At 42.5% G+C, this 70,603-nt stretch overlaps 8 protein-coding genes across 9 annotated transcripts in view; 7 read left to right on the plus strand and 1 right to left on the minus strand.

Annotated features, from left to right (window-relative positions):
• The window catches only part of LOC121993705 (protein RALF-like 22), a 617-nt gene extending 143 nt beyond the window's left edge, over positions 1-474 (plus strand). Inside the window, exon 1 of the mRNA XM_042548051.1 lies at positions 1-474. This exon is cut by the window's left edge and continues 143 nt beyond it. Within this exon, the coding sequence (XP_042403985.1) occupies positions 58-471 (414 nt within the window). The 5' untranslated portion in view covers positions 1-57 and the 3' untranslated portion in view covers positions 472-474.
• Positions 475-10,904: 10,430 nt separating this feature from the next.
• LOC121995751 (serine/threonine/tyrosine-protein kinase HT1-like) lies at positions 10,905-14,980 on the plus strand. The gene is made up of 4 exons (XM_042549516.1): positions 10,905-11,258; positions 11,882-13,160; positions 13,877-14,332; positions 14,602-14,980. Exons 2-4 carry the CDS (start codon positions 12,060-12,062, stop codon positions 14,896-14,898), a joined length of 1,854 nt encoding a protein of 617 aa, XP_042405450.1. The 5' UTR covers positions 10,905-11,258; positions 11,882-12,059; the 3' UTR covers positions 14,899-14,980.
• A 2,071-nt stretch (positions 14,981-17,051) lies between these two features.
• LOC121994594 (mavicyanin-like) lies at positions 17,052-17,658 on the plus strand. The gene is made up of 2 exons (XM_042548577.1): positions 17,052-17,238; positions 17,321-17,658. Exons 1-2 carry the CDS (start codon positions 17,052-17,054, stop codon positions 17,656-17,658), a joined length of 525 nt encoding a protein of 174 aa, XP_042404511.1.
• A 229-nt stretch (positions 17,659-17,887) lies between these two features.
• LOC121995752 (pentatricopeptide repeat-containing protein At2g15630, mitochondrial-like) lies at positions 17,888-19,959 on the plus strand. The gene has a single exon (XM_042549517.1). It carries the CDS (start codon positions 17,921-17,923, stop codon positions 19,832-19,834), a length of 1,914 nt encoding a protein of 637 aa, XP_042405451.1. The 5' UTR covers positions 17,888-17,920; the 3' UTR covers positions 19,835-19,959.
• A 6,673-nt stretch (positions 19,960-26,632) lies between these two features.
• LOC121993706 (probable F-box protein At4g22030) lies at positions 26,633-28,250 on the plus strand. The gene has a single exon (XM_042548053.1). It carries the CDS (start codon positions 26,810-26,812, stop codon positions 28,061-28,063), a length of 1,254 nt encoding a protein of 417 aa, XP_042403987.1. The 5' UTR covers positions 26,633-26,809; the 3' UTR covers positions 28,064-28,250.
• Positions 28,251-46,302: 18,052 nt separating this feature from the next.
• On the plus strand, positions 46,303-47,556 carry LOC121994595 (probable F-box protein At4g22030). Its single transcript, XM_042548578.1, has one exon. The coding sequence runs from the start codon at positions 46,303-46,305 to the stop codon at positions 47,554-47,556; it is 1,254 nt and encodes a 417-aa protein (XP_042404512.1).
• A 16,048-nt stretch (positions 47,557-63,604) lies between these two features.
• On the plus strand, positions 63,605-64,858 carry LOC121994597 (probable F-box protein At4g22030). Its single transcript, XM_042548579.1, has one exon. The coding sequence runs from the start codon at positions 63,605-63,607 to the stop codon at positions 64,856-64,858; it is 1,254 nt and encodes a 417-aa protein (XP_042404513.1).
• Positions 64,859-64,922: 64 nt separating this feature from the next.
• The window catches only part of LOC121995753 (ribonucleases P/MRP protein subunit POP1-like), a 7,450-nt gene continuing 1,769 nt past the window's right edge, over positions 64,923-70,603 (minus strand). The window contains exons 2-10 of one of the 2 annotated variants that reach the window (XM_042549518.1): positions 70,397-70,493; positions 70,155-70,271; positions 69,841-70,074; positions 69,390-69,508; positions 68,837-69,301; positions 68,432-68,540; positions 66,541-67,196; positions 65,259-65,429; positions 64,923-65,172 (exon numbers count right to left, since the gene is read on the minus strand). In XM_042549518.1, coding sequence (XP_042405452.1) covers positions 64,980-65,172; positions 65,259-65,429; positions 66,541-67,196; positions 68,432-68,540; positions 68,837-69,301; positions 69,390-69,508; positions 69,841-70,074; positions 70,155-70,271; positions 70,397-70,493 — 2,161 coding nt within the window. In that variant the 3' untranslated portion in view covers positions 64,923-64,979. Of the gene's footprint in view, positions 65,173-65,258; positions 65,430-66,540; positions 67,197-68,431; positions 68,541-68,836; positions 69,302-69,389; positions 69,509-69,840; positions 70,075-70,154; positions 70,272-70,392; positions 70,498-70,603 lie in introns of those variants that run through there. The other variant, XM_042549519.1, reaches the window with a different exon arrangement.

Consider the following 70,603-nt stretch of genomic DNA (forward strand, 5'->3'; position numbering starts at 1 on the left):
GCGCGCCCCTCTAGATCAAATCCCGCCACCGACCGCCGCGTACGTTCCGCGACCCGCATGGCTCTTCACCTTCGCCTCCCCTTCCTCCTCCTCCTCCTCCTGGCCGCGGCCGCCGTGTCATCCGCGGGCCACCTGGCATCAGTCGCCTCCGTTGACTCCGGCGTCGGCCTTGCCCGCATCGGCGACGCGGCCGCCACGCGCACGTGCGACGCGTTCACGGGCGAGTGCGGCGGCGAGGAAGAGGACGACGACGAGATGGACGTAGAGGGAGAGGAGGACACCCGGAGATTCCTCTACGGCTACGCCGGCGGCCGTCGGCCCAAATTCATAAGCTATGCTGCCCTGATGCGGAACCGCGTCCCCTGCGACCGCCGCGGCAACTCCTACTACAACTGCCAGAGGAGCGGGAAGGCCAACCCCTACCGCCGCGGCTGCACCATCATCACCCACTGCGCCAGGATACTCCATTGATCCACTCAGAAGCAACAAGATGTGTAACATTTAAATTTATGATAAATAAAAGACTTCCTTTGACAGTTCCGTTTTTATATTCAAATCCATAAAACCTGGCCATTATTAATGTTCTGTTTTGATGGTCCAGAAAATTATACAATACATATTTATTGTTTTTTTACGATTAATTTATGATGGTCAACTTGCCCGAGTAGAACTGGTCCTACCATAATAAATTTAGTAATAATAATAATCTGTCAAATCCAATCTTCTCCTCCAACGATAATGATCCAATTGTATTTCCACATATGTTCGCTCTAAAGAGATCTTTAAAATTAATTTTCAACGGATTTAAAGGTGCGAAGTTATTTTAATAATTTTGTTTATTCATCTAAGGTTATTAATAAAAATATTTCATATCTTGAAAACTGAGATTTTCTTATTTTCGAAATTAATGATTTTTTTATCTAAAATATCCTCGGATAAAAAAAAATATGATAAAAAAGAAAAACGTAAATAAAAAAATTAAAAATAAAAAAACATAATTTTTTTAAAAAATAAAAAATTGTAAAAACTTTAAAAAAATATAAAAAACATTAAAAAAATATAAAAAACATAAAAAAAATAAAAAACATAAAAAATGAGAAAAAATAATTTTTTTTAAAAAAAGTAAAAAATAATAAAAAATCGTTAGAACATACAAAAAAAATATAAAAAATTTAAAAATTAAAAAAAAACAAAAAAACGTAATTTTTTTTAAAAAAATAGAATAATTAAAATAAAAAAATTTAAAAATGAAAAACTTAAAATTTAAAAAAAAATAAAAAAATAAAAAAAACAAACAAAATAAAAAAATAAAAAATATATAAAAATAAAGAAAAACGTAAAAAAGAAAAAGTAAAAAATAAATATAGAGTTTATATAATAATCATAATATAATAATAATAATAATATTATTATTATTATGTATAGTTGGTTTTGTAACTAAGGGTAATATAGTAAAATATTAAACTAGGTTATTCATTAAAACCTTCAAACAAATAAGTTTTTATTGCATTACCTAAATTGAACCAAACAACATTTGGTTATGTTTTATTTCTCTAGTTATGTGATTACCAAGTTATACATGATAACTTAAACCAAACACACTCTAAAATAACTCATTAATTAAGTGTCTAATTTTTCTTACAACTGATGTACTAGGTAAGATAAAATACCCTATAATTTAGACTAAAATATTTTTAATCTCCTATATTTTCTATCTAATAGTATTTTACTCATGTGTAAAAAATAATATTTAACCCCTTCTATTATTTTCTAACCAATAGTATTTTACTCTTATGTATAAAAAATAATAATTAATCCAATTAAAACTCAAATGTAAGAAATTTTATAAAAGATAATTATGTCTTTATCTTTTTGTTAATTATTTTTTAATAATAACACCAAGAGGGAAAAAAGTATATTAAATTGATCATTATATCTTTTGATAAAAATTCTCACAAAATTTATACATGTATCAATATAAATAATATATAATAGCAAAAAGGGATAACAAGCCAAAAATTCATTCCACCACTCTCACCAAATAAAAAAAGAATCAGAATTTTAAATTGATGAACTAAAATCAAATTGAGATGAAACAAAGTTCCTCAAAAATCTCCTCATCATCAAATGTAATATACAATGTGATCTTGTCCGAATGCCGAATCAACGGGACGCTGGGCACGTGGCGCTTCCGGCTGCTGGCGTGGATCTTCGACTGGCAGCACAAAGCTCCGGCGAACCTGCACAGAAGTCGGGCCGGGAAGGGATTCCCGGCGACGACCCTCCGACGCTCAAGTCAGGCGAAGCTCAAGAAAGAAACAGTGGCTTTAAAACTCGTAGACTGCGTACCTCCGACGAAGAATGAAGGCCTTTATATAGGGCAGTGAAGAAGTGAGCGTACACCTACCGAGGTGTACACGTGTCCTTAGCCCATACTCCAGTAAGGACTTGTCAGTGAGCTTCCCTAACCCATACTGCTACAGTCTTAGCATGTCCTCGATGGGACAGCGGAATCCCCTGTCACAAGATTTGGAGCATGGCCCACACGTGAAACATACCTGCTGTCAGAAAAAGACGTTCCTTGTCCTTTTCCCCTTTGCTCCAAATCTGGCTTCCGGGCGGACATCTCCCTCAACATCCGGCCGGACATATGCGAAGGTTTACTTAGGGAGATCCTCCCTCATGTGCTTTATGGGGACTGCTAGCAGTGTTACCTTATGGTTTTGGCCGAGCGTGAGGTCTGCTCGGCCCACGACCTTTTCCCCTGAGCGCTGGAACCCTGATTTCGACAGTGCAGCCATCAGCCGTATATCGTCCGGTCGGCAGGCCGATCGGACCCATCCCTCCGGGCGTTCGATTCCATTGGCCGGCTGAACGTCCGGTCGGACCCTGCCCTCTCCGGCCGTCCGGTCGGACCCGGCCCTATCCGGGAGTTGGTCGGACCCGGCCCTCTCCGGATGGACGTCTGTCACTGTGACTTCCACGTGGCGTTGACTTCACAGGGCGGGGCCCCCCTGCTCTTACTACCGGATCACTTGCCTCCCCTTCAAGTCTAGTCGAAGGAGGCGAATAGTACGACTAAGAATCCGGCCGAGCGGTTCCTCCGTACTTGTATCATCCGCTCGGCCAACCATAGAGATAGCCTTAAGCGAATCAACAATGGTCTTCACCGGATCTCCTCGTGTTCTGCGCCAATCCTCGACATTAAGGTTGAGCATGCTTTCATTAAATGCTCCGAATGCTTGAATGCCACGTGGCGCACTGCCATCGATGTACGGCGGCGGTGGCGTGGTGTTTTGATGTGATCGAAGCGATTCGAAATGGACGGTTCGATGCATGCTTTGATTCCTGTGACCTGGATCCAACGGTGGAGGTCGCCCGGCCCTCACCCTATAAATTCTTCGTTTCCTTCTCTTCCTTACCTGCCTCCGCGATTTCGACCATTGCCTCCTGCGCTTCGGAGCTCCGGCGATCCTGTTTCTGCTCTCCGACGCTCTCCGGCGCCTTTTCCTTGATCCCTTTCTCCGCAGCAAGGTTTTATATCTTTCCTTCCTCCTTTCCGGTGTTTCCTCCGCATTTCTCTCTCAGTTTCGATCCTTGAAACTTCCTTTCGTCTGCTGTTATTTCGCTCCTGCCTTTTTGCCTTTTGACTCCTCCCACTCGGCCCATGGCTAGCTCTTCCAATCCCGAAGATCAGTCGCTCGGCCCATGGTACACCATGCAGTCCCGATTCGAACAGCGGGACTTCGATATTTTGGCAGACAATTTCGAAATCCCCGAGGATTTCGAAATTCGCTTAGCTGGTCCCGCCGCTCGGCCTCACAGGCCGCCGCGCGGAGCTTTCTGTGTCTTCCGAGACCAGTTTACCGCCGGTCTTCGTTTTCCTGTGCACCCTTTCATTATAGACGTCTGTAATTTTTTCGGTGTGCCGCTCGGCAGTTTAGTACCCAATACCTTCCGTCTCCTCTGCGGTGTTGTCGTTTTATTTAAGATTCACAACATCCCCCTCCGACCGGAGGTCTTCTTTTATTTCTATTACCCCAAGCAAGCAGAGCCGGGCACCTTCATGTTCCAAGCTCGGCCCGGCTTGGTCTTTTTCAACAAACTCCCTACTTCCAATAAACATTGGAAGGATTATTTTTTCTACATCCGTATGCCCAATCAGGCAAACTTCCCGACCCAGTGGCAAGTCAGTCTGCCCCCAACTCCTGAGTTGAAGAAGTTCAAGACCCGATCGGACTACCTCCACGTTGCAAATATACTGGCCGGTCTGCGACTTGACATCAACAAACTTCTCCACGAGGGAGTGATGTACATCTTCGGGCTGATCCCTATACGGACCCCTCTTCCGGCCGGCTTCGGTAAGAACTTTGGTTGGGCATTTGCTTTGATTGCTAACTGATTTCTTTTCCTTTCTTTGCAGCGGACATCGTTATGGATTCGGTCATGGCCGGTGTTTTGAAGAGGAAGGCGGCCGCTCTGGAAGCCGCGGCGACCAAAGAAATGGAAGCTTTGGGTATCCAGCCGGTCGGATCCCACGAAGGAGAGAGCGGGACTCAAGCTGAGTCGACTGCTCCCGCTTCTCAGCAAAACGTGGCCAGCGGAGCCACTCCTTCTGGAGAACCAACTGCCCCCGAGGAAGGTTCCGCTTGGGAGGAGGAGCAACCCTTACAAAAGAGGCGTCGAGTGGAGACTCCTCTGCGGTCGGCAACCTCCGCAGTCCAACCATCCGAGCGGGTCACCGCAACTGCTCGGGGCAAGGCGCCAGAGACCGAAACCATCTCGTCCGACCGGACGCCTTCGGATTGGGATGAGCCAACTGCTCCAGTGGAGGCTATTCCAATCAGCACCCATCCGCCCGCTCGCCATTCAGCCCAGCGCTCGACCATCCATTCCCAGTTTTCTACGCCGGCTTCTGATCCCCTTCCGACTGCCGGTCGGACGACCCCCGGTCATGGCCGCACGATTCGGGTCACTCTTCATCTACCGACCGAAGAGCTGCTGCCAGAGGCCGACCATCCATCTGCGCCCGAGCACACCATCACCTTGAAAGGGCCCCTAGCTGAGATGTGGGCCGATACTCGGGCACGCACAGCGCTGATACCCCTCGAAAATTTGGCCAATAGCCACATGCGGGAGGCCGCTGGGGTAAGTTTGCTCTACAAAGTTTTGTATGCATTCTTTCCGATCGGCAGCTAATAACTATAATTTTCCCTTGCCAGAGATGGGTGGAGGAAATTGCGGTTTCCAACCGCTTGGCCTTGGTGGATGAAGAGCTACGGCAACTGAAGGCCGCCGTTGGTCCGTCCGGCCTTCAGGGCCCTTCCTATTCCGAGCTGCAAAAGGAGCTGAAGAAAGCTCAAACTCTGCTGGCGGCCGAGCAGAAGAAGACAGCCGACCAGGCCCACGCCTTGGCCGAGTCCGAGCGACAAGTCAAGTCGCTTGACACAAAAATAACCCTGGCCACCACTCGGAAGAATACAGCTATCTCCGATCTGGAAAAGAAGAACGTTGAGGCTCGGGGCCTGGAGCTGAAGATAAAGGAGTTGACAGAGCAGCTCGATAGGGAGAAGGCGGGGCGCTTGGCCGACGCGGAAAAGCTTAAGAATCTAAACGAGGCCCTCACAAGCTCCCAAGCGGCTTTCAAAGAATACCAGGATGCCGAGCCGAGCCGAGTCACCGCTCTACGACAGAGCCACATCCGATCGCCCGAATTCTCGGAGAAAATTTGTGAGCGGATGTACTCAGCCTTCGACTTGGCCATGACTGCCACTATGACCTATCTGAAGTCGAAGGGCCTTCTTCCGGAGTCCACCAATATTCCGGCCGGCGATTAGGTGGCGCTCCTAGATAACATCCCCAAGACCCTCTACGATTATATCGAGTAATTTTTGTAATTTGGCCACTCGGCTAAATATGATCCCTTTTGTACTTAGGCCGCCCGGCCTGAGATTTTATTTTTAATGGAATGCTTTCCTTTCGCGCACTCTATCTTTTTGCACTGTCCTTTTGCTAATTAATATGTGTGTTGCCTGCTCGCCTATTATCACACCCCTGGCATTCGAAAGGCATTCTTGCGAAGTACTTGGCCTTGCCCTTCCGCTCGGGCAAATATTCCGGACGCGTAATCATTCCGCTTTGCTAGCAAGGGTTGCTCGCTATAAGCCGACAAGAACCTTTGGGCCTTGAGCCGAGCGGAACGTAGAGTCGGTCGAACAATATCGGCGTCGAACTCGACGGTCTTCCGCTCGGAAGTTTATAGACGCCGGCTCGTCTCTCGATATTTAACGTCGGAGCTCGACGGTCTTCCGCTCGGAAGTTTATAGACGCCGGCTCGTCTCTCGATATTTAACGTCGGAGCTCGACGGTCTTCCGCTCGGACGTTTATAGACGCCGGCTCGTCTCTCGATATTTAACGTCGGAGCTCGACGGTCTTCCGCTCGGACGTTTATAGACGCCAGCTCGTCTCTCGATATTTAACGTCGGAGCTCGGCGGGTTTATAGACGCCGGCTCGTCTCTCGATATTTAACGTCGGAGCTCGGCGGTGTTCCGCTCGGGCGTTTATAGACGCCGGCTCGGCTCTCGATATTTAACGTCGGAGCTCGGCGGTCTTCCGCTCGGACGTTTATAGACGCCGGCTCGTCTCTCGATATTTAACGTCGGAGCTCGACGGTCTTCCGCTCGGACGTTTATAGACGCCGGCTCGTCTCTCGATATTTAACGTCGGAGCTCGACGGTCTTCCGCTCGGAAGTTTATAGACGCCGGCTCGTCTCTCGATATTTAACGTCGGAGCTCGACGGTCTTCCGCTCGGACGTTTATAGACGCCGGCTCGTCTCTCGATATTTAACGTCGGAGCTCGACGGTCTTCCGCTCGGGCGTTTATAGACGCCGGCTCGTCTCTCGATATTTAACGTCGGCTCTCGTCTTCCGTTCGGACGTTTATAGACGCCGGCTCGTCTCGATATTTAACGCCGGAGCTCGGCGGTCTTCCGCTTCGGAAGTTTATAGACGCCACTCGTATCTCGATATTTAACGTCGGAGCTCGACGATCTTCCGCTCGGACGTTTATAGACGCCGGCTCGTCTCGATATTTAACGTCGGAGCTCGGCGGTCTTCCGCTCGAAGTTTATAGACGCCGCTCGTCTCGATATTTAACGTCCGAGCTCGGCGGTCTTCCGCCGGACGTTTATAGACGCCGGCTCGTCTCGATATTTAACGTCCGGAGCTCGGCGGTCTTCCGCTTCGGACGTTTATAGACGCGGCTCGTCTCGATATTTAACGTCGGAGCTCGGCGGTCTTCCGCTTGGAAGTTTATAGACGCCGGCTCGTCTCGATATTTAACGTCGGAGCTCGGCGGTCTTCCGCTTGGAAGTTTATAGACGCCGGCTCGTCTCGATATTTAACGTCGGAGCTCGACGGTCTTCCGCTCGGACGTTTATAGACACCGGCTCGTCTCTCGATATTTAACGCCGGAGCTCGACGGTCTTCCGCTCGGACGTTTATAGACGCCGGCTCGTCTCTCGATATTTAACGTCGGAGCTCGACGGTCTTCCGCTCGGACGTTTATAGACGCCGGCTCGTCTCTCGATATTTAACGTCGGAGCTCGACGGTCTTCCGCTCGGACGTTTATAGACGCCGGATCGTCTCTCGATATTTAACGTCGGAGCTCGACGGTCTTCCGCTCGGACGTTTATAGACGCCGGCTCGTCTCTCGATATTTAACGTCGGAGCTCGACGGTCTTCCGCTCGGAAGTTTATAGACGCCGGCTCGTCTCTCGATATTTAACGTCGGAGCTCGACGGTCTTCCGCTCGGAAGTTTATAGACGCCGGCTCGTCTCTCGATATTTAACGTCGGAGCTCGACGGCCTTTACCGTTAACTTCGATACTACCGATCGGCGGAACCCTTGGCCATCCTTTGAATTAATTTTGCTGCCTGCATTACAAGGACAAAGGCGACCGAAATGTGTATAAATTTACATTTAGCGCACCTTTCCCCCAGCTCGGATATCGTACTTCCGGCCGAACGACTCGGGGTCTTCGTTCGTCGAGCGCTTGGCTCGGATACCATACCTCCAGTCGAACTGCTCGGGGCCTTCGTTATCGAGCGCTGGGCTCGGCTAATTAACCTCCAGCCGAACGGTCCGGGGCCTTCGATATCGAGCATGCGGCTCGTACAATATACCTCCGGCCGAACGGCTCGGGGCCTTCGTTCGTCGAGCGCTTGGCTCGGATACCATACCTCCGGCCGAATGGCTCGGGGCCTTCGTTATCGAGCGCTGGGCTCGGCTAATTAACCTCCGGCCGAACGGTCCGGGGCCTTCGATATCGAGCATGCGGCTTGTACAATATACCTCCGGCCGAACGGCTCGGGGCCTTCATTCGTCGAGCGCTTGGCTCGGATATTATACACCATGAAGATAGGTCGCTCGGCCGATAACGCCAATTGCGCAAATTATAACATTTTGCCTTCTACATTTCAAATATACAACCAAACGGAAAATATACAGCACATATTCTATTGGTGCACCTTTCACCCTTCCCCGGACAGGCTGGAGATAATTTGCGCTTCATGGTGGATCCAAGTGCCAATCCATCTTCCTCCGCTTGGCGGCTCGTCCACCCAACTTCCTCGTATGCGGTCGATTCATCGCCTGACATCAAACTCCCGCTCTTGAGGTTCCAGAAGAAGGGGCTTGCTATAAGTTGAATTCGGGAGATGAAGTATCTGCTTTTGAGGGAAATAGGACTGTGGCAATCGGTGCTTCCGCTCGGGAGAAGCGTCCGCTCGGAGGGTCTTGCCTTTTCTGTTGTCCTGTATTGGTATTTCATCTGACGAAGATCCCCGATTGCGATTCACTGCTACAGCATCAGGAGGCGTCCGGAATAGGGCCCGACGGAATAGAACGGTAGTCGGTGGTGTTTCCGCTCAACCACCAGACGTTGATGTTGCTTGCTTCTCCGGCCGCTTGGCTGTTGCTTTCTGTTTTTCCTCCACAAGCTTGGCGGCCCTTATCTCGATCAGAGCGTCGGGTTCCTCGTTCGAGAGCGTCACCACGTGTTGTCGTCCAGCTTCATCCATTGTTTCCGCTCGGATACAGGAACGTTCCCACAGACGGCGCCAATTTGATCCTGTCCGAATGCCGAATCAACGGACGCTGGGCACGTGGCGCTTCCGGCTGCTGGCGTGGATCTTCGACTGGCCGCACAAAGCTCTGGCGAACCTGCACAGAAGTCGAGTCGGGAAGGGATTCCCGGCGGCGACCCTCCGACGCTCAAGTCAGGCGAAGCTCAAGAAAGAAACAGTGGCTTTAAAACTCGTAGACCGCGTACCTCCGACGAAGAATGAAGGCCTTTATATAGGGTAGTGAAGAAGTGAGCGTACACCTACCGAGGTGTACACGTGTCCCTAGCCCATACTCCAGTAAGGACTTGTCAGTGAGCTTCCCTAACCCATACTGCTACAGTCTTAGCATGTCCTCGATGGGACAGCGGAATCCCCTGTCACAAGATTTGGAGCATGGCCCACACGTGAAACATACCTGCTGTCAGAAAAAGACGTTCCTTGTCCTTTTCCCCTTTGCTCCAAATCTGGCTTCCGGGCGGACATCTCCCTCAACATCCGGCCGGACATATGCGAAGGTTTACTTGGGGAGATCCTCCCTCATGTGCTTTATGGGGACTGTTAGGAGTGTTACCTTATGGCTTTGGCCGAGCGTGAGGTCCGCTTGGCCCACGACCTTTTCCCCTGAGCGCCGGAACCCTGATTTCGGCAGTGTAGCCATCAGCCGTATATCGTCCGGTCGGCAGGCCGATCGGACCCATCCCTCCGGGCGTTCGATTCCATTGGCCGGCCGAACGTTCGGTCGGACCCTGCCCTCTCCGGTCGTCCGGTCGGACCCGGCCCTATCCGGGAGTCTGGTCGGACCCGACCCTCTCCGGATGGACGTCTGTCACTGTGACTTCCACGTGGCGTTGACTTCACAGGGCGGGGCCCCCCTGTTCTTACTACCGGATCACAATGAATAAAAGATAATTATGCCATTATTTTTTTTTATAATAACCTCAAGAGGAAAAAAAAACATATTGAATTGACTATTATATCCTTTAGTAAAATACTCATAAAATTTATACATGCACCAATATAAACAACAGAAAAGCAACTATGAAAGGAATAACTAGCCAAAAACGCATCCCACCACCCTCACTAAACTAAAAAAACCAAAATTCTAAATTGATGAATTTTGTTCCATCTTCGTTTGATTTTGATTCATCAATTTAGAATTCTGTTTTTTGTTTAGTGAGGGTGGGGGGATGACTTTTTGGCTGGTTATCCTTTCAGATTTATTGCTTTTCTATTATTTAACTAGTGCATGTATGAATTTTATGAAAATTTATACCGAAAGATATACTTGTCAATTCAATATACTTTTCCCATCATCAGATATATTATTATTAAAAAATGATAAAAAAAATAAGGATTTAATTATCTTTTATAAATTTCTCCATTTGACTTTTGATGAAAGGGGATTAAATATTATTTTTAAAATATAGGAGGACAAAATACCATTAGATAAACAATAGAAAGGGATTAAAAGTATTTTACCCTTTAATTTATCTATCCATATATGAGTCTATATATGTGTCGATGATACTTCGAGGGCTATGATCTAAAAATAAGATATTTAAATTATTATTCAGTTATTAATGATTCAATTTTTAACTATAATAAATTGGTAGGAATTTATCCGTATGGCCAATAGTCAATACGGTTAATTAGATTTATTATTATTTTTATATATATGGATCGATGATCATACGTTGACACATTAGTGCGAATATTTTATCGCAACCCGTTTTAAAAAGGTCGGGGCAGTCCTGCAGGGCAGGGTTGAGGGTTATCACCTCCAGTAATTGTCAAAGTCGACTGTTTGAATGAGATTGTCATGGCCTAGCGCTTCTACTAATCGTCTCGTTCCGTCGTGCCCTTTTCCGCAAGAACAGACGTGTAGGCGAGCGATGGACGACTTGACCAGTAGTAAAGCAACCTTCATCCCGATGTGGCAAATGACAGCAATAATGGATTGAATTTCAAAGAGGAAAGGGACGTATCGTGGGCGAATTCGCTTCCGCCTCCTGTTCGATGCCCTTCTACAACTTTGCCTTTCCGGCACGTCCTCCAACAGGTGGCGGCCGAAGCGTCGGCGGTTGTCGACTTGTACGCGCTGCCGTCGCTGATGAGTCGGTCTTTGCAGGTCGGTCAACCTTTTTTCCATTGTGTTATATCTCATTGCCCCCATGGTTCGAAGCTTTTCCCTTTCTTTTGTTTTAAAATACCCTAGCATACCTGCTTCAGTCGAGGATTAGGGAAAGACGGGGTTTTTTTTTTTTTAAATATTGTTCTCCTTTGTGAAAGGTGCGATTTTGATGTTGTATCCGACTTTGGTGGAAAATTTAGATGATGATTCGAGTTTTGTTCGTCCATTTTTTGGTTTTCAAACGGTTATTTGTTTAAACTTCTTTGTAAAAGATAGCTATTTGTTTGGATTTTCTCATGGATCGAAGCACCTTTGATTGCTTTACTTGTTCATACTTTTAGCTGACTCCAGTGTTCTTATTTTTCTTAATGGTTAAATGTAATAAAAATTTAAAGTTATTGTTTAATATCTGAGACCTATTGCTGATGACGCTGATTTGTTTGATTTTGCTCTAAATGAGGTGGCTTCTTTTCTTTTTCTTGTAAAATTATCACTTTGATTGGTTTAGCTTTTTTGTAAAATATGATTTGTGAAAGGTCTATGAGAGGTGGGGATTGCTTCCCTCTTTTTCATATTATTTTTTACTTTTGTCTCACTATGGTTGGATTCATCTGATGCAGGAATCGTCACAGATGCTGCTTTTATTTTATATTCTAAATCGGATTGGCTGGCAGAAAAGTTTGTTTAATTATTAGAAGAGACTGGCGATCTTGAACTGCTTCATTTCATGGTTTGATGAGATTTCTAAGCTTTGCTGCTGGAATTTGATTGATAAGGTGCTTTTCTTGCTGGGAAGTAATGGCAGAAGAGGAAAGCTCTTGGTTGAGGAGGGCAAATTTCTCTCACACTATTTACCACAGGTTAGCACTGGTTCACCTATCTTCAGTCCCTTTGCTCATGCCACCTGAAAGCTGTATGGAATTGAAACCGAAAAGGACTGCAGAAGTGTTACAATCGGCATCATTCTCACTGCCTGCCCGTCGAAGAACTGAATCAAAAGCAGCAAGCTCCTTGTCTCATTCTACTAGTTTGCCATCATTGCGGTCATTGTTGCAAGATAGCCGTGAGCTAGAACTTAAATCAGAAGTGTCAAATTCGATTCCTTCAGCTTCTTGCTCTCCTCTGAAGATTGATAATCATATTGGTTTCAAGTCAAAGGGATCGTGTAATGTAGAATCTTCTGGCCTTTCTGCTAGTACTGATCGACAAACTCTACTCGGTATGAAGAACATAAGTTTGGGTTTCAAGCCAGGGACCTTAAACCGCAGCATGAATAAACCTTCAGTTCGGTTTCACTTGGATTCTGATTCTCAGAGTTTTACCCCATTTTCTTTTAGGGAAGGACACAATTCTAAACCAAAGCAGAGGTCTGCTTCTCCTCTTCCTACAACCCGCCTTTCAGACACTTTTAAGGAAGCAATGGCTAACAAGAAGCGGTTCTCGACCCCACCGCCTAGGAGGAAAGGGTCAGACAAGAATGTCTTAAGCAAGTTGTTTTTGAAAGAAGGCCACACGAGAGTTCATTCACCAAGGCATGCAGCTGACCATCTGCACATCTTCCCAAGGAAGGGGACGGATAAGCATAATAAAAGTCACAGGGATACTTCATGGGCTAGATACTTTGAACATGGTGTTAGGAAGGTAAATGCTATAGAAACTTCTGAAGAATGGATGGTCGATTTATCCCAATTGTACCTCGGGAATAGGTTTGCTTCAGGAGCTCATAGCAAGTTATATCATGGTATCTATAAAAGTCAGCCTGTTGCAGTTAAGATCATCAGACAACCTGATGATGACGATGATGACGACGAAAATGGCCTCATGGCTGCACGTTTGGAGAAACAGTTTACAAGGGAAGTCACACTCCTTGCCCATCTTTATCATCGAAATGTAATAAAGGTACTAACTGATCTTATGTTTAGCCTTAATAGAGGTTAGGTTTATTAAAAATTAGCCAATGCGCATCTTTCTTTGTATACAGAAATGTACACAATTGGAGTTAGTCATGAATATCATGCAAGATGAAACTGAAACAAACCATAGACAAGTTGCTGACCGAGTTCCTAGTAATCCAAATTTTGTTTTCATAGGCTAGATGAACGATTCTCATCCCAAAACCCTTGATTGTTTTTCCTATGGTATTCAATTTACTATTCATGGTTGACCAAAGAACACTCTAGTTAACACAATGAAAACTGTATATTACTAGTGCTATAGAATTGCGTAGAGATCACTGACTAAATAAGATCACAGAGCTCTCCCAAATGGTTGAGACTAACATGATCTTCTTGTAGATGTCACAATGACTTCAATTTTAGTGATTGTAATCATATGTTATGTTATTTCCTTTGATTTCACAGCCTAAAGTACTAGGAAAATACAAAACTGAACTTAACACACTGCAATTGCAATCTAGTCATTCGTTTCTTTGATAGTGATCTTTCAGATTTACTTATCACAGTATTCAGCATTTTCTACGGGCACGAATGGAGAAAAAAATTACATGGTTCGTTAGGGAAAATTTTTCAGTGAAGATTCTTTTATGATGTCAGTTAGTATCTTTTTCCTCTCAAACTTCATTACTTGCTATAGCATAGTTTCCTACTTTGATGCAGTTGATAGCAGCAAGCAAAAGGCCTCCAGTCTTTTGCATTATCACCGAATATCTGTCAGGAGGATCCTTGAGAGCTTTTCTTCACAAACTCGAACAAAAACCTCTCCCTCTGCAGAAACTTTTAGCATTTGCACTAGATATTGCCAAAGGAATGGAATATATTCACTCACAAGGGGTCATTCATAGGGATTTGAAGCCTGAGAATATTCTTTTTGATCAAGACTTTTGTATAAAAATTGCTGACTTTGGAATAGCCTGTGAGGTAGCATACTGCGATACTTTAGCGGAGGATGCTGGGACATTTAGATGGATGGCACCTGAGATGATTAAACACAAACCTTATGGGCAAAAGGTTGATGTTTACAGTTTTGGACTAGTGCTGTGGGAGATGCTAACTGGAAGGGTCCCTTACGAGGAAATGACACCTATTCAAGCTGCTTTTGCAGTAGTTGATAAGGTATGTCGAGAATTGATGCCATATACTAAATTCTTCTGTGAAATTTCAAATTTCTTCTAGTTACTATTTATGTTGTTTAAGATAGTATCAGATTTTCATGAAAGATTGTATCGAACGATGTTTCTTGCTTTCGCTCTTCTATTTTCCATATCATTCTCCAAAACTGAATCAAACCATGAATCCATCACAAAACTGAGTTTGTTTATAGGAAGCTGTATATTTGCTACTTGAACTTGCAGACTGTTATGTGATAAATTAGCATTTCGCAGAACTTGCGACCTGTTGCGCCTCCTGAGTGCCCTGCGGCCCTTCGAGCATTGATCGAGCAATGCTGGACACTCCATCCAGACAAGCGACCTGACTTTTGGCAAATAGTGAAGGTTTTGGAACAGTTTGAATCTGCTCTCGCACAAAATGGCACACTTGATACAGCCACAAACATGAACTGCCAAGATCACAAGAACCGACTTCTTCAATGGATCCAAAAGCTCAAGCCAACGCATGCCAACGACTCAAGTTCTCCGACAACTCCCAGACATTTGCATTCAATGCCCAAACTTCTGTAGCTCTCTCTGTGTTTTTGATCCTTATGGTTACTTTGGTCTGTAACTGTTTTGTATAAAGCTAGGAGTTGATAAGTTTATCTTTTCCTCTGGTTCATTCTCTGTCCATATGCCGTCACCAGTAAACACAATAGATGCCATTGTTCATCCAAAGATTGGTAAGCATAAGCATGCATGAAATTTTACTGAAGACTGCAATAGAATACAGAATCTTGAAGTACTCCTTTGATAATTAAGCTAGAGATGACAATAGAGCAGGGCCACCTGCGACTTAGCCCAGTTTAGGTCGGATTTAGCACCACTTGATAAGGGTCAGACTGGCTGAGCATGAGCCTGATTACAGGCTGTGCTAGCCCAAACCTACTGTCATGAGTTGTGCTAAATAAGGTTTACAGAATCACGATCCAGATGGAAGGATTGCACAATCCGAAAGCACCAAATCAGTTCCGGATAGTTTGGAATCGTCTTTTTCGGTGGAGTTGGAGGGGAATCGTTGGGATCATTTAAGATAGGTAGAATCCGTATTTTTATTGGGAGTTGTTTTGTTGATCATTAAATTGAATTATCTTGTGGCCCTTTTTTGTATTAATCATGTATCCTAACCAATTAGACTACAACTATTGGTGTTGTGACATGAACTTAGGTTTCTCAAATGAACATCAAGTATCCTAATCAACTAGACTATTATTATTAATGTTTTATACGCTAGTTAATTATTTAATAACTAATCAATGGTATTCTTTTATTAATTGTTAGTAAAAAGAGACATTCATTTCTGATTTGTTAATTAATTTATAAATAAATAATTTCATGTGTTAATTAATTATTTAATAACTAATTAATAGTTTTTTTTATTATATGATTATTCTTAATAATCAGGGTGGCCAATGATTTTATAAATGTATAATTTTATTTTTTAAATATATATAATAATTTTAAACGGTTGTGAATCATGAACTGAATCGTAAACTGACGGTTCTGAACCATGAATCGTAGTTGATCATGTCTGAAATTGGAGAAGATGGTGCGCTGGACAAATGACTTCGATAGTGATTATGAAAATACTTTGAGCTTAAAGCAGAGGGAGTGATCCTGTGTCTTTAGGAGGAGATAGTATCAATTTTCCTTAGCGCACGAATATCAATGCATTTTCAAAAAAGGACTGACCTTCTAACATTTTGATACTTTTTTGGAAAGAGACCTACAATCTATGTGATTTACATAGTAGAAACTTTCCTCATAAAGATTGCACATAGAATATTTCTTTATTTCTTTGATAACCGTTACACAAAATGCCTAAAGGAAATATTAGGTCGTTGGGTTGATGAACCCTTAATATGTTTTACTGGTAGGCCGATCAAGTCCCCTTTATAGCCCGATCGAATCTCATTTGTAGATGTGGCCTCTCCACTTAGCCAAAGAGTCCGGTCCGGTCAGGCCATGTGCCTAGCATGTCTGATCGAACCGATGGTCCAATCGCCCAAGCCACTCCACGGAGACACGTGACTTTACTTTAAATGACATTAGTACAACTCGAGATTTCATTGGTCCTGAGGGACTTAGGTTATGATCGGACCGTGGTCCGATCGGACCATGGTCCGATTGGTTATATCACTCGGTCGAGGCATGTGACTGTGTTAGCACTGCGTGTTGCCCCTTCTTGACTTTGACTATCATCTCAACCGATTTTCTTGACTTTGACCCTGATGTCAGGGGCCCTACATTATTTACGATCTGATCGGCTAGACCACTCGATTGAGACATGTAACCGTGCTAGCCCCAAGTGTTGATCTCTTCTTGACCTTGACTGCTACGAACTGGCCATTTTGAATGGTTGAACATTCAGTTCCGAACCAATTGTCAAACTGTCGGTTATGAACAGTGATCAGGTCTAGTCAAGTATAGCCTATCGTGCTAGGTCTAGTCCGGTCTAGTTAGCCCCCTTTTCCTACTAATTTTCCGAACCAAATTTATGTGGTTTCATAACTGTCATTGCCCACGTTCTTTCGTAGGAAAATAACTACCAATTCAACGGACGCGATCCGCCGCTTCTTCTCCTCCGAATGAACCGCAGCGTCGCCTGATCGATCTCCTTCCTTAATTTAACGTCTCCCCCTCCCTTCAATTCGTTCCTACGCCGCTTAATATCGAGCGAAATGGCATCCCTTAACTCCCTGATACTCTGCGCGCTCCTCGTGACAGCCACCGTGGGTTCCCTCGCCGCGGCGGCCAACCACTACAAGGTCGGCGACGCCGATGGCTGGCGAGTCCCGGAGCAGAACGACTCCGACATGTACGCAGCCTGGGCCGACAAGCACGTCTTTCACGTCGGCGACTCCATCGGTCAGTCCATTCGCTTGATTCTTCGCTATTTATTCTCTAATCTGACGATCTCATATCCTTCCTGCGTGCCTAAATCGTTCAGTTTTCGAGTACAAGAACGACTCGGTGCTGAGATCGAGCAAAACAGAGTACTACCACTGCAACGAGACGGCCGGCGGGCCGACGCCGAAGGACGGGACCACCGTCTTCGTGCTAGACCAACCGGGGTTCTACTACTACGTCAGCAGCGACGTCGAGCACTGCAAGAGAGGGCAGAGGGTGATGATACGGGCCGTCGACGGCGGCAATAGTCCGTCCACTGATATCGCTGCGGCGCCTGCGCCGGCGCCGGATTCGAGTTCGACGGTGTCGTGGAGAATGGCACCGATTCATGAGTTGGCGGCACTAATTAGCGCCTTGATCTTCGTGGCTTGCTCGTAGATCTTGCAGTATCTTAATTTCTTTCTACAAACAGAATATTGTCCCATTGTCTCAGTCATCGAAGTATTTCCTTTTTTATTTTATGAATGTTAATCATAGTTTTCTTTTGTTTTTCTTACAGATATTTTTTTTATTTTCTTTAACTTTGAGGTATTTAATTTTAAAAATTATAATTATAACGACTAATTTCGATAATTTTTTTAATTTAAGAGACAGTGAGATGGGCTTTTACTGCCCTAGTCTACGAACCGACACTCACTCGATGATCCGATCTGGCCGCCTATGGCGGCGCTGCTTCGCGAGCGACGCTGCCGCCCACTCCTCCGCTCGCGGCATGCCTCCGACCCCAGTTGCCTCCGCCTCTCCGACGGCTGTAGTGTCGGATTCGATTGAACTCGACGCGGATGCCATCGCAGCCTCCGTGCGCAACTCGCTCTGGCCGTCCGTCGATCCCTTCCTGCCTCGCCTCTCCCATCCGCTCCTCCCCGCAGTCCTCCACCGCCTCCGATCCCATCCCGCTCTAATCCTAAGCTTGCTCGATCGCATCGGCTACCACCGCCTCGACCTCCGCTCCCTTGCCACCGCCACTGCGATACTCTCCCTATCCTCCCCGCGCCAGGCCGATCCCACTCTTCGCATTCTCAAGCAGGCCGTCATTACTTCCGGCTGTGCGGAATCTCCAGAGCATGTCTTCCATGCGCTCCTTGAAGCCCACCGGGAACTCGAGCACTCCCAGCCGCCGACCGTACTCGATCTCCTTCTCAGAGCCTACGCCGATTCTAGAAAACCGGATACAGCCCTCGAAGTGTTCTATCTCATGAAAGATGCATCTTTGGTCCCAAGGATCGATTCTTGCAACACTCTGTTGAGCGCGTTCTTGAAGTCGAACGAATTGGGGAAAGCTTGGATGTTGTATGCTGAAATGTTCCGGATGAGGATTCCATCAAATGTTGCGACCTTTAACATCATGATCAATCTGTTGTGCAAGGAAAAGAAGCTCAAAAAGGCGGAGACTTTCATACAATACATGGAGAGCTTTGGGATTAAGCCGACAGTCATAACCTACAACACCATTCTTCATGCCCATTGCTCGAGTGGCAAAGTCCAGTCTGCTTTACAGATTCTAAACTCGATGAGGGAGAAAGGAATTGAGCCCGATTCCTACAGCTACAGCACGCTTATGTCTGGGCTTTCTAAAGCAGGTAGAATCGAAGACGCGTCACTGATGCTCGTTGAAATGGCTAACAGAGGCTTGGTTGCAAATGCTGTAACCTACAACGCACTGATTGATGGACTCTGCAATAAGGGAGATTTGCAGGGTGCACTTGGATACCTAGATAAGATGGTGCAGGGTGGAATTGAGCCTACTGTGACAACCTACAATTTGCTTTTGCACGCTTTGTTCATGCAGGGGAAGAAAAAAGAGGTTGATGCTTTAATTGAGGAGATGGAGCAAAAAGGAGTGGTGCGTGATGCGATCACATTTAACATTCTGATCAATGGGCACTGCAAGGAAGGCAATGCACATCATGCGCTCAAACTGTTTGAAGAAATGTCAAGAAAAGGGCTTCAGCCAACTAAAATGACCTACACTTCCTTGATCTATGGCCTCTGCAAGAGAAACCGTCTCAATGACGCAAACACATTATTTAGAGCTGCCATGGACAAGGGTTTATCACCCGATCTCGTGATGTATAATGCATTGATCGATGGGCACTGTGGCTGTGGGAAAATTGAGCGAGCTCTTGAGCTTTTGAAGGAGATGAAGACGAAAAAGATATCCCCGGATGAAGTGACATACAATTCCTTGATGAGGGGCCTATGTTTGCAAGGGAAGGTAGACGAGGCTAGCCGACTAATTGACGCGATGAATAGAATAGGGCTCATGCCCGACCTTGTCAGTTATAATACATTGATCAGTGGTTATAGCAGGAGAGGCGATATCGAAGGTGCCTTAGGAATGCGAGATGAGATGTTGAATAAGGGTTTCAATCCAACACTGATAACATATAATGCCTTGATACAAGGTTTGTGCAAAAATGGAGAAGGTGAAAGTGCCGAAGAGCTCCTCAAAGAGATGGTGAGCAAAGGTATAACTCCTGATGATACTACTTACATTGCTCTAATTGAAGGACTCAATAACACTGAAACTCTGATAAAGGGTAAGGAATCATAGCTTAATGTGACAAAGCTGAATCGTATCATCACTATCTTTTTCCGATTTTAACAGTTTGGGCTTTGATATAGCTTAATGTGACAAAGCTTAATGTTTGAGATATGTCAAACATCAGTTTCTCCTCATTGTTAAATACTGCACTTTACCGAATCGCATGTATATTTAAAAATTTCTCATACCTAATTTTTATAATATCAAAATCACCTACTTTTCATAATATCAAAATCACAGAGTGCATTCCCGTTATAACCCATTTTCATTATATCAAAATTACACGGCATTCCCGTTATAACCCTTCTCTCACTGCTCTTTAAAGTGTCTCTTCTCTAAATTTTTGCTCGGTATGTTAAAAAAATTCATTGTTCTCTATTTACGTTTCTGAATTCAGATATCAGGATATTGTTCTTCATTTACGTTCCTATACTATTTTGAAAATGTAAAAGTTTGATATTTTTTTTAATTAGGAGAGTTCTATTGGAGGTGTTGATCAGTGAGTATTATTATCTTATATTTTATAATGAGATTGTAACAAATTTTATTAATTCTTTGTCAGTGTAAAAATTTACTATTCTTAAGTTACATTATCTCATTCAGATTTGAGGATATAGATATAATTTTTAATTTAGATGATCATATTCATATCTGAAAGTATAAATATATTAAAAAGACTTTCAATGTACTTAGAGAATTATGAATCATTTTAAATTAAAATTAATATATTTTTGAAAGTCTTCTGAAGGTATCCATTCCTCGAATTTGATGTATAAATTGAGAATAATAAATTTTTAAATGAATAAAGTAAAATTTTAAAATGTAAAAACTTAGAGAGAATTAAAACTTGGAGGATTTAGATAACAAAATCAGATGTCTTGCTGGAGTCATAGTTTGGATGTTTGGTAAGAGTGTAGGCTACTTCCTTTGGGATTGTAGCAGCATCAATTTCTCCAATATAATACTCATTCATCATTGCCTTGGCAGAGGTGTTTTTTTGTCTATCGGGACGGTGCGATGGTTGAGGCATGAGATGTTATCATAGAGGTCTTGGGATTGAAACTCGACACATCCGAGCATGCCTTCTCTCATGTCTTGGTCACCTGCACTAATGGCTAGTAGCCACCTATAATTTACTTCCTCTGTGTTGACCTAGGGATGAGTTGGTGGGAGTGTTGAGGGCAAGCTACTACAGTAAGGCTATGTACTAAAGTTTGACATCCATTTCTCTAATATAATACTCGACGCATGCTCGGACACGTCGAATTTCGATCCTAAGATCTCATGTGATAACATCTCATGCCTTAACCACCCATCGCCCCGAGGAGATTGAAAAGATGCAACTTATGTGGCAAAAGGCTATGTACTGAAGTTTGACATCCATTTGAAATAACAACTAACTTTTACTAGCAACTATTGCAATAAGGTTATGTACTGAAGTCAAGTGGGCAATAGGGGCAAATGTCTACTCATAATCAATGTCATATTCTTGAGTATAACCCTTAGCAACAAGTTTGACTTTATATCATTCAATTAAACCATTAGCTCGAGTCTTGATTTTAAAGACTCATTTGTAACCAACAATAAATTTATTGGAAGGTTTATCAACGAAGTTCCAATTATTTACTTTGGTAAGTGCCTACAATACTTCCATCATTGCTTGCTACCATAGAAGGTTAGAGCTAACCTCATTGTTATATGATTTTGCAAAAGAGATTTCAGGGAACGAAGAAAGAGTATGATCATAAAAGAATTATTAAGGGGGTTCATGGACACAAAATTTGGAGAGAGTTGAGAACATCTTATGTTCTCAGAAAGTTACATTATAAATTTGTTGTTAGGATCCTCTGTTGGTACGGGAAGCATCCGATAATCGAATCTGTATTTTAATTATGTCAAAGGATCCAAAGTTAAGTTGTCTTGTTATCTAACAAGGTTCATTGAGCTTGCAAGAAAGTCCGAAGTTGTCTTAGGCAAAAGTCTTAGTGGATTCTAGGCATGTGAAAAATCCTAGGGGTGGTAACCCTAGGTCCTAGGGGGCAGTAACCCTAGGTCCTAGGGAGTGGTAACCCTAGGCGGAAAGTCTTGGTGGGTCGAAGGCTTTGGGCAAAAACCCTTGAGTCGGGGACTCTAGGTTGAAATCCTGGTGCCGCGAACCGGGTGGAAGACTAGACGGGTCGTGGAGCGAACGTCTAGCAGAAAGTCCTAGAGATTCGGACGCTGAGCAAAAGTTCAGTTGGTCTGGAGGATTAATCTGGCAAATAGGTAAACTCTTCTGAGTGGAGTAGGTGAGGACGTGTTTCCTGGTGAGGGACAGTAGGCGTCGGTTCGACCTAGGATTTCCAAAGGTGAAATCCGAAATCAGAACTGGACAGTCTGAAGACTGTCAAAATAACTTTCTATTTATTCCATTTTATTGTACTAATCTTGTTTTGCAGGGTATACTTTGCTTTTAGACTAACATGCCTTGCAGGATGGAAATCGCACAAGAAAGTCTCAGATGAACAGTCCCGAGGTACCCTCCATGGAGCTTGGAGGCGCCTCGGGTGTCCTGGTTGACAGCCTCGCAGCAAGGTACGAGGACACCCTCCATGGAGCTTGGAGGCGCCTTGGACGCTGGATGGAGGGCGCCCTCCATGGAGGTTAGGGGCGCCTTCAGGCGGATAAATAGCGAAAATGGAGGATCTTATCGACATTACAACTTCGGCGAGGTTGGGGGCGCCCTCCATGCTGTTGGAGGCGCCCTCCACGGGCTATATAAGCCTGGTTTAAGAAACAGCTTACACAACACTCCAAATTGCGATCCTTCTTCCGTGTGCTGCTAGAAAATGATCCGATAAAGCTGCAACTCAACTCCGACGACCAGAAGCTTCAAGTTTATTGATTTTTGTTGTTGATATAATTTTCTGATATTACTTTAATCTTGTATTTCAAATTGTAATTTTCTGAATTGATAGTGATTGTCCAAATTAAACACTCAGCGAGTGTGGGCCTTAGAGTAGGAGTCGTCACAGGCTCCAAACCAAATAAAAATCCTTGGTGTTTGTGTTATCTACTTTTCTGCTGCGTGTTTTATACTAACGAACTATTTAGCCACGAGCACTATTCACCCCCCCCCTCTAGCGCTTTTGATCCTACATCCTCCAAGTTTTAATTCTCTCTAAGTTTTTACATGGTATCAGAGCAAGCAATCCCACCGCCATAGTACGCCAATCTCCAACAACTGATGAATCTGCTGTGACCAAGAGGCTTGCCATTATCGTTGCCTTTAGATGATACTAATCTTATTTGCTACGTCAAGGACATCACAGTCAAACCCTTGATCTTCTTCTTATCCATTCTAAGGTCAACCATGAAGACAAGAGTGTTGTTGTCTTCAATTTTCTTCATAGCAGATTTAGTGGTCAAGGGATATTTGAGAATTTGATAGTGGTCCAACTTGTTTCTAATTAGTGGAGCACTAATTCTAGGGCATTTTGGGTTTCTGGGCTTTATAAGGTCTTTGGCCGATGAAAAGTCACAAAGTTCCAAATCTTCTTGGTCTTCTTCTTTAGAGTTGATCTCGTCTTCGCTGCCTTCGCAATTTTCTCAACCTGTGCCTTATCATGAGGTCTCTTCGAGCTGGCCTACAACCCCTCTTCTTGCTCCAGCAATCAGTTATCTCATAAAATATACTTTTCATGAGGATTTCTTTGTCATGCTATGGGTAATCAGATTTGCTTTTTCTTCTTTTTCAACAATTGTCATCCGTTAACAATAGCAGCATCAGATCTCTGTTGACACAGCAGCTCCCTTCCATCTTCATTATCAATGGTCATGATTCAAATTGAGTTTGTTATCAATTTTGTTTTAAAATAGGAGGTTGATTACTTCAATGGAAGCTTCTAAATTTCTCAATACATCCCTCATCCTATAAATATTATATTTGATGGAACAAACTACGATTTGTGGGCTGAAGAGATGTGCAACTTTCTTAAAGGAAGATTTCTTTGGTGTTTTGTTTCTAGTGAAATACCTAAACCCACATGAAAGTCATAAGAAGCAAAAGACACGTTTACAGAATGTTTGATCAGTTGGGATGACATGAACCATCAAATTTTGTTATGGTTTCAAAATACTTGTGGTAAGGGATTCAAGCTTTACTTTTGATGTTTTGATACTGCTCAAGAGGTATAGAATTTCTTAAAGAAATGATATTCTATATTTGATGATATCAATCAATTTTAGCTATATAGGAGACTTCATAAAATACAACAATGACCAGAACAAACAATTCATAAATATGTCTCAGAATTAAAAAAAAAATAGGATTATATTACACTTAATGATTCTATATGGCCAAGTATTGACACAACTACCATCTATGTTAATCTTTGTGATTGTCAACATATCTGACACTTGTTGATGACTCTTCGAGATGATTTTGAGTCTATTAGAAGTTATCTTTATCATTGAGAATCCTTGCCAAACCTCGTCACTGTGATCAAGGAGTTAATCATCGAACAAACTCGTCTACATGCTCTATATATAAAAAAGTATGTATGTTTAGTTAGTGTTGTCTTGGTTGTCAAACACCTCAGCGATCTATCAAAAAGTCGTAAAGAGGCTCTTGCAATTATTAAAAAAAAGTTTTGACATTATATTTCTAAATGTAGAAAATTGATCTACAAAAATGCTGCACAAGGTCAATCATCCAAAGTTCCTCACTCTGCATCTTCTTCTGCTGTTGTCACAGATGGTCCAATTGAAAGTACCTCCCCAAAATTCTCCTTCAAAAGTATAGACACTGTTCAAACCTCTACATTGTCCCTATCTGATACTTTTCTTGTTCTAAAATTTTCCCTAAATCTTATATTGTTGGACAATTATGTGACTATGTCTTTAACTTATCATTTTCGAGTCAAGGTTGTATTGTGCAGGGTCTACTGACGGACAAGATCCTTGGAACAGGGTGTAAGGTTGGGCAACTATTTGAATCGATTTCTTTGTGCTTTCTATCACAAACCCTTATTGGAGTTGTCACCTCTCAAATATGACATTTTTGTCTAGGTCATTCATCTATTAATCACTCGGGATTTCTAATTTCTAGTGGTTCTAAGAAAGATAATTTTGATTTTATTTCTTATCAACCATTTAAAATATTATGTGATATTTGCTGATGATTTTTCTCATTACACGTGGATTTATTTTATGCATTATAGATCTGAATTGTCCTCCATATACATTTGTTTTGCTCACGTTATTTAGATAGTTTTCCACTAAAATCAAAACGTTGCTCACTGATAATGTCATGAAGTACATAGACTCAAAATTCACTTAGTTTCTAGCACATCAAGGTACTATTATTCAAAGATCTTCCCTGAAATCTCTCAACAAAATGACCCGGTAAAACACAAACACAGACACATCCTCATTGTTGTTTGAGATCTTCTCATTTCTTCCTCTTGTCTTGAAACCTTTTGGACGAAACAAAATTCTTAGCCGTCTATACTATCAATTGTATCTTTTCTCCTATCATATAACCTCGGCAGGACATTTGAGTTTTTTATCAAGATCTTCTCAATTTTAATTCTCTAAGTTTTTATATAAAAAAGGAGAAATGTTTTAGAATAGTAAAGGGGAATATAATGTGAATGTACTATGTGATTTTAATATTATGGTGGTAAAAGGTGACCGACTCGCTTTCAATGTATTTGTCAGTTTGTTTTTAAACTAATACAGTAAATTACGGATGACTACTAGGTTTGAATAGTTGAATAGCGTATAGAAAAAGATAGACACCCAGCTATTAGTTGGGATTTGACTCTTAAATCTATAATGATAATACCACTGTATATTAACTTACGTGGGCTGAGAAATTTTGAAATTGGCATACAAGTAATTTTAATATTGTGAAAGTTAAATATATAAAATGGAAATTTTAAAATTTGTACACACGGTTCAATAAAATGTCGTGTTGCCTAAAACCATTTCACATCATATTTGGTATAGTTTTCATACAAAAATAATACAATTTCAACACCAAACATTATTTCTCCTCTAACACATCCACACCATATCACATCAAAAAGAAATATTCTATTTTTCTTATTAATAATTTAATTATCAACCTACATTTAAATTTATTAATATTTTTATATGATAATTATTATATTTAAAATTAATACTTCATTAATATTAGATAGCTTAAATTTTTTAAAATTCAACATCCAACTAATATATATAAAAATTATGATTTTTATTTTTAATATTTTATTGTATTTTTTATAAAATTAGTGATATAATTTATAAATGTAATTATAATTAAAATATATTAAAAATAATAACTTTAATAAATCAAATCTTTATAAATATACTTAATAAATTTTAAATATGCTACTAAATACACTTAATTTAAATTTATAATAAATAATAATTACATTTAAATATCTAATATGTAAAGATAATGAAAATAATAATTATAAATTAATTACATTTAATTTTATTAATTATATAATAAAATAAAAAAAAATAAAAATATCTCCCACACTAAATATGATGTGGTAAATAGTGCAACACCATCACATCCTATTTGATGTGGAATTTGATGTATGGATTAGAATAATTTGGTGTTAATTTTATATTAAATTTGATATTTTGATGATCAATTGGAGATGCTATAAGACTACGATCTGTTTTTTTTTTCTTTTTCTATAAACCATTGAGAAGCAGACCAGACCGGTTCAGCAACACCGGTCATCGTACCGATTCAACGTTTGAAAGTCGTCCATTGACGTCGTCATCTTCGGGTTTTACTTGTTCAAAGAATTGGCTCTCTCGCAGCTGGTCAACGCTTTCGCACATCCCTATAAATATATTCCATCCATCTCTCGTCGTAGCGCACAAACAAAATCCGACATCTTTGAAGTATCAAATCTAGCTTCGTGATTCAGGAAGATCGACGAGAATATAACAGAAAAAAGAGAGAGGTTGCAGAATTTATAAATGGCAGCCCTGCAAGCCCGAGGCCTAATTTTCCCCTCATCCTCTTCTTCGAGCCACGGCCACCAGAGGGTCCGTGCTCTTCTCAGAGTTCCTGTCGATCTTGGAACACTTGGAGTCTCCCTGCCCAAGATTCCACAGATCGCCAAGCGGCAAGAAGGTCGAATTAGCCTCGGAGAACTCGATAAGATTGACGCCGACAGCAGCCGATCGCCGGCACCTGCAACGGCCGACGAGCTCGTGCTCTCGAAGATGTACGCCGTACTGGAAGCGATCGCCGACCGAGCCGAGATGCACGCCATCATCGGAGAGCAGAGGAACAACTGGAACCACCTCTTCACCAGCTCCGTGAACTCCATCACCCTCGCCGCCTCCTTGATGGCCGGTGTCGCATCCATCTCTGCCGCCGGCGACCCCTTGGCCTTCAAGGTGTCGTCGGCCATCCTGTTCGCGGCCGCAGCGGGGATCATGATGATCACGAGCAAGATTCAGCCCTCACAGTTGGCGGAGGAACAAAGAAATGCGACGCGGTTGTGGAGGCAGCTCGGGAGGTCCATCGAAACAAGTCTCGGCCACCGATTCCCGACCGATCGCGACGTCTCGGAGGCAGTAGAGAAGATGCTGGCGCTTGAGAAGGCCTACCCGCTTCCCCTGGTCCCGGGGATGCTGGAGAAGTTCCCGGCGGTAGTCGAGCCCACTCGGTGGTGGCCTAAAATTCAACCGAAGAGATCACGAGCAACGCACGCCGGCGATGGCTGGAGCAAAGATCTCGAAGAGGAGATGAAGGGAGCGGTCAGAGTGCTCAAAGTAAAAGACGAGGAAGAGTACATTAAGCTGAGTAACTTGGCGCTGAACGTCAACAAGGCCTTGGCCACGGCCGGACCTCTTCTCGCCGGCGCCGCCGCGTTGAGCTCCGGCTTGATAGGTTCCCCTGCGCTCGGTCCGTTGCCGGCATTTGTGAGCGTCGTCGGCGGCGTGCTTGCGGCGACAGTTAACACGTTGGAGCACGGTGGGCAGGTGGGGATGGTGTTCGAGCTGTTCCGCAACTGCGCAGGGTTCTACCGAAGGTTGCAGGAGGAGATCGAGAGTAACCTGGAGGAGGAGGAGGCCGATAGGAGGGAGAACGGCGAGGTGTTTGAGATGAAGATAGCGCTGCAATTGGGAAGAAGCGTGTCTGAGCTCAGAGAACTCGCAGCCTATGCGTCTCCTTCGCGCGAAGACGAAGACATCAAGGAGTGCGCTGGGAAGCTGTTTTGAGTCTTGATTGTAGCAATTATTGTGCATAGCTAACGCTAATTCGTACACGCAAACTATAAATTCATTCGTTAATTCATTTTAAGACCAACTGTTCATACAACAGAAATGGTGTTGGCACGAGCATCAACCCCGTTCACAAAAACTCCAAGTCATCGTTATGATCTTCAATAGCGATTATGGCATGAGCACGCCTAGATCTCATTGATGTGGATATGGTTTAGGGCAGGGGAGGAAATAGGAGGAAAGGGAGGGGCAGTTTGGGAAAATGGGGAGAGAGGGTTTTAAGGGAGTACTGTAGCAGGCAGAAGAGGAGGTTTTTTTGGTTTGTGTTTTCGCCGCCGCCAACTCCTTCTTCCTCATGCTTCTCGTCGGAGATGACGCCGACGCCGACGTCGGCCGCTGGCCTCGCCGCCTCCTCTCCTCCCTCATCGCTGTGAGAATTTAATCCTCGACATAATTAAGTTAGCCACGTTAATCTCTTCTATCTTAGCTTTTCCTATGGGATAAACATTGAATTAGTCTTCCTATTTTAATTTCTATTTTAATGAGATAAGTAGTGGAATAAGTCTTGTTTTGTGGTGTATTTAAAGAGGTCCTCGAAGCTGTAATTGGCATTCCATATCAGAAAAGATTTTCTTACGTTTTTCACTGTGCGTTTTTTTGAGTGCTGTGTGTTTCTTTTGAGAACAGAAGTGAGGTAACTTCTTCTTTCGTTGTTTTATTTTTGTTCACTGCATCCTGCTGCTACTCACCGATTCTGAGCCAACACTTGGTATCAGAGCGTTGGTAGTATAAGACATCCAAGAATCTACGATTCCATAAAATGTCGAGCATCCCAGTAAAGGAGAACGGCGGAGTGTCATTTCCCTATCCGATGCTAAATCCTCACAATTATACTGTGTGGGCAACAAAGACAGAGGCGATCCTTGATGCCCAGGGAGTCTGGGAGGCGGTGGAGCCAGCGGAAGGAGCCCAGGTGGATGCAAAGAAGGACAAAAAGGCACGTGCATACATCCTGCAGTGTGTCCCCGAAGACATCCTTCTCCAGATCGCAACAAAGAAGACGGCGAAGGAAGTCTGGGACAGCCTCAAGACGAGGTATCTTGGTAGTGATCGGGTGAAGAAGGCACGTGTACAAACATTGAAGAGCGAGTTTGACGCTCTCCGGATGAAAGAAACCGAAACGATTGATGAGTTTGCTGGTAAACTCAGCGCCCTAAGCAGCAAGTTCTCCACCCTTGGTGCCACGCTTGAAGATTCCTCGTTGGTAAAAAAATTGCTCGATTCTGTCCTGATAAATTCTTTCCTATTGTTGCTGGTATTGAGCAATTCTACGACCTTGAGTCTATACCATTTGAGGAGGCTATAGGACGACTGAAGGCGTACGAAGAACGAACGCTACAACTACGCAGCAACACCAACGACACTGAAGGTGAGCTCCTATTAACTCATGCCGAATGGCAAATGTGACAGAAGGGGAGCAGTGTGGACACTTCGTCAGGAGGAAAGGGGCGTGGGTCCAGCAGCCCTAGTCGTGGCAAATGGCGTGGACGTGGGCGAGGGCACGGTCGTGGCCGTGGTACGCAACGCCAAGACAGTGCAGGAGGGACTAGCGACAACAACAGTGGCACTCGAGACAAGAGACATATAAAATGTTTCAATTGCGAGAAAATGGGGCATTATGCGTCCGAATGCTACAACAAGCGGCGTGATGATGAGGCTCACCTCACTTGTGCCACCGATGAAGAGCCGGCACTGATGATGACCGTGTCCCACGAGGAGTCTGACGCTAGGCGTGAGCGGCAGGATACCATTCTACTCAGTGAAGAGAGGTTGCTACCAGAGATGTACCGAGGCGTTAAGAAAGAAGATAAGGACGTTTGGTACCTTGACAATGGTGCCAGCAACCACATGACTGGCCATCGTGAGAAATTTCAAAAGCTGGATGAAACCATCACCGGGAGGGTGAGGTTTGGCGATGGATCAACCATTGAGATCATGGGCAAGGGAACGGTGGTGTTCGAATGCAAGAACGGCGATCAGAAGGCTCTCCACGAGGTATACTACATTCCGAGACTTTGTAGTAATATCATAAGTCTTGGTCAATTGACAGAAACTGGGAACGAGGTGCACATGGAAGGAGATGCCATGAAGATAATTGATAGAAGCGGGAAGCTCTTGATGCTGGTAAAGCGAACGCAAAATCGCTTGTACAAGATAACCTTGAAGACATTCAAGCAAATCTGTCTCCTAGCAAGCCTAGAAGATCCGACCTGGTTATGGCATGCAAGGCTTGGACATGTCAATTTCCATGACTTGAAGCTGTTGGGGGAGAAGAAGTTGGCGGTTGATGTGCCACTATTGCCTCAGCCGAACAAGCTTTGCGAGGTATGTGTGGTCGCTAAACATGGAAGGTCGCCATTCCCGCACCAAGCCAACTTTAGAGCGACGAAGCCGTTGGAACTTCTCCATGCTGATATTTGCGGGCCAATTTCACCAAGTACACTGGCTGGTAACAAATATTTCCTGTTGATTGTTGATGATTGTACAAGATGGATGTGGGTATTTGTGTTGGCAGCAAAGAAGGATGCATTCCAAGCATTCAAGAAATTCAAGTCCGTGACGGAGAACACGACTGAGTACAAGATCAAAACACTCCGGACAGACCGTGGTGGTGAATTTCTATCCACAGAGTTCACTCGATTCTGTGAAAATGAAGGAATCGAGCGGCACCTTATGGCTCCCTACATACCCCAACAGAATGACGTTGTGGAGGGCCGTAACCACACTGTGATGGCCATGGCAAGATCTCTCCTCAAGGGTACACATATGCCAGCAAGGTTCTGGGGAGAGGCAGTTAGGCATGCTGTCTATCTGCTAAATCGTCTCCCAACTAAGGCACTAGGAGACCGTACCCCATTTGAAGCCTGGATGGGGAGAAAGCCACATCTCGCCCACTTGAGAGTGTTCGGTTGTGTTGCATACGTGAAAAATACAACCCCTCACCTGAAGAAACTTGACGACAGGAGTTCACCTATGGTATACTTGGGTGTCGAGGAAGGCTGCAAAGCTCATCGTCTATTTGATCCAAGGCATGGCAAGCTACAAGTAAGTAGAGATGTAGTATTTCAAGAAAATAGTGAATGGACATGGACTGCAGGTGCTAACCATGAAGAAAACTTACCTAAGTTTATGGTGGAGGATGTACTCGACACCGACGAGGTGATTGTTGTAGCAGACATTGAGGCAGGAACAGAAGATGTCGCACCACCGGCAACAGCCGTGGTACCCATGACAAGAGCATCAAGTCCATCTACATCATCATCGACAAGAGGATCAAGTCCATCTACATCATCATCGAGCACCCATACAACTATCTCACCTGACTCTCATGAAGGGCCAGTTCGGTTTAGATCCATTGCCGATATCTATGCCAACACTGAGGAAGTGGTTGGTATTGATGAAGAAGAGAATGAGGTAATGCTGATGATGTCTGAAGAGCCAACCTGTTACCAAGAGGCTGCAACCGAGGCTTGCTGGTACGAAGCAATGAAGGAAGAACTGGAAACTATTGAGATGAACAAGACCTAGACCCTAACTGAGCTCCCATTAGGCCACAAACCTATTGGCCTAAAGTGGGTGTACAAACTGAAGAAAGATTCAGCTGGGAAAGTTGTTAAGCATAAAGCAAGATTAGTTGCTAAAGGCTATGTACAAAGACAAGGCATCGACTTTGAAGAGGTATTTGCACCGGTCGCTAGACTTGATACTATTCGAGTCATTCTTGCACTTGCAGGGAATCGAAGCTGGGAGGTACACCATCTAGATGTGAAGTCAGCATTCCTTAACGGAGAGTTAGAAGAAGAAATATACGTCTCTCAACCGGAAGGGTTTGAGGTACAAAATCAGAAACATAAGGTGTACAGGTTATTCAAGGCCCTCTATGGACTGTGGCACTCCAACAAGAACATAAGCTGTTCAGCCGCATGTTCCAAGCGGTGACGTATTCAAGAACATGCGGCTGAACATGAGTCTGGTAGAGCTCGGCTTCAAAAAAATGTATTCAAGAACATGCAGTATATACAAGAGGTGAAGGAGAAGCAAGTATACTTGTTGGAGTGTATGTCGACGATCTCATCGTGACAGGAAGTAGCACAGGAAGAATCAACAAGTTCAAGCAACAAATGATGACAGAATTTGAGATGAGTGAGTTGGGTCTTCTCTCCTACTACTTAGGGATTGAAGTGGAACAACACAAGAGCCGAATTTTACTTAGACAATCAACTTATGCTAAGAAAATTCTGTCTCAATTCAAGATGGCAGATTGTAATGCCACAAAACATCCGATGGAACCCAAGACACAACTGCATAAAGACTTGGAAGGGACCCCAGTTGATGCCACAAAGTACAGACGCGTCATTGGTTGCCTGAGATATTTGCTACACACACGACCAGACTTGTCATATCCTGTCGGGATGGCGAGCAGATACATGGAAAGGCCTACAACCATGCATCACAAAGTGGTCAAACAGATTCTCAGGTATTTGAAAGGTACAATCCATTTTGGACTTGCTTACATAAAGGGATCCCCGGAAATTAGTATATTCGGCTACTCGGGCAGTGATTTAGCCGGTGATCTCGATGGGAGGAAAAGCACAAGTGGAATGACTTTCTATTTTAATGAAAGCTTGGTGTCCTGGAATTCACAGAAGCAGAAGACAGTGGCGCTTTCATCTTGTGAGGCAGAATTCATGGCAGCCACAACTGCGGCCTGTCATGCTTTGTGGTTGAGGAGTCTTACTAGCGAATTAACTGGTGAAAAGCCAAAGCCGGTAACTTTGTTTGTTGACAACAAATCTGCTATAGCACTCATGAAGAATCCGGTATTCCATGGTCGAAACAAGCATATAGACACAAGGTTTCACTTTATCAGAGAATGTGTTGAGAAGGGACAAATTGTGGTTGAGTTCGTTAATACCGGAGAACAGCGAGCGGATGTTTTAACTAAAGCATTGTCAGGAGTGAAGTTAGCTACTATGCGACAACTACTCGGCATCCGAGACTTAGAGTCATGTCAGGATTAGGAGGGGTAATGTGAGAATTTAATCCTCGACATAATTAAGTTAGCCACGTTAATCTCTTCTATCTTAGCCTTTCCTATGGGATAAACATTGAATTAGTCTTCCTATTTTAATTCCTATTTTAATGGGATAAGTAGTGGAATAAGTCTTGTTTTGTGGTGTATTTAAAGAGGCCCTCGAAGCTGTAATTGGCATTCCATAACAGAAAAGATTTTCTTACGTTTTTCACTGTGCGTTTTTTTGAGTGCTGTGTGTTTCTTTTGAGAACAGAAGTGAGGCAACTTCTTCTTTCGTTGTTTTATTTTTGTTCGCTGCATCCTGCTGCTACTCGCCGATTCTGAGCCAACAATCGCCGTCGTTCCTCCTCTTCCTCCCCACAGTGACGACGACAGCACCATCTTCCTTCTCGCTGCGCTGCCGCCGGCCCGACAACCGCCCATCTCCCCTCTTTTTTCCTTCTCCTCTCTACGCCGGCGACGACAGTGCTGCTCCCTTCATCTCCCGCGTGATGCCGTCGCCGGAGAGACCCTCTACCGCTCTTCTCCTCACCAGCGGCGACAACCTTTCCTTCCTCCTCCTCTCTCGACGCCAGCGACGACAGCGTTTCCTTCCTTCTTCTCTCGATGCCAGCGACGACAGCCTCCTCCCCTTCCCGAGCTAATGACGCCGGTCGCCACCTCCTCCCTCCTACACACAGCTGCCTTGTCTACCGCTTCCCTCTCCCTTGGCACACCGGCGTTCACAGCTACCGGTCACTTCCCTTTGGGCCGTTCGTCGCCGCCCAACCATCGGATTAGCTGTCGGCGTTCACAGCCGCGTCCAATGGCCGCCGGCATCTCAGCTTCGCCTCCCTCTCCCCCCTTACTAGCGTCCTACTCCTTTACCAGCGTCTTTCTCTCCGCTGCTCACTGTTCACCGCCATCCGATACTGCCTTCCGGGGTCGTCGTCCATTTTATTGTCGCTGTGAGATCATCTGCTGACCGCGCTCTTGCAACATCTGCCCTGAACCGCAGTCGGTTTCTATTGCCTCAGATGACCTCCGAGTCACAGCCGTCCCCCATCATCGTAAACGGCCTCCGACCCGTGCCGTCATACATTTCCTACGCTGATCTGGTATCTGATCCGTATAGTTGTGTTCCGGCCTTCGAGCCGTGGCTATGTTGCAGTCTCTGCGTCTTATGACGTGTTAGATTCTAGTTTGTATGTCAAATCTCGGCTTGCGTGCCAATCTCGCTTTCTGGTCTGCGTGCCGGTCTCTTATCCTGGTCTGCGTACCGGTCTCTTATCCCGGTCTGCGTACCGGTCTCTTATCCCGGTCTGCGTGCCGATCTCACTTTCCGGCCTGCGTGTCGGTGCCTTATCCCGGTCTGCGTGCCGGTATTATATCCCGACCTACGGCTCATCTCCCGGTTCCGTGCCGCGTCCAGCTCCTCATCGTCAGATCCTGCTCTATAGCCTGATTGGAGTCATCTACCCTTCCGGGTCGCGACAACTCGAGCCGCGTCCCATCCGAGGGCGCCCCCCTGGGCCAGGGTACGTTCCTCGTTCATATTTCATATGCATTTTCATTATTTCACGGCTTATTCTTGTACTCATATATTCGTTGGATCTGCCTCGAGCATTGGGGTACCGGGGGCCGGGTCAACCCGGTCGTTGGCTGCAGGTAGCGTTGACAAGAGGACTTTTGAAGAATTGGTCAACACGGGAGTCATTTCAGCACACCCCCCTCCGGGACATCGCGACTCAGTCAACATTCTCGCCACCTCACCCGACGGTCCGTCTGACTCAGCTTCCGGACCGGATCACTCATATTTTGGACAAATATCAATATTTTGGAATCTGTTATCTGGGCAACAGATGACTGTTGTTCTCTCAGGACTGCAAGGAGTCTAGCTTTGCAGCAAGTCACCTCCTCTTAGCCATCAACTCAATCGAGATTACTCTTCTTCTTTAAAACTTTTCACCATTTAGGGGATTACTTTCTCAAAATTTCTATCAAGCACATGCTCATCCTTGACTTGTACTTTTTATCTTCTAGGATTCATATCTCAAGATTTCAGTCAAGCATTCATTTCTCCTTGTCTTAGACTTTTTACTTAGAGTTAACTCCTTTGAGAGTACCCACCTCCTTCGTTCGATGCCTAGTATTTCACTCACATGGCTCAATCTTGATCATGATTCTGAAACCACTTGTTAGGACTAAAAAAATTCATATATCTCAATAATGGTATGATACTATTTGATCCGATGATGAGATAAGGACATGTGGAGAAGAAAGGAAATTTAGTCTTTTCAAAGGGGAGGGTTTTGCTTTTTATGGGGGACACTGTTCCTCATGCGAGGAGGAGGTCTTTGGGATGGTTTCGGCACCGCCACCACAAGGACACACGCTTGGGCCACCTCGTCGCCTCTCCTCTCGTTGGAAGCACACGGGTCGCCTCTCCTCTTATTGGTAGTGCCCTCCGGGGCTGGCTTCCTCGCGCCTGGCCACCGTAGTGGGGGTGCACACCGATGTTACCTTTGTCGCCTTCGACGTCAGTCACATCCACTGCCCGCAACCCCTCGCCCTCACCCATGAGGGCTCTAGTTAGCACGCCGACTTCCCCTCCTCCCCCTTTTCTCCTCTCCATGCCATTGTCAGCGATGCTTCTCCCTCCTATTGACATCGGCGACCGTTGGTCTCATTTCCAGTGCCGCAGTAGCTCCCTTCTCCCTCACGATTGTCGTCCATGACCTCCGTCGTCATCGATTGCACCTCTCCTCGCCCTCATCGCCGTTATCGCTGTTCCCGGTACTGGTCCAACAGCTGTCGCTGCCTCTTTGACCGTTACTGCTCTCTCCGACCGTCGCCATCCTTAGAGCTGCCTTCAGCAGTTGCCGTCGTCACCTCTAGCGACCGCTGCCTCTTATAGTCTGCTTCTTATATATTCGTGGGATTCGCCTTGAGCATCAAGGTGCTAAGGACTGGGGAAACTCGAGCCCTGCTTGCATGTAGCATTGACCAGAGACTTTCTAACGACTTGGTCAACATAGAAGATAACTCATCTTATCCTCCCCTCCCGGGCATAGCGACTTGGTTAGCATTCTAGCCATATCACACCGACAGGTTCTGTCTTCTCATCTTCTCGACAGGATCACTGTTCATATTGGGTCTAAGCATGGTATCAAAGCCTAGCATTAAATCAATCAAAAGAATTAATCAAACTAAGCATCATCCTCTAGATCATCCGCTACAGGATCCCTAGTGATGATAACATCTGGTGTCGGATGCTCGAGGGGGGAGTGTCCCATCATTGATTGTTTGGTTATTTTTATGATATGCAGGGGTGTACCCTATTGTTGCATAAGTTAAGGAGGAGTGCCTCATTGTTGATTAATTGTTTGCTTTTGTTACGTGAAGGGGTGTACCCTATCGTTACATAAGTTAAGGGTGAGTGTCTCATCCTTATTTATGTGTTTGTGTTTATGAATTATAAGAGTATGCCCTATATCTTAAGAATGCATAAGTAAAGGGGGAGTGTCTCATTTTATTTGATATTTGACAAAGGAAGAGAAATAACATATTTAAGTTCATGCTTGCTGTATTATGATATGATTTTATAATTTTTATACTTATTATATCGGTATCATCTTTTAAATAATTAATATTATGATATGTTAAAAGTTAGCTTAGTTTAAATAGAGTGTTAAACATTAAAAATGAGATTTTTAATAATTAACAATTATTTAAGTTTAGATTAATACGTTGAATCTCACTTTAGTTATGAGTTATGAGTATGTAGGTTAAAAGAATTCTAAGGAGGTCGAGGGTCAGATACAGGTTGGAAGACTGGATGCAAGGAAAATAAAAACCAAGAAGACCAAGGACCGGATTCTTGGCAAAAGAAGGAAACTTGAGCATATCACGACATCATATGCAAGGATAGATGAAAACCCAGAGATGAGAAAGCTCCAAGCGTAAAGTCCAGGGAATAGAGGATTCATCTTACATAATGTAATTGGGATTGATTGGTACATTGAAGGAAGGTATTGTTGGGGTTGGAAGGTATTGTTGGGGTTGGAAGGTATTGTTGGGGTTGCAAGGTTGCAAAGATAGTCCCACATTGAAAACACATGGAAAAAATTATGGGTTTATAAGAGAAAGATATCTCCATTGGCATGAGGCCTTTTGAGTAGAGCCCCAGAGCAAAACCATGAGGGCTTAGGCCCAAAGTGGACAATATCATGCTATTGTGAAGATATCTAAATTCTTTTCGATCCTACAATTGGTATCAGAGCCCGGACTGCCAGAAGGTTTAACCACCGACTGTGCACAAGAGCTATGGTCTGATTGAACCATGTGAGTACAATATTGACCTCGAACAAAGAAAGTAGGGGGCTCCTATGTTCAGATCAAGAGGACCAGACACCAGGCAGGAAGACCTAGTTGCGGCTAGGCAAGGAAGTCCTAGTAGGTCGAGTGGACCGAGGGGCAGGAAGTCCTAGTTGCGGCTAGGCAAGGAAGTCCTAGTAGGTCAGGTAGACCGAGGGGCAGGAAGTCCTAGTTACAGCTAGGCAAGGAAGTCCTAGTAGGTCGGGTAGACCGAGGGGCAAGAAGACCTGATGGGTCGAGGATCGGACGTGGAAAGCTCGTGGTCCTTTGTTTGAGGGGGGGATTGTTGGGGTTGCAAGGTTGCAAACATAGTCCCACATTGAAAACACATGGAAAAAATTATGAGTTTATAAGAGAAAGATATCTCCATTGGCATGAGGCCTTTTGGGTAGAGCCCAAGAGCAAAACCATGAGGGTTTAGGCCCAAAGTGGACAATATCATGCTATTGTGGAGATATCTAAATTCTTTTCGATCCTACAGGTATGTGCTTGAGGGTTTAGCGATGAAAAATCCTATTTTAGGGTTCACCAATATATTGGTGAGTTATATCAATCGATTGGTGAACTAAAACCCTAAAACCTAAACCTCAGGGGGCGTTTTGTTTGGGTGTAGGAATAGGAATGAGAATGGATTTGATAGTATACTAGAATGAGAATGAGTTTAGTCATTCCAATGTTGTTGTTTAATTTATAAGCTCAGATTAGGTATGAATTAAATTTTTAAATATTGATTAATTTTTCAAAACTTGTACCAAGATCTTATAATAAATCAATATATATAAAAGACGGTGTCTACTGCTGCTTTCCCCATCCCTCTCCTTCTTCTCTTGCTGCACTCTCCCTCTCTAATTCCATGTGAGACAAGGCACTCTGGTCCTTTCCTGAACATGTTCGTGATTCCTTCGAGTAAGGCATTGCCAAAGTTTTGATTTCTTTTGGCTTTTTTACTTCGAGGTTGATGCATTCCTAGTGCACGATGGTGGAAGGCGGAAAAGGGGGTCACTACTAATGGGAAGGGATGGCGAACAAAATGAAGAGGAAGCGATGACCAATGGTTGTGAGCTACGAGCCTACAATGACTTGCGTCAGAGAGTCGACGGTGTTGTCGCACATGATATGTTTGTTTGTTCATCGTGAGTGAAGAGGGGAAGAAGAGGTAGGATGGCTTACGGCAAAAAAAGAAAGTCTTTTATCGAAAAAAATGAAATAATTTTTTTTTAAACTCAGCCCGTGGTGTAAAGAATTGGGAATGAATTCTAAATCCACCACTTTACTTGGGTTTTATCTGTTCTAAGTTATTTAGGAATGATTCTAAATTTTTATTCCCAAACTCATTAATCAAATACCTTGTATTTCTATTATTCCATTATCTCACTCCCAAACCTCTAAACCAAACGCCACCTTAATTCTAGATTTTGCAACACCAATCAATTGACACAATTGATTGGGTTAAACTCGAAATTCCACGTTTAGGCAAGTATTGTATCAATTGATTGATGTATTTCTTCAATCGATTGATAACCAATTCCGAGTACTCATAAGCATTTCAAATCAATTAGTCAGATCAACTGAGGGTTGCCAATCCATTGGTGCAATCAATTGACAGAAGATGTCGAGCAAATAGAAGTTGTTCTAATTGTTGGTGCAGCGGGGCAGACAAGAGGGGAGAGGTGAATTGCCTGCAAAATAAAATATACTCTCCTCGTTCTTTCAACTTTAAAATAACAACAATAAAATAATAACAAATTAAATAAAAGAAATAGAAAATAAGAGACTCAAAAATTTGACTTGGTTACAACCTAGATGGTTGTTAATACAAGGCGGTTGAACAGTGCACTAAGAATCTCTTTCTCTGAAGGCGGAGAAGCCTTTTACACACTTAAGGAGCTCAAGAATTGCTAAGAAATTAAATACAGAGTTGATTGAATAATTCCTAGCTTCAGGGGCCTTGATATAGCTCCTGAAAATCCTATCTCGAGTCTTAAGGGCGCCTTCAAAGGGGTTGAGAATGTCTCCAAGTGGATAACGGATAAAGTTTTATCTGCTCATTAACGAGTAGTTTGACCCAGCTGAGGGCGCCCTCAATGGCATTGAGGGCGCCCTCACTCTGGTAAGGGCGGAGGCGCCTCCAATGACCATTGAGAGCGCCTCCAGCTGATTTTACAGCATTTCTTCATCTTCATTTTAGCTTCCGAAGTTTCGATTGTTTGGGTGATTGCGACCAACAGAAATAAGACTCACCCGAACCCAATTTTCGGCCTTCTCCTCGAGCAGGCTTCCGCCCCGACTTCTCGTCCCTCGAACGTCGCACATGTTCTTTTCGCCCACTGGTGTACTCTTCCGCAACTCTTTCATCCTTCGGACGCACCGAGCCCGTCAGCTCCCTTCCCGTGTCGTCCTTCTCACTAGCTACGTCTTTTCCTCGACTTCCTAGGCTCCTAAGCTCCTACACACTTAGACACAGGGATCAAAACCAAACAGGACCTAACCTAACTTGGTTAATCACATCAAAATAATCACGGGGACAAACAATCTCCCCCTTTTTGATGTGCATCAACTAAAGTTCAAGTTAGGGAAAAAAAATAGATAAAAAGTAATTTAAAGAAATTACTAAATTAACATTTAAGCATAAAGATTGTAATAATAGAATTTATAATTTTCTAGGTAAAAAAAATAACATGTTCCTATCCAAATTTTTTTTAATTACCAATTTTAAAAAAATATTAACTACCCCTAAACTTATTTCTATCTCTCCCCCTTTGATCACAGCAAAAACGGGGTAGGAATTTTTCAAAATAAATTCTAAGTTAACAAAAAACTTTAACCTTTAGGCAATTTAAACAACATATTTTTGAGAAATTTCTAAAAAATGTTTTAAAAAAACTTGTTAAAGCATTATTTAATTTCTATTTTCATACTTTGTGAGTAAGTTAATTAAAAATTTTATTTCAATATTTTGGCTTAAAGGCAGTGGCGAGGCACTAAGTCTTCTTGGTTATTAGAGTAACAACTACTTTCTTAGATAAAGTTTCATAAAGAAATTATTTGTTTAATTTTTCTTGCTAAAAGCGCTAACTTAAAAAATTTAATCTAGAAAAGATTTTGGAACCCAATATAGATTTCTTCCTACTGGATTAATCAAGTATTTAGGAGGTAAATAACTTTTAGAAACTTTTCTAAGTTGTCCCTGATGTTTTCTAATGTACCAATTTAATTTTCCATAAACTCTAAGTTTTGATTTTTGAAAATTGTTAGGTTTTAAACATGCATTTGTTTTCAAATTGTCAATTTGCAATTTCAATTTATCATTTTTCTGTTTGTAAATTATCTAACAATACTTTTAAATCAATATTTTCTTTTTCTGATTTTACTAGGTCTTTTGTAAGAACTTTGATAAACTGGAAGAACTGTTTGGGAGTTAGAGCACGTACCTTACTTACCTCAATTTCTGATGCTCCCCCTTCATCGCAGCGTTCTTCTTCTAATTCTCACCCTTCATTTATACTCATCTCCGAGCTGGTTTCTTTTTCAATTTGATGGTTGGCCATCAGTGCTAATTCCGAGAATGCTTCGACATCAGATTCGGAGGATGATGATTCATCCCATGTAGCCTTCAAACTCTTGTGTTTAGAGGGCATCTGTCTTTGGGACTTTTCCTTGTCCCTTTTCTTCAATTTTGGACAGTCATCCTTGATGTGCCCTTCCTCGTTGCAGTTGTAGTATCAGACCATCCTTCTGTTGCGTTGATACTTTCTCAACTGCGATCTAAATTTATTAGTCTTAATAAACTTATTTAACTCCCTTACCAATAGCGCCGCTTCAGTTTCATCGATCGATGCTTCGGAGTCAGGGCGTCCATCTCGACTTGTAGGGCAACATTGAGATTTGACTTCTCTATTTGTTTAGGTTCTACAATTCGAGACTCGTGAAGTTCAAATATAGAGAATAAATTTTCTAGCGTACTTACCTCAAAGTCCTTAGAGATGTAGTATGCATCTACTAAGACGCCCATTTTGGATTTCTTGGGAATGCGTTGAGCGCATACCGGATCGAGTCTCGGTTTGTTACTGATTCTCTGAGATTGTTCAGTTGAGTTACTAGCTCCTTGATTCTTGCTTGGAGTTGCGCTACCTTCTCGCCATTGTCTATTCGGAGATTTATAAGTTGAGTCTGGAGGATGTTGCACCTTGCTAACTTCGCTTCTGAGGTGCCTTTGTAAAGCTCTAGGAATTTTTCTCAGAGGCCTTTGGCGAAGTCGTAGCTTCCGATCCGACTTACCTCCTGGGCGGCAGAACGTTGAGCAGATGGAACTCTACCCTTCCGTTGGTCACGAAATCAGCTTGTTCCTTTTTTCGTCTAGTTGTATTCTTCTTTGTCTTTAGGGACTGGAAAACCATATTTCATAACTAAAAAATATCAAACTCTGTTTTGAAGAAAACCTCCATTCGGCATTTCCATGTAGCGAAGTCTCTGTCGAATTTCGGGGGATGAATACTTGCACCGGCCATCGTATTGATCTTAATGCTTCAGTCGGAGGTCAATCCTTTTGAGCCGGTCTGGCTCTGATACCACTTGTTGGTGCAGCGGGGCCGGCAAGAGGGGAGGGGCGAATTGCCTGCAAAATAAAATATACCCTCCTCGTTCTTTCAACTCTAAAATAGAAACAATAAAATAATAAGAAATAAAATAAAAAGATAGAAAATAAGAGACTCAGCGGTTTGACTTGGTTACAACCTAGATGGTTGTTAATCCAAGACGATTGAACAACGCACTAAGAATCTCCTTCTCTAAAGGCAGAGAAACCTTTTACACACTTAAAGAGCTCAAGAATTGCTAGGAAATTGAATACAGAATTGATTGAATAATTCCTAACTCCAGGGGCCTTTAAATAGCTCCTGGAAATCCTATCTCGAGTCTTGAGGGCACCTACAAAGGGGTTGAGGGCGCCTCCAAGTGGATAGCAGATAAAGTTTTATCCGCTCGTTAACGGGTAGTTTGACCCAGCTAAAGGCGCCCTCAATGTTGTTGAGGGTGCCCTCAATGCAGTTGAAGGCACCCTCACTCTGGTGAGGGCGGAGGCGCCTCTAACGATTGTTGAGGGCGCCTCCAACTGATTTTACAGCATTTCTTCATCTTCATTTTAGCTTCCGAAGTTCTGATTACTTGGGTGATTGCGGCCAACCAAAATAGGACTCACCCGAACCTAATTTCCGGCCTTCTACTCGAGCAGGCTTCCGCCCCGGCTTCTCGTCCCTCGAACATCGCGCACATTCTTTTCGTCCACCGGTGTATTCTTCCGCAGCCCTTTCGTCCTTCGAACACACCGAGCCCGTCAGCTTCCTTCCCATGCCGTTCTTCTCGCTAGCTGCGTCTTCCGCTCAACTTTCTGCACTCCTAAGCTCCTGCATACTTAGACACTGGGATCAAAACCAAACAGGACCTAACCTAACTTGGTTGCTCACATTAAAACAACCACGGGGATCAACACTAATCAATTCATCGATTCAATTGAGGATTGTCAATCAATTGGTGCAATCAATTATTAAAGCTTCTCAAGTGAACAGAATGTTGTCAAATTGATTGGCCAATCGATTGAGCATTATCAATTGATTGGTGATACCCACCAATCTATTGAGATTCAAAATCAAGATAATCTTAACCGTTGATCTAGAGTTAGTGATCATTCAATGGATAGTCAATGGTCAATAATCGATTGGTGTGTTTTACCCATCGATTGGTGGCAACAAAAAGTGGAAAATGACTCAATTCTGAGTTGTTTCCATTGTTATGATTATACTCATCAGTCTCAATCTCTCATATGCAACATCCTCAAACAACCAAAAAAAGGAGAACCAACTTAAAGTTGTAATCTCTTCTACTTCCCCTCTTTTGTTGCTTCTTCATCTTTGTGAGAGCTATAAAGTCATTGTAATATTGTTATAAGAGGTTTCATCAACTTCAATTTTGATCCAAGAAGGAGAATGTCCAGTGAAAGAAGAGAGCTAGAAGTGAACCTTTAGATTAGTCGTCTTAAGGAGGTGGATATCAAGTGAAATCGACGTATTAGCTTGTGTGTGTGATATGGTGTATCTTTGAGTCAAGATTTTGTTGTATTTTCAACGTAGGCATGATTGGAGTTATTCAACCCTCCCTTCTAGATCGTAGGGTCCTAACACATTGATGGCATCAAGTGTCAGGTTTTGTTGACGACACTTGCCGGCTTGGCTCAACGATGATTTAGCCGACTCCTAGCCTCTTCTATCCGGTCTTTCAAATATTTCAAGACCATCCTCTTATATCATTTCGCTAGCAATCAAAAGTATTATAAAACTCCACTCAATTTGTTTGCTCTGAAATAGGAGCCCCTAGAGACCTTGAAGGAGTATATTCAATGATTTAATTGAGTCGTTCTAGACATGATTGGAGTTATTCAACCCTCCCTTCTAGCTCGTAGGGTCCTAACACACTAATGGCATCAAGTGTCAGGTTTTTTTGACGATGCTCGTCGGCTTGGCTCAACGATGATTTAGCCGACTCCTAGCCTCTTCTATCCGGTCTTTCAAATATTTCAAGACCATCCTCTTATATCATTTCGCTAGCAATCAAAAGTATTATAAAACTCCACTCAATTTGTTTGCTCTGAAATAGGAGCCCCTAGAGACCTTGAAGGAGTATATTCAATGATTTAATTGAGTCATTCTAGACCCCCCTTCTACAACTTCGTTAGTATTGACGAGCATCTTCTCTCAGGGGCTATTGGAAGGGGACTTTTTTCACTCCATGGTGAAGAAGCCTCCGATAGATTTTGATAGTTTGTTGGGATGAGCAGATAAGTATATTAATGTGGAGGAAGCCCAATTCACCAAAAGAAAAGAAGTTAGCACTCTAATCTATACAATCACTTATGTGGAGTGCAAAGCTCCCCTGCCATCCTTGCAAAATAGAGAGTTATACTCGATCCATTAGCAGATGTTGGCTTGAAGGGGAGAGAAAGTAGTGCAGATAATAGAAGATGCCCCAAGGCCGACTGCAGAGTTAGGTGGATGGCTACATTTCTGTGTTTATCATCTGTTGAGGGGTCACTCTACCCAAGAATGCTACCAGTATGCTAGAGAGTCATGTCAAGTCATTGAGCAATGTTCATTGAACAAGAGTCATGTCAATTCATTGAGCAGTGTTCATTGAATTAAATTAATATTTGAATATATAAATATAATCATAAAAATTAGATAAATTTATAGAACATAGTTTCATGATATTTTAAACTCTCTAAGTTTATCAATCGATTTTAGTAAAAACTCTTTAGGTTCATTTGACTGAAAATATTAACCAGGATAAAAATGAAAGTGAGCATGTGATTTAATAATTCTGAAACTAGGATACATGGTTTAATAATTTTAAAAATTTATTCAAGTAATTTGGTAAAAAGCTAATTTTTTTTTTCCTATAAGCCATGGAGAAACAGATCAGACCGGTTCAACAAAAACGGGTCATGCATCCAAGGTTATCAGCAAAAACCTTGTTTGGTTCGGGGTTATTCTTGATAACCTTGGTTATCCATCCAAGGTTATCAGTAAAAACCTTGTTTGGTTTAGGTATTCGATGATTCCCAAGTAATATTTCATGCCCGACACATCAGCAAAAGGGTCATGCAGCCCGGAATCGGAAAACCTCAGAAAACTAAGATTTTTCTTGATTCCGGGGTTAACGAATTTTTTTACCAAAAATACCCTCCGATAAGAAAAAACATGAAAAAAAGAGAAAAAAAAAGTAAAAAAAATATTAAAAAATGTAAAAAAATAAAAGAAAATGTTTAAAAAAATAAAATTTAAAAATTTATTTTTTTTAAATAAATAATTAAAAAAAATAAAAAAATTTAAAAATATAAATTTTAAAAATAAAAAATTTAAAAAATAAATAAAAAATTTAAAAAAATTTATTTTTAAAAAAATAAAAAATTTAAAAAATTTAAAAATAAAATAAATAAATAAATATTAAAATTTAAAAATGTAAAAAAATAAAAAAAAATATAAATATAAATAATATAAAAAATATAAAAACGTTAAAAAATAAAAAAACACATAAAAAAGTAAAAAAAATATACAGAAAAAAGAAAAGTAAAAAAATATTAAAAAATAAATAATAATAATATTATTATTATTATTATTATTATTATTATTATGTATAGTTGGTTTTGTAATTGAGGGTAATACAGTAAAATATTAAACTAGGATATTCATTAAAACCTTCAAACAAATAAGTTTTTGTTGCATTACCTAGGTTGAACCAAACAACATTGGTTATGTTTTATTTCCCATAACCTTGGTTATGTGATTACCAGGTAATCACATAACCAAGGTTATACATGATGACTTGAACCAAACGCATCCTTTAGGTTCATTTGACTGAAAATATTAACCAGGATAAAAATGAAAGTGAGCACGTGATTTAATAATTCTGAAACTAGGATACATGGTTTAATAATTTTAAAAATTTATTCAAGTAATTTGGTAAAAAGCTATTTTTTTTTCCTATAAGCAATGGAGAAACAGACCAGACCGGTTCAACAAAAACGGGTCATCGTACCGATTCAACGCTTGAAGTCGTCCATTGACGTCGTCACCTTCGGGTTTTACTGGTTCCAAGAGTTGGCTCTCTCGCAGCTGGTCAATGCTTTCGCAACAACAAAATCCGACATCTTTGAAGTATCAAATCTAGCTTCGTGATTCAGGAAGATCGACGATAATATAACAGAAAAGAGAGAGAGAGGTTGCAGAATTTATAAATGGCAGCCCTGCAAGCCCGTGGCCTAATTTTCCCCTCATCCTCTTCTTCGAGCCACGGCTACCAGAGGGTCCGTGCTCTTCTCAGAGTTCCTGTCGACCTTGGAACACTTGGAGTCTCCCTGCCCAAGCTTCCACAGATCGCCAAGCGGCAAGAAGGTCGAATTAGCCTCGGAGAACTCGATAAGATTGACGCCGACAGCAGCCGATCGCCGGCACCTGCAATGGCCGACGAGCTCGTGCTCTCGAAGATGTACGCCGTACTGGAAGCGATCGCCGACCGAGCCGAGATGCACGCCATCATCGGAGAGCAGAGGAACAACTGGAACCACCTCTTCACCAGCTCCGTCAACTCCATCACCCTCGCCGCCTCCTTGATGGCCGGTGTCGCATCCATCTCTGCCGCCGGCGACCCCTTGGCCTTCAAGGTGTCGTCGGCCATCCTGTTCGCGGCCGCAGCGGGGATCATGATGATCACGAGCAAGATTCAGCCCTCGCAGTTGGCGGAGGAACAAAGAAATGCGACGCGGTTGTGGAGGCAGCTCGGGAGGTCCATCGAAACAAGTCTCGGCCACCGATTCCCGACCGATCGCGACGTCTCGGAGGCAGTAGAGAAGATGCTGGCGCTTGAGAAGGCCTACCCGCTTCCCCTGGTCCCGGGGATGCTGGAGAAGTTCCCGGCGGTAGTCGAGCCCACTCGGTGGTGGCCTAAAATTCAACCGAAGCGATCACTAGCAACGCACGCCGGCAATGGCTGGAGCAAAGATCTCGAAGAGGAGATGAAGGGAGCGCTCAGAGTTCTCAAAGTAAAAGACGAGGAAGAGTACATTAAGCTGAGTAACTTGGCGCTGAACGTCAACAAGGCCTTGGCCACGGCCGGACCTCTTCTCGCATGCGCCGCCGCGATGAGCTCCGGCTTGATAGGTTCCCCTGCGCTCGGTCCGTTGCCGGCATTTGTGAGCGTCGTCGGCGGCGTGCTTGCGGCAACAGTTAACACGTTGGAGCACGGTGGGCAGGTGGGGATGGTGTTCGAGCTGTTCCGCAACTCCGCAGGGTTCTACCGGAGGTTGCAGGAGGAGATCGAGAGCAACCTGGAGGAGGAGGAGGCCGATAGGAGGGAGAACGGCGAGGTGTTTGAGATGAAGATAGCGCTGCAATTGGGAAGAAGCGTGTCTGAGCTCAGAGAACTCGCAGCCTATGCGTCTCCTTCGCGCGAAGACGAAGACATCAAGGAGTGCGCTGGGAAGCTGTTTTGAGTTTTGATTGTAGCAATTCTTGTGCATAGCTAACGCTAATTTGTACACACAAACTATAAATTCATTCGTTAATTCATTCTAAGACCACTGTTCATAAAACAAAAATGGTGTTGGCACGAGCATCAACCCCGTTCACAAAAACTCCAAGTCATCGTTATGATCTTCAATAGCGATTATGGCATGAGCACGCCTATAAGCTGTAGATCTCATATTTCGGACAAATATCAATCTTTTGGAATCTGCTATTTGGCCAACAAATGACTGTTGTTCTCTCAGGGCTGCAATGAGTCTAGTTTTGTAAGTCACCTCCTCTTAGCCATCAAGTCAATCGAGATTACTTTTCTTCTTTAAAACATTTCACCATTCAGGGGACACTGTTCCTCGTGCGAGGAGGAGGTTTTTTGGCTGGTTTCGGCTCCGCTACCATAAGGACGCACGCTTGGGCCACCTCGCCACCTCTCCTCTCATTGGAAGCACACGGGCCGCCTCTCCTCTCGTCGGTAGCGCCCTCCAGGGATGGCTTTCTCACGCCTTACCACCACAGTGGGGCCACACGCGGATGTTACCTTTGCCGCCTCCGATGTCAGTCACATCCACTGCCGGTAGCCCCTCACCCTCAAGCACGAGAGCTCTCGTGAGTACACCGACTTCCCCTCCTCCCCCTTTTCTCTTCTCCATGCTGTTGTCAATTAGGCTTCTCCGTCCTATTGACGTCGGCGACCTCTAGTCTTATTTCCAATGCTGCAGTAGCTCTCTTCTCCCTCACGGTCATCGTCCATGACTTTCGTCGTCATCGATCGCACCTCTCCTCGCCCTCACCGTCGTTACCATTTTTTCGGTACTAGTCCAGCAGTTGTCGCTGCCTCTCTGAGCATTAACACTCTCTCCAGCTGCTGCCATCCTTAGAGCTGCATACAGCAGTTGTCGTCGTCACCTCCAGCGACCGCCGCCTCCAGTGGCTACCTCCGCCGCCTCCGGTGGCTGTCACCACCGTCCCACAACCGCCACCCTTTGGGCAGTCGCCGCCTGGGTTCTTAGACCTGCCCACCGTTCGCCCATTCCGTTCCGGTGCTATATCACCGGATCTGTTTTGGTTTTGTGTCATAGGTTCATGCTTCGGGTAGTTTATTTGCTCTGGCCTTCAGGTCGATATGGTGTTCGGCCTATGAGCCGATGTAGTTCCGACCTTCGAGCCGTTGATATGTTCTAGCTCCCAGGTTCTATGTGACCTCCGGCCTTATACTGTCCCAGTTCTGCGTTGACGAGTTCTCCATCCAATCCAATCCTTCAGGCTATATAAAGTTCTACCCATGCAAGCCATGGTACAGGGAGGCTACGACTCCTCTTTTTACATATGGCATTTCTATTTGTCATTATATGTTTATATCAAAGAAGGCTAACCTGAGACAGCTTATCATCTCTGCCCGCTCCTACGGGTCAAGCGTTACGACCAACTCACCAGTCTACTAGAGGGTGCCTCCTCGGCCAGTGTACGTCACAGTACCCATTCTTTATTCATTTCATTATTCTACTATTTAGTCTGATTCTTTTATATTCGTGGGATCCGCCTCGAGCATCAAGGTAATAGGGATCGAGGAAACTCGGGTCTTGCTTGTAGGTAGCATTAACCAGAGGCTTTTTAATGACTTAGTCAACATAGAAGACAACTCATCTTATTCTCCCCTCCGGGGCATGGTGACTTGGTTAGCATTCTAGCCATATTGTTGGTGCAACATCCCTCAGGTCAAGGTTGACCTGGTTGACCAAGCTTGAGTCTTGGTTTGGGTTTCGATGTTTGACAATGCAAGGTTGATTGAAGAAGAGTCAAGTAGGTCAAGGATGACCGGATACTTGACTGGGAAGTCCTAGTGAGTGAAGCTAGGCAGAAGGAAAATCCTGGTGAGTGAAGCCAGGTGAAAGACCTAGTGAGTGGAGCTAGGCAATTGGGAAGTCCTAGTGAGTGAAGCTAGGCAGGAGGAAAATCCTGGTGAGTGAAGCCAGGTGAAAGACCTAGTGAGTGAAGCTAGGCAATTGGGAAAGTCCTGGTGAGTGAAGCTAGGCAAGAGAAATCCAAATGGGTCAAGGTTGACCAGACATTTGGTGAGAGTCCAAGTAGGTCAAAGGGATTGACCGGATACTTGGCACGAGAAAGAAAAGTCCAAGTAGGTCAGAGGGACTAACCGGATACTTGGCAAGAAGAGAAAAGTCCAAGTGGGTCAAAGGGATTGACCAGACACTTGGTGAGAGAGTCCTAGCAGGTCAAGGGTGACCGGATGCTAGGTCTTATGTACCAACAAGTCATGGTTGACTAGATGTTGGTTTAGGGGGCTTTAGACTTGGTTTTGGGCAAAAACCAAGGTTTGGATTGATCCGTGGATTGATCCAGCAGGTTTGGATTGATCCGTGGATTGATCCAGCAGGTTTGGATTGATCCGTGGATCGATCCAGCAGATCTGGATCGATCAGTGGATCGATCCAGAAGATCTGGATCGATCCGCTGATCGATCCGATGAGTCCCCGCGAACAGAACCCCTCTGGATCGATCCGTGGATCGATCCAGAGGTCCCAATCGATCAGTGGATCGATTGGGACGCTGCTGCTTCGCGCGATAAGCGCTGGATCGATCTGTGGATCGATCCAGGCATTTTTCCAGAGCACAGAGGCGCTCTGGATCGATCTGTGGATCGATCCAAAGCCTCCCCGATCGATTGGGAGCAATCCAATCGATTGGGATTCGACCGTTGGCGTCGTTTATAGCTGTTGGCGTGCGATTTCTTCAGCAAGAACTTCACAGATTCATTTCAGATCTTCACCAGCTCCTCCACAACTCTTCTCAAGCTCGAGATCGCCAGTTCTTGAAGGTTCTTGGAGGCTCTTCCAAGTCAAGAGGTGGATCAAAGCAAGAAGGAGAAACTAGGGTTAGGGTTTGTGCACTCATTGTAAGCTTGTAAGCTTGTATTTCTTTACTACCCTTTCTTCTTCTTGTATTGAGTCTTGTAGGGCTTCTCCGCCCTTGGTAGTTACCATAAAGGAGAGTTTCATTAGTGGAGGGTGCGTGCGTTGTGTGGATCCTTGGATTAGTCACCTCCCTTGGAGGTGGATACCAAGTAAAATCCAAGTGTTAGAGTGTTTGTATTTGTTTCTTTGTATTTCCGCTGCGCATCCTTGAAGAAACAAGCAACGCCGAGCAACGAGCACGCGAAGAGCTATTCACCCCCCCTCTAGCTACTTTTCGGTCCCAACAAGTGGTATCAGAGCGAGGCCGCTCTTCACCGGAATCATCGCCGGAAGGGTCAAGCATAACAAGAAGAGCTAGAGGGTGAAGAAGTTGAAGCAAAATTGTCAAAGTCAAAGAAATTCAGAAGCTCAACTTCTACAATGGAATTCCGAGATGGGCTCGGATTCGACACGAGGGTGGCTCCACCATACACTTCCACGAGCTTCGATTCTTGGAAATCAAGAATCGAAAACTTTCTTATGATGGAGATAGAGCAATGGTTTGCTCTAATGGAAGGATTTGAAGCTCCAACAAACTCCAAGGGCAAGCTTCTCAAGAAAAGCAAATGGAGCTCGGACCAAGTTCAAAAGTGCGAGGCCAATGACAAAGTGACCAAGCTTTTGGTAAATTTATTGCCAAGCACCATCCTTTGCAAAATTGGAGAATTTGAAGATGCAAAGGATTTATGGAGTAAATTGGCCAAGCTTCATGAAGAGATCCCCTCCACTGTACAAGAGCAAGAAGTATCCAGAGAGGGTGACTCTTTGGAGCAAGACCAAGAGGAGGACTCCAAGGTTGAGAGATGCTCAACCTCCGAAGAAGAAGTCCAAGAAGAAGTTTCATCCTCAAGGGAATGCATCGAAGGGAACAAGGAGGGAGCATACTCCTTGTTTCATATTCAAGATGATGAAGCCTCCACCTCTAGGATTGAGGGGGAGCAACTCTTGGTGACACCGGATCAAGAAGAAGGAGAATCCTCCACATCCGGGTCAAGAGAAGAAGAGGATGAAGAAGCTTCCACCTCCACAAGTCAAGATGAATCAATTGGAGGGAAATCGATTTCGGATCAAGAGGAAGCCTCTACATTCATATCAAATGGAGGAAAAGATGTCACCCTTACAAGCAAAGGTATAAATATTTCAATTAATAATAAAAATCATATTATATGCTTTGAATGTAGGGAACATGGGCACTACAAGAGCAAGTGCCCTAAATTGGCCAAGAAGAAGGGCCAAGTGGCACCTAAGGGCAAGGAGAAGCCAAAGGAGACCATCCCCGGAACAAAGAAGAGCAAGGAGCACATTGTGTGCTTCTCTTGCAATCAAAAGGGGCATTACCGGAGTCAATGCCCTAAGGGGAAGAAGATGGTCAAGGCTCAAGGAGGAAGCTCAAGTCAAGGGGGAGCCTCTAAGGTAAAAAGGAAGGTAACTTTTATTGAGTCTATCCCTTTACATTATGGTAAAAAGCATGCTAGTTCTAACTTATATCATTTTAATGCTATTTACCATAAGAATAGAGAGCATGGTAAAATTAAGGAAAATAATGTAGCTTACCATGCTAAAACTACCACACCTAGGATTAGGAAGGTAGATAAAAATCTAGGCAAACACACTAAGGACCTTAGCTACAAGCTTAGAAATAAAAATGCTCATAAATTTAATGGAAAACCAAAAACTAAGGACTTAGTGATAGAAAATCAAGTCTTGAGGTCAAGGCTTGATAAAATGGAAAAGACCCTAAAAAGGATGGAAAATATCCTAAAAGGGCAAAATGAGCATAGCCTAGGTCTAGGAGCACAAAGGTCATCTAATGGCCATAGGGGTTTGGGATACAAACCAAAGGCTAAGAAGGATGTAATCTCTTACCATAGGGTTCCATATAGTTATGGAACCAACCCTAGGTCTAGTGGTCAAGCCAAAAATACAAGGGAAGTTATCCCTAAGAGTATTTGTAACGACCATCCTTCTTACTACTACTACACTCTAAGGATGACCGTTACTTAACTACTAACTCTACTTAACCGGTATGATTAAAAATCACATGAAAACCCTACCGAAAAATTTCGGCAGAGTCTCCCTTGTACCGGTGACCTTAAACTGACATACATAACATAATATACACAGCCACAGGCGGCTGGAACACATATCAAACACAAAAATGAATAACATCACCACGCAGTTTAATGAAATCAAATCATGCAAGTAATGAATAGCGGAAACAAGATACACATACAATTAACTAACAGCGGAAGACTAAATGACTCATCTAATACATTCTTTATAAATGGCAATCTTAATAAATTCTTAAACTAAGTCCCAAGGCTTCCATAGTCCTGGCATCACACACCATCCGCGCCACCTTGTCGCCTTCCTTTCTATATCTTTTCCTTCCTGTATCTGCAGTAAGAGGAAGTGTAGTCTATAAGCAAAATTTGCTTAGTAAGCGCTATCTAACTCACAAAATCTCGATATGCATGAGGAGATACTGAAATCTAAAACTGAATGCTCAAAAGGAAATCTACTCATGCTCATCTACTAGTAAAAGAAACATACTAAAAGACTAAGCATGTAAAGCAAAGCTATAAAATCATGCTAGCATAAAGAAAGCTAAACTTACTGAATTCTAAACACCTTCTGAATCTTATTCCACTTGTTTAAAGACTCATTCTTTAATACTTTATACTTATGTAAAACTTTCAAAAACTTATACTTATAATACTTCAAAATAGTAATCAACTTCTTCTTGGGCCCAGGCGTAGTACCATCTTATGCGCGTTCCCTAATAGGTTGGGGTAGCGAGCCACCAATCCTAAAAGAGCAGACCTCGGTCTACCAGGGCCAAAACCTCGGAATTGGACACCTGGATTTGTTTAACGACAAGCTCTTGGATGTCGGGTACTAGCCTCTTCTTAAAAGTAAAATATTTATAATCTTATTTACTTCTTCTTTAAATGCTTTGGCATTTTAATAGGCACCTTGTGTGCCAAAAATCCCTAAAGTCTCGACTTTGGGATCTACTTAAGGCCTCAGCCTTTTCTTTCTCTTCTTTATCTTTCTTATACCTTTCTTAAACTCGTAAAAAGAATATAGGCATGCTACAATAAAATCAAATCAAAGGAAAGAAAATCTGACTTCTATAAGCATGCTATATCAGAGACAAATCAAAAGAAAGCATATCTAACTTCTTCAAACATGCTTCATCAGATGGCAAAGAAAACCAACAACATAAACTTCAATTCATGGCAGTAAATGCTAACAAAACTGCGATGCTAATTAAGATAATAAGGAAATCTAAGTTTGATTCTCATGTAAAACCTAAACAAAGCTTACACTTTTATAGAGTAGAAGAGATCTAAATTGCCTCTAACAGCATACTACTCATAGCCCTAATCCATGAAACCAATGGCATACACTTGATACACTTACCCATTCTAAATTAATCCTTACCCAGCTGAGCATAAGGAAAATTACTGCTGTTATCACAAAAGTTAACACGTGATGTACTAAAACATGCACCCAATGGATCTACACAATCTAATTCTTCCCAACTAAGCATATAAAGAAAAGTTGCTCATATAACTACTCATTGTAGTGTCCACAAAGAAACTACGTACTAGTTATGCACTTCTTCGTGCTCACTGTCTGCCCACATAAAACAAATGGATAGCGATGATCTAAAATAACAATTCACAATAGAAAACAACGTGGCAGCAAGCTTCACAAGCAACTTCACAGCAGCAATCATTCAAAACAAGGAAGCTTACGGCAGCAAACAACAACTCAACATACTTAACTCTTCCATATCCTTACTTTGAGTCTCACGGCAGTAGCCCTAAACCCAATCTTCACAACAAGAATTCTAAAGCCAGAAGAAACCAAATCCCTAGAAATTCCGAGATTCTTCACAACAAATCCGAAAGCTTAAAAAGGGAAGAACAATCTTCTTTGTAAAACTCACGGCACATTCACAAACAAGAGAAACTCTAAATCAAAGGCTCGAAACTATCTTACCGCAGGTGAGTAAGCGACTTACCTTGCTCCTTGAACTCACAACCGAAAAGAGGGAGGCTCTAGGGTTCGCGGAGAAGCTTGAGGTTCGGCGGCTTCTTTGTGTTTCTGAGCTCTCCTCATCGAGGTGGTCACGTACGGTGAAGACCGGCCGGAAAAAGCCTTCGCCGGCCGCCGGAGGGAGAGAACCCTAGCTCCGCCGCCTTCTTCGCCCGAGAGCCGTCGCGCGCACAAGAGGGAGAAAGGGTTTCGTGAGCCAATCCCTTTCTCTCTTAACTTATCCCTTTTTATAACCGAGGGTATTCTGTTATGGCTTAAGAATATTTCGCTCCTTATCTTTTCACGAAATACTCGTAGAACCGTTGGTTGGTTGTGTTTTCGCCGAACCCCAGGTCATGGGTTCAAATCCTCAGCCGAGCCTTTTTCTTCCTCTTTTATTTTAAATGTTCCTAACTATACCTTATATAAATTTGTTCTCATATCTAGATAACAAATCGAGCACAGCTCGGTTGGTCGGGCCGAGTTTTGCTTGCGCCGAGGAGCTCGGTTCGAAACCCAGCTTCTTCAGTTTATTTTCCTTCTTATTATTCTCCATTACCATGTTCTACATCATATACACCTTATCTCATATATTATTAACAAAACGTTCCCAGACCAGTTGGTTGGCTAAGTCCGGATTCAGGTCCGGGGTCTTGGGTTCAAAACCCGGCTTCAACATTTTTTTGTCACAACTTCTTTCTTTTGGTAAAAATACCAAACGACCTCCAAAAATTCCATAAAAATACTCTAAAAATTTCTAAAAATCTCTAGAATTTTTCTAAAGTATTTCTAGATTTTAATAAGGTCTTTTAGGACTCCAAATCATAAAATTTGGGGTGTTACAGTATTTTTGCAACAAATGTGACTAAAACTTCTAAGAAGTCTAAGAAAGTCACAAAGAAGGTTACAAGGGAAGCAATCCCTAGAGTTGACCTAGAAAAAGTGACCAAGACTTCTAAGAAACCACACAAGGTCACTAGGAAGGTATCTAGGGAAGTTATCCCTAGTGAATACCTAGAGCATCCAAGGAGCACCAATAGGTTTTGGGTTCCTAGGAGCATTTTCTCTATCCCATAGATGGGTTAGAGAGTGTCAACTCTGAGAAGAAGGGTAGTTAACCCAACTTTGAAGAAATTGACACTCAAGGAGCATTTTCAAGGTTTTTGTTAACCTTTGAAAATGAAATGGATTTATTGTTACTCTTGGAAAGAGTAAAATGTGCTATAAAGGAAGAAATTTGAGATGACTTTAAATGGCACAAGAAATCAAGTGTTAAGAAATACCAAATTGGGACTTTGGTATTGTCTTAGGAATTTAAGGCAAATCTAAGCCTTAATTTAAAGTGATTACTCTTATGGGAAAATAAAATATGCCAACATTTGAGGAATGTTTTAAATTTTTAATTGGCATAATTAATTCAAGAGATTAAAGAAATGTCAAGTTGGCTTTTGGCATTTTCCTAAGGAAATTGGGCAATCTAGAGTTTATGCTTTAGGATTAGCTAAGGGTTAAGGATATTTAGATAGAAAATTTAGGTATATTTTATTTATGCTGAATCTTGCCATGATTGTTTGCCCATTATATGCCATGACATCATGTTTTATTTTTGCACTCATACCTTATTATGAAAATACAAAAATACCATGTCATGTCATACATACATCATGTAATTATAGGAATCTTTCTTTTGAAAGTTATTTCATTTTGATGTATGTCATAGCATAATCATGCATTAAGTTTAATTCCTTGTAATTAATGACAAATGACATTTAACAACACTTATTAACAAGTGACATCCTGGGTGGATGTCTAATATCTCTAAAATACCTAGATAGATATGCATGATCCCTAGAATAGGGCAAAACCAAATTTTACATCTCACAAAGACCTATAAGATGACTTGTATGTGTTTTGTCCACAATAGATACAAGTGAGATGTTAGAATGATGAACAAAACTCAACATGTTGATTTAGTGCATTCTTTTGAGTTTTAGGTTCATCAAAACACATAGTTATGTGTTTTACCATCATTGGGAAAGTTAATGTACAAGTCATGTGCATTAAGCCCAAGGAACATGGTGGGATATTGGTTTTGAAAATATTTTTAAAAATAATTTTGGAAAACCTTGGTGAAGGCTATCTTTTGATAGTAATCACCATTGAATAGTTATACACAAACTTAAAGAAAACACTAAAGTTTTTGCAAGTTCTCAAGTTTGTGTCAATCTTTGAAAATATGATGTATTTTCATAGAAAACTATTTTTCTATGATAAAGTATGCCCTAAATAATGTCTACACGAAATTTCATGATTTTTAGATTTTTGTAAAATTTTCTAGGGGTTTCTGAAGTTGGCTGAATTTGAAATTTAGCAACTATCAGAGCTCCAATCGATCCATGGATCTATTGGAGTGCCTGAATCGATCCGTGGATCGATTCATAAGGCAATTCTCGCGAGCAGAAGCTCGCTGGATCGATCAGCCGATCGATCCACACATCCTGAATCGATCAGTGGATCGATTCAGATAGGTTGAATCGATTGGAACCCAACTCTAATCGATCCAGGATGCTGATTTTGGCTGGGAAGGCCTGATTTCAGCACTCTAAACCTATTTTAGTCTAGGTAACCATTCCAAACCCCTGGAAATACATTTGTATACATAAAAAGGGTGTTTTCGTGTGGAAAACAAGGATGGATTGGTTAAGGAAGGCTAAGTTGAAGTTTAGGTTGAGGTTTGTTTCAAATTTTGAATATTTGAACCTCAAAACTTCTAAAATTGGGTTTCCTAAAGTTTTGGGGATTCCAAGTCATTGTTGGTGCAATGACAGAAGTTACCACCATGTCTTTAGGGGGAGGGACTCTTTAAAGACATGAAAATTATTTTTCATGAACCTTGGATGGTGGTCAACCTTCCGTTAAGAACATGCTCAAGGTTGAGCGTTTGAACTTTAATGGGGAGTGGATATCCTCATTGTTCAAGTGGCTTCAAGTGGATAATGCTCAAGGATGGGCATTTGATTACATTGGGGGAGAATGTAGGGTTAAGGTTAATGAAGGGTATGGGACCTTCATTATCGTGTTGGTCACAACGAGTGAAGTTGTGAACAACGATGAGCAACTCTTCAGGGGGAGAGTTTTCAACAATGGGGCATTTGTTGAAGAGTGCCCAAAATTGAGGCACGGGTTGATGTGTGCTCAAAGATGGTTTGATGTGTGCCAATAGGGGGAGAATGAAAGGGAGTAAGTTAGGCTTTCATTACCTAGAGGGAGTTTGCCCTCTTAGGGGGAGAATGAAGGGCTTAACTTATGTATTCATTACCTAGTGGCATGAAGAAGGTTTAGGCTATGGGATTAGCCTAACTTACATGTGGTATTGTAAGTGATAGTGTTGGTATTGTCAAACATCAAAAAGGGGGAGATTGTTGGTGCAACATCCCTCAGGTCAAGGTTGACCTGGTTGACCAAGCTTGAGTCTTGGTTTGGGTTTCGATGTTTGACAATGCAAGGTTGATTGAAGAAGAGTCAAGTAGGTCAAGGATGACCGGATACTTGACTGGGAAGTCCTAGTGAGTGAAGCTAGGCAGAAGGAAAATCCTGGTGAGTGAAGCCAGGTGAAAGACCTAGTGAGTGGAGCTAGGCAATTGGGAAGTCCTAGTGAGTGAAGCTAGGCAGGAGGAAAATCCTGGTGAGTGAAGCCAGGTGAAAGACCTAGTGAGTGAAGCTAGGCAATTGGGAAAGTCCTGGTGAGTGAAGCTAGGCAAGAGAAATCCAAATGGGTCAAGGTTGACCAAACATTTGGTGAGAGTCCAAGTAGGTCAAAGGGATTGACCGGATACTTGGCACGAGAAAGAAAAGTCCAAGTAGGTCAGAGGGACTAACCGGATACTTGGCAAGAAGAGAAAAGTCCAAGTGGGTCAAAGGGATTGACCAGACACTTGGTGAGAGAGTCCTAGCCGGTCAAGGGTGACCGGATGCTAGGTCTTATGTACTAACAAGTCATGGTTGACTAGATGTTAGTTTAGGGGGCTTTAGACTTGGTTTTGGGCAAAAACCAAGGTTTGGATTGATCCGTGGATTGATCCAGCAGGTTTGGATTGATCCGTGGATCGATCCAGCAGATCTGGATCGATCAGTGGATCGATCCAGAAGATCTGGATCGATCCGCCGATCGATCCGATGAGTCCCCGCGAACAGAACCCCTCTGGATCGATCCGTGGATCGATCCAGAGGTCCCAATCGATCAGTGGATCGATTGGGACGCTACTGCTTTGCGCGATAAGCGCTGGATCGATCTGTGGATCGATCCAAGCATTTTTCCAGAGCATAGAGGCGCTCTGGATCGATCTGTGGATCGATCCAAAGCCTCCCCGATCGATTGGGAGCAATCCAATCGATTGGGATTCTACCGTTGGCGTCGTTTATAGCTGTTGGCGTGCGATTTCTTCAGCAAGAACTTCACAGATTCATTTCAGATCTTCACCAGCTCCTCCACAACTCTTCTCAAGCTCGAGATCGCCAGTTCTTGAAGGTTCTTGGAGGCTCTTCCAAGTCAAGAGGCGGATCAAAGCAAGAAGGAGAAACTAGGGTTAGGGTTTGTGCACTCATTGTAAGCTTGTAAGCTTGTATTTCTTTACTACCCTTTCTTCTTCTTGTATTGAGTCTTGTAGGGCTTCTCCGCCCTTGGTAGTTACCATAAAGGAGAGTTTCATTAGTGGAGGGTGCGTGCGTTGTGTGGATCCTTGGATTAGTCACCTCCCTTGGAGGTGGATACCAAGTAAAATCCAAGTGTTAGCGTGTTTGTATTTGTTTCTTTGTATTTCCGCTGCGCATCCTTGAAGAAACAAGCAACGCCGAGCAACGAGCACGCGAAGAGCTATTCACCCCCCCTCTAGCTACTTTTCGGTCCCAACACATATCCCACCGACAAATTTTATCTTCTCAGCTTCTCGACAGGACCACTGTTCATATTGGGTCTAAGCATGGTATCAAAGTCTAGCATTAAATTGATCAAAAGAATTAATCAAGCTAAGCATCATCCTCCAGATCATCCACTATAGGATCCCTAGCGATGATAGCATCTGGTGTCGGATGCTTGAGGGGGGAGTGCCCCATCATTGATTGTTTGGTTATTTTTATGACATGTACGGGTGTACCTTATTGTTGCATAAGTTAAGGAGGAGTGCCTCATTGTTGATTAATTGTTTGCTTTTGTGACGTGTAGGGTGTACCCTATCGTTACATAAGTTAAGGGTGAGTGTCTCATCCTTATTTTTGTGTTTGTGTTTATGAATTATAAGAGTATGCCCTATATCTTAAGAATGCATAAATAAAGGGGGAGTGTCTCATTTTATTTGATATTTGACAAAGGAAGAGAAATAACATATTTAAGTTCATGCTTGTTGTATTATGACATGATTTTACAATTTTTATACTTATTATATTGATATCATCTTTTAAATAATTGATATTATGATATGTTAAGAATTAGCTTAATTTAAATAGATTGATAAACATTAAAAAGGATAAATTATTGGTGCAATTGTGCCTCGGATGAGAAGTTTCAATAATTAACAATTATTAAGTATAACAATTATTTAAGTTTATATTAATACGTTGAATCTCACTTTAGTTATGAGTTATGAGTATGCAGGTTAAAATAATTCTAAGGAGGTCGAGGGTCGGATACAAGTTGGAAGACTAGATGCAAGGAAAAGAAAAACCAAGAAGACCAAAGACCGGATTCTTGGCAAAAGAAGGAAACTTGAGCATATCACGAGATCAGATGCAAGGATAGATGAACACCCAGAGATGAGAAAGCTCCAAGCATAAAGTCCAGGGAATAGAGGATTCATCCTACATAATGTAATTGGGATTGATTGGTACATTGAAGGAAGGTATGTGCTTAAAGGTTTAGCGATGAAAAATCCTATTTTAGGGTTTACCAATTGATTGGTGAGTTATATCAATCGATTGGTGAGTTAAAACCCTAAAACCTAAACCTTAGAGGGTTTTGCTATGGGTGTAGGAATACGAATGAGAATGAATTTGATAGTAGACTAGAATGGGAATGAGTTTAGCTATTCCAATATTGTTGTTTAGTTTATAAGCTCAGATTAGGTATGAATTAAAATTTTAAAAATTGATTAATTTTTCAAAACTTGTACCAAGATCTTATAATAAATCAATATATAAAAAAAAGACGGTGTCTGCTGCTGTTTTCCCCATCCCTCTCCTTCTTCTCTCGCTGCACTCTCCCTCTCCAATTCCATGTGAGACAAGGCACCCTGGTCCTTTCTTGAACATGTTCTTGGTTCCTTCGAGCAAGGCATTGCCAAAGTTTAGATTTTTTTTGGCTTTGTACTTCGAGGTTGATGCATTCCTAGTGCACGATGGTGGAAGATGAAAAAGGGGGTAGCTACGAATGGGAAGGGATGGCGAACAAAATGAAGAGGAGGCAACGACCACTGGTTGTGAGCTACGAGCCTACGATGACTTGCGTCAGAGAGCCGACGGTGTTGTCGCACATGATGTGGTTGTTTGTTCATCATGAGTGAAGAGGGGAAGAAGAGGTAGTGATGACTTACAACAAAAAAATGAAAGTCTTTTATCAGAAAAATTGAAATAATTTTTTTTAAAACTTGGCCTGTGGTGTAAAGAATTGGGAATGAATTCTAAACCCAACACTTTACTTAGGTTTTATCTATTCTAAATTATTTAGGAATGATTCTAAAATTTTTATTCCCAAACTCATTAACCAAATACCTTGTATTTCTATTATTTCATTCTCTCACTCCCAAACTTTAAACCAAACACCACCTCAATTCCAGATTTTGCAACACCAATCAATTGTCACAATTGATTGAGTTAAACTCGAAATTCCAAGTTTAGGCAAGTATTGTATCAATTGTTTGGTATATTTCTTCAATCAATTGATAACCAATTCCGAGCACTGATAAGCATTTCGAATCAATTAGTTAGATCAACGGAGGGTTGCCAATCCATTGGTGCAATCAATTGACAGGAGATGTCGAGCAAATAGAAGTTGTTCTAATCAATTCATCGATTCAATTGAGGGTTGTCAATCAATTGGTGCAATCGATTATTAAAGTTTCTCGAGTGAACAGAATGTTGTCAAATCGATTGGCCAATCGATTGAGCATTATCAATAGATTGATGATACCCACCAATCTATTGAGATTCAAAATCAAGATAATCTTAACTGTTGATTTGGAGTTAGTGATCATTCAATAGATAGTCAATGGTCAACAATCGATTGGTGTATTTTACCAATCGATTGGTGGCAACAAAAAGTGGAAAATGACTTAATTCTGAGTTGTTTCCATTGTTATGATTATACTCGAGATCAATCTCAATCTCTCATATGCAACATCCTCAAACAACCAAAAGGAGAACCAACTTAAAGTTGTAATCTCTTCTACTTCCCCTCTTTTGTTGCTTCTTCATCTTTGTGAGAGCTATAAAGTCAGTGTAATATTGTTATAAGAGGTTTCTTCAACTTCAATTTTGAACCAAGAAGGAGAATGTCCAGTGAAAGAAGAGAGCTAGAAGTGAATCCTTAGATTAGTTGTCTCAAGGAGGTGGATATCAAGTGAAATTGACGTATTAGCTTGTGTGTGTGATATGGTGTATCTTCGAGTCAATATTTTGTTGTATTTTCAACGTAGACATGATTTGAGTTATTCAACCCTCCTTTCTAGCTTGTAGGGTCCTAACACACTGCTGGCATCAAGTGTCAGGTTTTTTCTTGACGGCACTCGCCGGCTTGGCTCAACGATGGTTTAACCGACTCCTAGCCTCTTCTATTCGGTCTTTCAAATATTTCAAGACCATCCTCTTATATCATTTCGCTAGCAATATAAAGTATTATAAAACTCCACTCAATTTGTTTGCTCTGAAATAGGAGCCCCTAGAGATCTTGAAGGAGTATATTCAATGGTTTAATTGAGTCGCTCTAGACGCCCTTCTACAACTTCGTTAGAATTGGCGAACATCTTCTCTCAGGGGCTATTGGAAAGGGACTTCTTTCACTCCATGGTGAAGAAACCTTCGATAGATTTTGATAGTTTGTTGGGATGAGCAGATAAATATGTTAATGTGAAGGAATCCCAATTCACCAAAAGGAAAGAAGTTAGCACTCTAATCTATACAATCACTTATTTAGAGTGAAAAGCTCCCCTGCCATCCTTGCAAAATAGAGAGCTATACCCGATCCATTAGCAGATGTTGGCTTGAGGGGTAGAGAAAGTAGTGTAGATAATAGAAGATGCCCCAAGGCCGAAAGCAAAGTTAGGTGGATGGCTACATTTTTGCACTTATCATCAGTTGAGGGGTCACTCTACCCAAGAATGCTACTAGTATGCCAGAGAGCCATGTCAAGTCATTGAGCAGTGTTCATTGAACAAGAGTCACATCAATTCATTGAGCGGTGTTTGAATTAAATTGATATTTAAATATTTAAATGTAATCATAAAAATTAGACGAATTCATATGATATAGTTTCATCACATTCTTAGTTCTATAAGTCTATCAATTAATTTTGGTCGAAATTTTTTAGGTTCATTCAACTGAGAATAATAATTGGGATAAAAATTAAAGTGAGCGCGCGATTTAATAATTCAAAAATTAGATACATAATTTAATAATTTTAAAAATTTATTCAATAGTTTGATAAAAAGCTACTTTTTTTACTATGACCCATGGAGAAACAAACCATACCGGTTCAACAAAAACCGGTCATCGTACCGATTCAACGCTTGAAGTCGTCCATTGACGTCGTCATCTTCGGGTTTTACTTGTTCAAAGAGTTGGCTCTCTCGCAGCTGGTCAATGCTTTCGCGCATCCCTATAAATAGATTCCATCCATCTCTCGTCGTAGCGCACAAACAAAATCCGACATCTTTGAAGTATCAAATCTAGCTTCGTGATTCAGGAAGATCGACGATAATATAACAGAAAAGAGAGAGAGAGGTTGCAGAATTTATAAATGGCTGCCCTGCAAGCCCGAGGCCTAATTTTCCCCTCATCCTCTTCTTCGAGCCACGGCTACCAGAGGGTCCGTGCTCTTCTCAGAGTTCCTGTCGACCTTGGAACACTTGGAGTCTCCCTGCCCAAGCTTCCACCGATCGCCAAGCGGCAAGAAGGTCGAATTAGCCTCGGAGAACTCGATAAGATTGACGCCGACAGCAGCCGATCGCCGGCACCTGTAATGGCCGACGAGCTCGTGCTCTCGAAGATGTACGCCGTACTGGAAGCGATCGCCGACCGAGCCGAGATGCACGCCATCATCGGAGAGCAGAGGAACAACTGGAACCACCTCTTCACCAGCTCCGTCAACTCCATCACCCTCGCCGCCTCCTTGATGGCCGGTGTCGCATCCATCTCTTCCGCCGGCGACCCCTTGGCCTTCAAGGTGTCGTCGGCCATCCTGTTCGCGGCCGCAGCGGGGATCATGACGATCACGAGCAAGATTCAGCCCTCACAGTTGGCGGAGGAGCAAAGAAATGCGACGCGGTTGTGGAGGCAGCTCGGGAGGTCCATCGAAACAAGTCTCGGCCACCGATTCCCGACCGATCGCGACGTCTCGGAGGCAGTAGAGAAGATGCTGGCGCTTGAGAAGGCCTACCCGCTTCCCCTGGTCCCGGGGATGCTGGAGAAGTTCCCGGCGGTAGTCGAGCCCACTCGGTGGTGGCCTAAAATTCAACCGAAGAGATCACGAGCAACGCACGCCGGCAATGGCTGGAGCAGAGATCTCGAAGAGGAGATGAAGGGAGCGCTCAGATTGCTCAAAGTAAAAGACGAGGAAGAGTACATTAAGCTGAGTAACTTGGCGCTGAACGTCAACAAGGCCTTGGCCACGGCCGGACCTCTTCTCGCCGGCGCCGCCGCGATGAGCTCCGGTTTGATAGGTTCTCCTGCGCTCGGTCCGTTGCCGGCATTTGTGAGCGTCGTCGGCGGCGTGCTTGCGGCGACAGTGAACACGTTGGAGCACGGTGGGCAGGTGGGGATGGTGTTCGAGCTGTTCCGCAACTGCGCAGGGTTCTACCGGAGGTTGCAGGAGGAGATCGAGAGCAACCTGGAGGAGGAGGAGGCCGATAGGAGGGAGAACGGTGAGGTGTTTGAGATGAAGATAGCGCTGCAATTGGGAAGAAGCGTGTCTGAGCTCAGAGAACTCGCAGCCTATGCGTCTCCTTCGCGCGAAGACGAAGACATCAAGGAGTGCGCTGGGAAGCTGTTTTGAGTTTTGATTGTAGCAATTATTGTGCATAGCTAACACTAATTTGTACACACAAACTATAAATTCATTCTAAGGCCAACTGTCCATACAACAGAAATGGTGTTGGCACGAGCATCAACCCCGTTCACAAAAACTCCAAGTCATCGTTATGATCTTCAATAGCGATTATGGCATGAGCACGCCTATAAGCTGTAGATCTCATATTTCGGACAAATATCAATATTTTGGAATCTGTTATCTGGGCAACAGATGACTGTTGTTCTCTCAGGGCTGCAAGGAGTCTCGCTTCACAATAAGCCACCGCTACCGGATTGGAACTGTGAAAACAAAAAATAGTAGAGAGAATTTACAGGCAATTAATCATCATTAAGTTGCTAATAACCGAGAAGTGATGGAATACTACCTCCCGTGTACGAAACCAGTTGTAACAAATCCGATGGGCCACCTAAATGTTGGCACAGTTGAGCATTCTTCAGGATCAAGCATCTCCCATTTGCCAGATCCTTGCTCTATGAAGCAGGACTGCACAAAAGATTGAGGGACTTTAAGCTCTTGGTCGTCCATTTCCTCTGATCTGCATGAGGAAAAATCACTGTGGTTGATATCTATGAAGTCATATACGATCATATAAAAGGTTTGAGTCTTCTTTTTTCGTTTACTTAATGTGTATGTTCATATTTGACAAACAAACTCAGGCTGCATTATGCATCAGTTAACTGTGTAATGAAAATTGGAACTCCCAAGTCAATTGCTTGGAAATAAATATATATGGATCCACCCAAATGCACATCAACTAATCTTCTCAAACCGACAACTAAAGGATGTTTTTGGAACAGAGAGAATTTAGAGAAAGATGGAGGGGCGCCAAACTCTTGCTTAAGTGAATATTTTAGAGAGAAGGAAATTTATTCTGTCCTCACCCTCCATCTGGACGAATTGGATAGGAAGTGAAGTCAAAGCGAAATAAAACATTACCCTCGGTTGCCAAAGAATCTCTCATATGAAAGGTATTTTAGTCATATAGGAATGATATACCTAGTGTATTTTTTTTTCACTTCCTAAATCCTAAATATTATAGCCTAAACCCTGAGGCCTAAATCCTAAACCCTAAGCTTAAAAAAAACACACTAAGTGTGCATGGATGTGCAGCATAAGATGGGTAGCATATCAAAGTCTTTTAGTCAAATATGAAAAACCATTATCTTACACTTCTTTGAGCAATGTCTAGTAATTACTCTCGCCTTCAATGATATCATTCAATAAAACCACTTTCTCCTTTCCATCTCTCTCCATTCCCCCTCCTCACTTTTGTCTCCCTTGCTAAAAAAGTTGATAACTAAAATTGATATTCAAATCCATATTGCTGCTTTTCCACAAAACCCTTCTAATTACAGTCTAACATCGATGACCTCTAATATTTGTTGCAATTATTTAGTTACAAACTGCTACATAAACAACAGAAAGATAAAAGATACCACTAGCTAGATAGACACAAGTGAAAAAGGAATCCGTCCAAGTACATTTATGAAAAAGATAAATCAAGACGAATCATACAGCCGCAATTGATTCAAAATACAAAATCTTCCTACTTGCTCCAGTAGTTCTAACATTAATTTATACTAAAAATAATGTATACTACTAGCTAATAAGAAACAGCAAGAATTAAGTCTTGAGGATGTGCAAACCTGGATGTCCATCGTGAAAGGTCTCTTGAAAGTGGTGCACAAACCATTGCTCCTTCTTCAAAAACACCCTCTTTGTATGCATGAAGCAGAACTCGTACAAAGCAGAGTTTTTTGTCAATATCTCTTGAATTGGTACTGCTTTTAGCCCAGTCAATCGTACAATTTTTCCCTGTATGAATCTTAGGTAACAGATGTAAATCTCCACTATGGATGCTTTCAAAGTACCAGTTCAAAACTTCAGATGTCCTAGGAACAACATTCGAAAAGCTTCCAGCAACTTGACACATAGATGATGAGGCCGTATCTTTGGAGTCCAAGCCTACAATTGGCTCTTCTGAAACAACTCTGGAAGAGGTCTGGCATTGCTGCTCCTGACAAGCTCTTAGTATGTCTGGTCCTTCTACAAAAGTAGAGGATAAAAATTTACACGGACGGGGTATAAGTCCTTTTAAAGGTCTGAGAGCAGGAAGTAGTTCAGATGCTCTATCAAATGCAGTAGCTATGCAGTTCCAAGGAGGGGGTATTGGCACTGTCATAGCTCTCACAGCAGGAGGCCGGCGCTCAGACGCTTTATTAATTGCAGCAGCTTCATCCACCATGAAAGACGAGTAAGCTTGGCAATCAGGAAAATCAAATGGAAAAGATGGTAAGCCACTCTGCAAGATGTTTTATAATGCTTAGTTGGAAAATAATATAAAATAAAAAGTATTATAAAAAACTTGGGAAATGAAAATTCAAAAACTGAGCTTATATATGTATAGAAATAGAAGATGACCAAGATTCAGTAATTCACCATCCTAATTATTAAACCAAATGATTAACTTACAAATACTACTCAATATGTTGGCTTTTGGCTAGTTTCTTCAAGATAGCATGTCATGCTAATCATCATTACCATCAAATTGTGTTTGCCCTACTATCAAGGATGAACTACATTATCCATTAGCTCTACACAAATTATATCATTAGTTATTGAAAAATAAATATCCCTTTCTTCTGTCCCAGTTATCTAGGCCAAACTACTTATTCTTTATCCTACTGATTATTTTCGTCAATAACCCTTTCTTTTAAAAAAAAAATCTAAAATATTACTCTTACAACGATTTCATATCCAGCCTTCTTAATTATTTAATCAATTCTTTTGTTATTACTCAAACTGCATTTCCTATTTTGATTTGTTTTTCTTGCTTACCTTAAAACCTTTAGTTTATAAAGTTTTGTACACAATAAAATCTTAAAATTTAATCTAATTGTCATCCCATCAATCAACACAATATTGTCTGCAAATGATACACACCACAGAGAGGTTTATCTTGAATATGATTTGTTAGTTCATCTATTACTAAAGTAAAGAAATAAGCACTTAGAGATAACTCTTGATGTAAACCTATATTCATAGGAAACATTTTGTCATTTACAGTAGCTGTGGGACTATTAACAACATTCTTATACATATATTTATTGCATTTATATTATTACTAGATATTCCTTTCTCTATTGTCAACAGAGTGAACCTTGTGTGTTCTTTTTTTTCAAGTCAATAAAAATTATATGCAAATCTTTTTCTCTATATTTTTTCCATTAAGTGTCTTGTAAATAAAAAGAACCTATGGTTGACCTTCTAGGCAAAGGGCCAAATTGCTTCACTTTTATTTCACCTCTTATTTTCTTCTAACTCTTTCCACAGAATGCATGGTATGACTCATTAATTTGATCCTTCTATAATTAGAAAGATATTATATATCATCTTTATTTTTATAAACTACCCTATAAAATTATCAATTTGAAACTCAATAAACGATATATTCTTCATTTACAACAATCGTTATCCATAATCAACAATAACTATTCAAGAATTAAAATTAATTATGCATAGTGGCAATTTACTTACATTACAGGCAATCCACCGTCTTTCTCTCAAACCAATCGCATGAAACCCATGTGAGACCAATGGAACCCAGAAAGCCTTAACCCAGCAAAGTGGTAGAATAATAGACCACCTGAGAGTTTAAACATTTTAGTCGCAGGATCATACATAGAGTTTAAGCACAATAACTTCAAAGCTAGGTCAAGATAACGAGGTATTTAGAAAACAATCAATAGCAAAGATGTGAAAACTAAACAAATGGCATGCATTTATGAACCCATAAAACTAACACCCCTTGAACAAGTAAATGTGGTGAAGAAAATACTATCTCATCCCGCAATGTTGACATCCTTGCAAACAGAACACTTGATACTAATCATAAACAGGAGTTTGATATACAATAAAAAAAACAACAAAATAATATCTCACCCCATATGGAGGCTCCCATGCTTGCTATGTTTAAGAAGCAAAAGAGGGCAGTATCGGCGTGGATCATCTTTTGCTTCAGTTGCTTCTCCACTACCAGAAGGCTCAAGGTAGAAGTTATACAAGCGCTTATCATGTCTCTCTTTGCAAAGAATGCTTTCAGGAATAGGTGGGAATAAATTATCGGCAAAATCCCAGAGACTTTTGGAACCAGAATGAAACTTTTCATTGATATTAGGGTAATCCTTTTGCACAAAATCATTATCGAGGCTGGGGATATGTTCATTAACTTGAATCTCATTTCCACTAGATGGCAAATCCCGTGGATCATGAGTGGTTAAAGATAGAATTGCATGAGATGGAAGGTTTTCCATATGATCAAGGAGAACCAATTTCTGATCATTTGAGTTGATACAAGCAGTATTAGATGATTGGTTTAACATAGAATTGGCTTCAGTTGCACCTGAACTGCAAAGAATAGATAACTATTATTTACTGAAATCTTTTATTTAATTCATGCAGTTTAAACTCTCATTTACTATCACTAAAAACGTACAGGGAGACGGGATGTAAAATCTTCTCTAGCATTTGTGTTGCCTTGGATCCCATAACATCTAACCTTGCAACTTGTCCCTCAATTTTAAAACATCTGACATCTGAACCAAACTCATGCATCTGAACAATCAAAACAACTAAATGTCATTAGTTCCACAAACACTACTAAAATATAAATTCAAAATTTGGAATTTCATTCCAAGTTGATCTATGGTGTTCACAAATATTGATAAGCTCATAATGCTTTTTTAGAAAGAAAAAAAACTGCATAGATAAGGGAACCAAAAAGTATAAGATCCTGCTAGACAAACATAAAAAGGATATTTAGTTATAGCATATGCGTCGACAACAGATAGAAAAACAACTAAGAGGAAAAAGGGTGCTGCAATGCATCATTTATGGGGGATGAGGAAGAGGAAAGCAGAACCAATGAGAAAAAAGGATTAACATACCTGCTTTTGGCATGCATTATTTAGTACGTCAAATCCTTCATCAATTGCAGCAGCATGTATCCATATCCACAATTTTCTATTTGAAGAAATGCATTCACCTTTATGTGAGCTTCCAGAAATGTTTGAATTACCATGTTGTCCCATACTATTGTTATTGTTACCAGTTGGTAAGGGGCTCCACATGTAAATTACAGGAGCTATCAGTTTGGAAATTGGTGCTCCAAAATGATAAAGCTGAAGGAAAGTCAATATCATGATTTTGTTTTTCAAGAATGGACGTCTTAATAAATCATCTTGCAAAGTAAACAACCTACCATAGCATTTCCACAGCAATCTCCCTGAGCTACCCATCTTGATTGCATCTCTGGTGCATTTGCAGGTAAAGCAGGTGATGGGAATAAAACCATCCGTAATATTGCCAATATAGATCCCTAAAGAAACACAGAATAGAAGTCCCAATGAATTTGTGAAGAAAATGTTGTACAAACTGAAAATAGAAACAAACAGATGGAAGGATTTAAGTCGCAAAGTTCACAAGGGAGAAGAAGATGCCTGCCTCTGCACCCTCTAATTGGATGGGAATGTTATAACTAGAATCATGTACAAGGGCACCATTTTTACACCACCTTAAAACAGCCCTTGAACCTCTTCCTCTGCAAGAATCAATAGCCTAGAATGTCAGAAGATTAAAAAAACTTCGAAGGAGCAATGTTGCTGCAAGTTCATGAGTTGAGACACAATACCAATAGCAAGACTGATAAAC

This window comes from Zingiber officinale, chromosome 6A (genome assembly GCF_018446385.1).
Source record: "Zingiber officinale cultivar Zhangliang chromosome 6A, Zo_v1.1, whole genome shotgun sequence".
Lineage (NCBI taxonomy): Eukaryota > Viridiplantae > Streptophyta > Magnoliopsida > Zingiberales > Zingiberaceae > Zingiber > Zingiber officinale.

Excerpts from the sequence above, each read along its gene's own strand:
- LOC121995751 (XM_042549516.1), top strand. The coding sequence starts at position 12,060 with ATGGCAGAAGAGGAAAGCTCTTGGTTGAGGAGGGCAAATTTCTCTCAC. Across the intron at positions 13,161-13,876 it reads ATCATCGAAATGTAATAAAG|TTGATAGCAGCAAGCAAAAG; the intron begins GTACTAACTGAT and ends ACTTTGATGCAG. Across the intron at positions 14,333-14,601 it reads CTTTTGCAGTAGTTGATAAG|AACTTGCGACCTGTTGCGCC; the intron begins GTATGTCGAGAA and ends AGCATTTCGCAG.
- LOC121994594 (XM_042548577.1), top strand. The coding sequence starts at position 17,052 with ATGGCATCCCTTAACTCCCTGATACTCTGCGCGCTCCTCGTGACAGCC. Across the intron at positions 17,239-17,320 it reads TCACGTCGGCGACTCCATCG|TTTTCGAGTACAAGAACGAC; the intron begins GTCAGTCCATTC and ends TAAATCGTTCAG.
- LOC121995752 (XM_042549517.1), top strand. The coding sequence starts at position 17,921 with ATGATCCGATCTGGCCGCCTATGGCGGCGCTGCTTCGCGAGCGACGCT.
- LOC121993706 (XM_042548053.1), top strand. The coding sequence starts at position 26,810 with ATGGCAGCCCTGCAAGCCCGAGGCCTAATTTTCCCCTCATCCTCTTCT.
- LOC121994595 (XM_042548578.1), top strand. The coding sequence starts at position 46,303 with ATGGCAGCCCTGCAAGCCCGTGGCCTAATTTTCCCCTCATCCTCTTCT.
- LOC121994597 (XM_042548579.1), top strand. The coding sequence starts at position 63,605 with ATGGCTGCCCTGCAAGCCCGAGGCCTAATTTTCCCCTCATCCTCTTCT.